Source organism: Oncorhynchus gorbuscha, linkage group LG11 (genome assembly GCF_021184085.1).
Source record: "Oncorhynchus gorbuscha isolate QuinsamMale2020 ecotype Even-year linkage group LG11, OgorEven_v1.0, whole genome shotgun sequence".
Taxonomy (NCBI): Eukaryota; Metazoa; Chordata; class Actinopteri; order Salmoniformes; family Salmonidae; genus Oncorhynchus; species Oncorhynchus gorbuscha.
Genome location: NC_060183.1, coordinates 22417379 through 22483443, shown reverse-complemented (window position 1 = coordinate 22483443; position 66065 = coordinate 22417379). Strand labels below are relative to the sequence as shown.

The window sequence follows — 66065 nt, the reverse complement described above, 5'->3', positions numbered from 1 at the left end:
ACACTGTAAGAACAGCCCATGTTCTAAATTCTGTCGCTGTACATTTCAAAAGTGCTGAACAAATAGTTATATTGACAACGGACGTCCTAGCTCGCTCATTAATGTCTTAATCGAAATTATGGATTGCCTCATCCACTTGTTGTCCCCTCATGCCATAGTTTGTACATCTCAATTGTCAGTAGAAACCACATGTTTTAACAAGTCAGCCATATCAGCTATGTTTAAAAAAAATAGGCAGTAAATGAGGCTCCGTTGATAGTCAGGTGTAGCAGTGGTAAGGCGTTGGGACTGCTGTTGGGACAGCTTTATGTAGGCCCTAGCAGTTCGCCACTGTCGCTATACAGGGCTTGTATGTAAGCATTTCACAGTAAGGTCTACACTTGTTGTATTTGGCGCATGTGACAAATCAAGTTTGATTTGACATCCCCCCTCCGTCACCAGCCATTTTTTGAGTCAATGGAACGTCTGTAGCAACGGCTACAGATGACCGGTTAAAGAATCTCTTTGCAGAATATCTCTGGTGCCTCAGGTGATGGCTACTGGAGTGGTTACACAACTGTCTTCTGCAGACCAAATGGCACCCTATCCCCTATTTATTGCATTACCTTTGACAAGGGCCCATAAGCAGTGATGGAAAAAGTACCTAATTGTCATACTTGATTAAAGGTAAAGATATCTTAATAAAAAAGGACTCAAGTAAAAGTGAAAGTCATCCAGTAAAATAGTACTTGAGTAAAAGTCTAAAAGTGTTTGGTTTTCAATATAATTTAGTTTCTAAAGTAACTGTAATTGCAAAAATGTACCTAAGTATCAAAAGTAAAAGTATAAATCATTTCAAATTCCTTATATTAAGCAAACCAGATGGCACCATTTTCTTGTTTTTTAAATTTACGGATAGCCAGGGGCACACTCCAAAATTTAGACATAATTTACAAACGAAGCATGTGTGCTTAATGAGTCTGCCAGATCAGAGGCAGTAGGGATGACCAGGGATGTTCTGTTGATAAGTGCGGGAATTGGACCATTTTCCTGTGCTGCTAAGCATTCAAAATGTAACGAGTACTTTTGGGTGTCAGGGAAAATGTATAGAGTAAAAAGTACAATATTTTATTTCGGAATGTAGAGAAGTAAAAGTCGTCAAAATTAAATAAGTAGTAAAGTAAAGTAAGGATACCCAAAAAAATATACTTCAGTAGTACTTTAAAATATTTTTACTAAAGTACTTTACACCACTGCCCATAAGGTCTGCTCAAAAGTCAGTGATGGAAAAAGTACCCAAATGTCATACTTGAGTAAAAGTCACCCAAGTAAAATACTACTTGAGTAAAAGTCTAAAAGTATTTGGTTCTAAACATACTTAAGTATCAACAGTAAATGTAATTGCTAAAATATACTTAAGTATCAACAGTAAAAGTATACATTATTTTAAAAAATCCTTATTTTAAGCAAACCAGACGGCACAGTTTTCTTGTTTTTAAAAATTTACTGATAGCCAGGGGGACACTCAAACATCATTTACAAATGAAGCATTTTTGTTTCGTGAGTCCGCCAGATCAGAGGCAGTAGTGATCACCAGGGATGTTCTCTTGATAAGTGAGTGAATTGGACCATATTCCTGTCCTGCTAAGCATGCAAAATGTAACGAGTACTTTTGGATGTCAGGGAAAACGTATGGGGAAAAAGTACATTATTTTCATTAGGAATGTAGTGAAGTAAAAGTAAAAGTTGTAAAAAATATATATAAACAGTAAAGTACAGATACCCCCCAAAAAATACTTAAGTAGTACTTTAAAGTATTTTTAATTAAGTACTTTCCACCACTGTCAAAAGTAATGCACTACGTGGGGAATAGGGTGCCATTTGGTGTGCTGACAGACAGTTGTGTAACCACTCCAGTAGCTGTCTACACTCTGTATACTGAGAAATGTTCTGTGGGCATTAGTTATGCCGGTTGACCACAACAAGAAATGCTCTGTGGGCATTAGTTATGCCGGTTGACCACAACAAGAAATGCTCTGTGGGCATTAGTTATGCCGGTTGACCACAACAAGAAATGCTCTGTGGGCATTAGTTATGCCGGTTGACCACAACAAGAAATGCTCTGTGGGCATTAGTTATGCCGGTTGACCACAACAAGAAATGCTCTGCCGCACACCAAACATTCCACATAACTTCACAATATGAAGCACAGTAATGAACGATGGAAGAAACTACACAAGTAACATTTTACAATGTAAATGATTCAGGAGAAATGCAGTCATTCAGTCAGTCATTCCATTTGAGCAGTCACAGGGTAATTTATAACGAGAATATGAATACATCAAATCCCGTTGTTCACGTTCACTATCTACAGTACACTGTGTGGTACAGCGTTTACCGTGAATGCAGTCTCCGCTAACGCGGGAGAATTGCCTTTAAATTCAAATCACGCTGTAACGCTGAATTTCCACAATACGGATTGAATATGGCCCTAAGGTTAGTGTCTGTAGCCCGCTGACATTGCTGTCATGTACAGTAATCAGGCCAAAGACCTATACATTAAGTTCAGTGTTACGACTCCCTCTATATGATTACATCAAGAACAACTGCACCGGCGCTCTACTGTCGTAAAATCACACAGTTCAGTGAAATAAATCCTAATTTAGGGAAGTGTTCATCTCTCGTCGGCCACTCACAGTTCAAGTGCACTACAACCATCCCATCCCACCACCGAATATAGGCTTGCTTCAAAGATGGAGCATAAAAACAAGCAACCACTAGGCTGTAGCTCAGTTGGTAGAGCATGGCGCTTGTAACGCCAGGGAAGTGGGTTCAATCCCCGGGACCACCCATACGTAGAATGTATGCACACATGACTGTAAGTCGCTTTGGATAAAAGCGTCTGCTAAATGGCATATATTATTATATATTACTATTCTATGTCTTGCTGGAGTGCTTAGGGGCCATTGTGAGAAGCAGATATGCAGAGGATGGATAGTGCCAGTAGGGTCACATACAGTATGTACTGCCATTTCATACCGCAGGTAAATGTCTTGTCCTGGAGGCAGCTACAAAGTCAAAATTTGCTATATTGTAAAAAACAATGAAAACAAAAATGAGCTTTTTGTTTAAATTCCGATTTGATGACTTTGTGGCTGTGTCAGCTAAAATCAAATCAAATGTTATTTGTCACATACACATGGTTAGCAGATGTTAATGCGAGTGTAGCGAATTGCGTGTAACCGAGGCGGCCATCTCTGTCGGCGCCGGAAGTCATTAGCTAGTGTCCACTCTTCAGAGCAGCCTCCAGAACAATACGTCCATGACGAAAAACGCTAATCTGCTTTCATACAACTTGTTTTTCTTGTTTCCCTTCTGTAATGTGCTTTCTGTCCATCCAAGATCTACTGGAATCAACAGTGACTTTAATCTCTAACTTTAAACCCTGAAAATATGCTCTGTCTGAAGCTGTGCAGATACAAGTTCCTGTGTGCAATGCACCAACATTATACTGCTTGATCTTGCACTGGAGAGGACTGCATGCAATCCATAGACATACAGTGCGTTCAGAAAGTATTCACACCCCTTGACTTTTTCCACATTTTGTTGTGTTTACAGCTTGAATTTAAAATGGAATACATTTAGATTTTGTGTCACTGTCCTACACACAATACCACATCGTGTAAAAGTGGAATTATGTTTTAAGACATGAAAAGCTGACATTTCTTGAGTCAACAAGTATTCAACCCCTTTGTTATGGCACTCTAAATAAGTTGAGGAGTAAACATTTGCTTAACAAGCCACATAATAAGTTGCATGGACTCACTCTGTGTGCAATAATAGTGTTTAACGTGACATTTGTTGAACGACTACCTCATCTCTGTACCCCACACATACAATTATCTGTAAGGTCCATCAGTCAATCAGTGAATTTCAAACACAGATTCAACCACAAAGATCAGGGAGGTTTTCCAATGCCTAGCAAAGGGCACCTATTAGTAGATGGGTAAAAATAAAAGAAAACAGACATTGAATATCCCTTTGAGCATGGTGAAGTTATTAATTACACATTGGATGATGTACCATATCCAGTCACTACAAAGATACAGGCGTACTTCATAACTCAGTTTGCCCGGAGAGGAAGAAAACTGCTCAGAGATATCACCATGAGGCCAATCGTGTCTTTAAAACAGAGTTGAATGGCTGTGATAGAAAACTGAGGATGGATCAACAATATTGTGGTTACTCCGCAATACTAACCTAAATGACAGAGTGAAAAGAAGGCTGTACAGAATAATTTTTTTTTTATAAAACATGCATTGTGCTTGGAATAAGGCACTAAAGTAAAACTGGCAAAGAAATGAAATGTATGTCCCGAATAAGAAACGTTATGTTTCGGGTAAACGAAAACACAATGAGTACCACATATTTTTTCAAGCATGGTGGTTGCTGCATCATGTTCTGGGTATGCTTGTCATCGGCAAAGACTAGGGAGATTTTTTAGGATAAAAAGAAACGGAATAGAGCTAAGCACATGACCTAAGACACAATACACTGGAGTTGCTTCCAAGACGACATTGAATGTTCCTGAGTGGCCTAGTTACAGTTTTGACTTAAATCGGCTTGATAATCTATGGCAAGACTAGAAAATGGCTGTCCAGCAGTGATCAACAACCAACTTGACAGAGCTTGAAGAATTTAAAAAAATAATTATGTGCAAATATTGTCAAATCCAGGTGTGCAAAGCTCTTAGAGACGTACCCAGAAAAGCTTACAGCTGTAATCACTGCCAAAGGTGATTCTAACATGTATTGACCCATCTGGTGGGAATACTTATGTAAATGAGATATTTCTGTATTTATTTTTCAATATATTAGCAAACATTTCTAAAAAGATGTTTCCCCTTTGTCATAATGGGGTTTTGTGAGTAGATGCGTGAGACTTTTTATTTATTTAATCCATTTTTGATTTCAAGCATTGTAACGCAACAACATGTGGAATGAGTCAAGGGGTATTGAATACTTCCTGAAGGCACTGTAGAGTGTCATCACTGAATCGATCTCTTTTAAGGCACTGTCATTGTTCTGTCATAACAAAGTCATCCTGGTACATTAATAAAGCTCTGCACAGTTCAAAATAATCTCCCAAACTACTGTTGTAGTGACGTCAGCGCTAAACCACTGACAATCAGTGACATTCTGAAACAAAGAGATATGAAAGGAACAGTACATTCACTAAGAATTTCTACAGACTCTCTACAGACTCGTTCACCTGATTTTTAAAAAAATAAACGGTGACGACAAAAAAACTACTTTGCTCAGGAACTTGCAGATAGATCATATGGAAGAAAAATATACATGCAAAGGTTTTTTTCTTCTTCAGTACTTAAATATGCAGTGGTAGGAAAATAAATCAAATTTACAACCAAACTGGGATTTTTAAACACTCTTTCAATGTACAACACGGCTTTCATCAAAATACTTTAAACATCGCAATTTCTGAAACAGAATATTTGGCATATTGCACAAAAAAAGAACAAAAAAATATTTTGATGAAATCTACAGAGGAGAAAGGTTCCAGAATCAATGTGGTCAGTGATCAGTATTCACAATTGGTCTGTGTGCTGTGCCCTCCAAGTTGTGTGACATCCCAAAAACCCTTGTGTCATTCCGTCACAATGCTCCTGAACTTTGGCAGAGGTCAAGAGTTCAGAGTTCAGGGTCATAGGTCAGGGTTTCAGTAGTAGTAACGTTGCATCTCTGTCCAGTTGGTGATCCAGTACTTCTTGTCTGGATCCTCTGGCTGGAAGCCCATGTTAAACTGGTAGCGTTCCTCCTTACGGATTTTCACTCCGTGGTACTTTGGCATAATCCGGTAGTAGATGGCCCGCTTGAAGAAGCCAAGCTGTTGAGAAGACAGACAAGTAGACAACACAGCATTAGGGAAAAGACATATTCAAATAGTGTTGAACTGTTTATTTTTTTTTAAATGTAAGAATTGGAATATCTGGAGGCTAAACTCAGGAATTAGACAAAGTTAGACAATTTCTGTTAGAAATGTATTTTCCCATAGAGTAAAAAAAGTGATTGAAGAGGAAAGAGAGTAGTCATTCATCAGGAGAGTGAGAGATGCTGCAGAATAGATACTTCGGTAGACAAGACAAGTAGAAAATATTAGGTACAGCACACTATCAGCCTGAAAAAGAAGGGAGACACAAACGCCCGTTAGAATTGACAATGAAGAAGAGTTAGTATGGAATAAATCCAAATTCCCCTTCGACACATTACTAGACAACAACCAACTTCATCCCACAATCTACAAGGCGTTACATCTAGTGTGCTAGACGCTGCCCGCGGCGGAGGCCGGAGGACTGCATTACCCAGGCGCCCTAGTGGAGTGTAGCATGGCCCCTCATTGGGGGCCTCTCCTGTCTCAGTAGTCCTCAGTCAGCCTCTCCGTCTCTGAGGGCTGGCTCTTCATCTCAGCCTTCTGGCCTTTGGCCTCGTACATCTCCCTCCTGCTGGCCCTCCTGAAGAAGCCACACTGGGGGACCACGCGGTACAGTTAGACTGGAGCTACATGGAGACGCTTACGACTACAGTAGCTAGCGGTAGCGAGCTAGTGCTATTGGGTTTAATGGGGCAGCACTTATACATACTGTAGGCTAGTCACTAGCAGTAGCATGCTAAAACTAGCGCAGTTGAGTTTAATGGAGTATTACTGATAGGTACAGTATAACATACCTGATACAAACACAGTCAATATAAAAAGGCAGTCACAAATGTAGGCAACATAGAATCATTTATTTTACTGGTGCATTGGAGTAAATGGGATACAATTGCAAGCAAGCAGTGTACAACAGACATGTCATAACAGGTTTACATTCAAACATGATACCCACAAAAAGTATAGTTATAGTTATTAATCAGAAAGTCATTAGGGTTCTCACCTTCCATAGTATGATGCTGATGACTCCTAATAGCAGGATTCCTGCTACCACGGCAACGATGATGATCCACAGGGGAACCTCGTAAGGTGTTTCCACCCCAAGGACTGGGTCAATGTCCACTATGAACTGGAGGATGGAAACGAAAGAAAGAAAGAGAGAGAGAGAAAGAAAGAGAGAAAGAATGAAAGAGAGGAATATCACAATCAATATACATATCATCCATACCATATTAAGAATACCATTTGTCTACATCATCATCATCGTTATGACACTAACCTCTCTGGTCTCATTTTCCATCTTGATGGTGGGGTTGTCCGTCACAAGTTTCAGTGTGGCCTGACCTCTAACCTTAATCCTCAAAGCATTTTTATAGTCCTGCCAAACACACACAACCCAAAAAGGTATGTCATGACCCTATTCGGATTTGGCAATTTGACCCTTTTGGTCAAAGAGTCTTGCTGTATCATCTGACCTCTCACCTCTAGCATAGTGCTGTTCCACACCCGTGACCTCACAATGATCTTGGCAGAGGTAGACATGTTGATCAAGGGACAGGTGAACGTCACACAGCGGGCTGTCCACTTCGAACAATCCTTCACAACAAAAACATGCCCAGAATTAGGACCGGACACTAGACACTAGGCTCATCAATGGTGCTTCTAGAGCCCTTAAATTACAGTAAGTGTCTGGATGAGCTTTTATGATCACAGCATCAGAATTGGTAGATCATGGACATAATTTAATTGTCTAATGGCCTGTCCTAACCAGGAGGTAGGTCTCTTTACGAGGAGCCAGCACGGTAAGGACAGCCTGTGGCTCGATGATGCGAGGGTGTTCGCCCTCCACCGCTCGCTTTGGACGTTTGCTCCTGTTCTTGGACAACTGGGCAGAGAGACAGACAGGAGAGGAGGAGAAAGAGAGAAAAGGTCGAAGAGGAATATACAAAGAAGGGGAGGCGACATACAAAGAGGCACATTACGTCACGTTACAACAGTAATTACTGGAATGGAAATAAAGACAACTCCTGCTAACTTCTCAAAATATCATTGACCTTTTCAGTCTATCTTTGTGCAGACATAGGGCTCTATTCAATCTGTATTGCTGAAGCGTTACAGATTCCAAGACAGAACTGCATAGGTCATTTCCGATTGAGCAGACATGCGCAGCGTTTACCATGAATGCAGTCTCCGCTAAAGCGGGAACATTGCCTGTAAATGTCAATCATGGTGTAAAGCTGAATGTCCGCGGTGGGGATGGGCTCGATTCAATCAGATCTGCTTTACCCGACATCTGCTTAGCGATTGTTTTGGTGGTGTCGGAGGTCAAATCCAAAAGCTTCTCCTGGCATTATACCGAAAGCAGACATTGGCTGCTTCGGAGTCGAACCCAATGCAGCCTTGTTTAGAAGTAGGAACACCGGAATGTGAGATGTAATCTACACCTCCATTAGGATGATAGAAACGCTCATAATTTTGTTTATGACAACTTTAACCTCCTTATTTCCTTATAGCCTACACTTTCTTGTTCTGAACTTTTAACGCAAGTGGGACGGGTGTGGCTTCGTGACAGTGATCAAGACCCAGCTAACAATTTTAGGGAGTGAGAACATGTTTGTTACGTTACCCGTAATGTTCTCTTGATATTTGAGTGTCCAGTTCTGTTAGTTAGGGGGGACATCCCATTTATGTCAGACCTTCTGAGAACCTTTTTTACCAGTTTTTTTGTTGTGTGTGTTAAAGTTAGGAGAACATTCCCTTAATGTCACACAGAACCTATCTAGAACGTGATTACAAAGTTCTCAGAGTACACAACACTAATGTTCTAGACCCGTTGCATGGGAACGTTGCAAGTGCATTTATTTGCTTCAAGTTGTCAGGACGTGGTCCCAAAGACATATTCTCACCCTCAAAAAAAAAGTAATTAAACATCACACCTTGTTACTGTTAAAACAGAGCAAATCACAGTTATTTTTGTCTGTTGGCAACATACCTAGAACATGGTTGCCATGTTGTCAGAATATCAGAAATGTGTATATTTACAGTACAGTAGCATGTCTGCCAGTTGTAACAAAAACGATACACAACACAGAGTTCCATCTCCAAGTTTTAATGTGGAAAAAAATGGACAAATTGCAACAGAATCACTTGAGACCGATGTTGGGGGTAACATATTACTTACAGTTGTATTACTTTTATTTGTAGGAGTGATATAACGAGTTCATGTCTTCAAATACTGTATTGTTATAACAGTTACTTGTTCAAGTAAGCCATATATTACTTTCAGAAACATACCTCTACCGGCGTGTTATATATATTTTTAAAGCTGAAAATCAAAGAGAGATGGCAGCTGTGTTCTTACCCCGCTTAGCCTTTTCCTTGTTGAAATGCTCCCATTATTTAGAGTTAATCAAGGTGAAAGAGAACAGCGTTTAAGTCAAATGCAAACTCTGTGACCTCCCAAGTGGTGCAGTGGTCTAAGGCTCTGTTGGTGCAGTGGTCTAAGGCAGTGGTCTAAGGCTCTGTTGGTGCAGTGGTCTATGGCTCTGTTGGTGCAGTGGTCTAAGGCTCTGTTGGTGCAGTGGTCTAAGGCTCTGTTGGTGCAGTGGTCTAAGGCAGTGGTCTAAGGCTCTGTTGGTGCAGTGGTCTAAGGCTCTGTTGGTGCAGTGGTCTAAGGCTCTGTTGGTGCAGTGGTCTAAGGCTCTGTTGGTGCAGTGGCCTAAGGCTCTGTTGGTGCAGTGGTCTAAGGCAGTGGTCTAAGGCTCTGTTGGTGCAGTGGTCTAAGGCTCTGTTGGTGCAGTGGTCTAAGGCTCTGTTGGTGCAGTGGTCTAAGGCTCTGTTGGTGCAGTGGTCTAAGGCTCTGTTGGTGCAGTGGTCTAAGGCTCTGTTGGTGCAGTGGCCTAAGGCTCTGTTGGTGCAGTGGTCTAAGGCAGTGGTCTAAGGCTCTGTTGGTGCAGTGGTCTAAGGCTCTGTTGGTGCAGTGGTCTAAGGCAGTGGTCTAAGGCTCTGTTGGTGCAGTGGTCTAAGGCTCTGTTGGTGCAGTGGTCTAAGGCTCTGTTGGTGCAGTGGTCTAAGGCTCTGTTGGTGCAGTGGTCTAAGGCTCTGTTGGTGCAGTGGCCTAAGGCTCTGTTGGTGCAGTGGTCTAAGGCAGTGGTCTAAGGCTCTGTTGGTGCAGTGGTCTAAGGCTCTGTTGGTGCAGTGGTCTAAGGCTCTGTTGGTGCAGTGGTGTAAGGCAGTGGTCTAAGGATCTGTTGGTGCAGTGGTCTAAGGCTCTGTTGGTGCAGTGGTCTAAGGCAGTGGTCTAAGGCTCTGTTGGTGCAGTGGTCTAAGGCAGTGGTCTAAGGCTCTTTTGGTGCAGTGGTCTAAGGCAGTGGTCTAAGGCTCTGTTGGTGCAGTGGTCTAAGGCAGTGGTGTAAGGCTCTGTTGGTGCAGTGGTCTAAGGCAGTGGTCTAAGGCTCTGTTGGTGCAGTGGTCTAAGGCTCTGTTGGTGCAGTGGTCTAAGGCTCTGTTGGTGCAGTGGTCTAAAGCTCTGTTGGGGCAGTAGTCTAAGGCTCTGTTGGTGCAGTGGTCTAAGGCTCTGTTGGTGCAGTAGTCTAAGGCTCTCTTGGTGCAGTGGTCTAAGGCTCTGTTGGTGCAGTAGTCTAAGGCTCTGTTGGTGCAGTGGTCTAAGGCTCTGTTGGTGCAGTGGTTTAAGGCTCTGTTGGTGCAGTAGTCTAAGGCTCTGTTGGTGCAGTGGTCTAAGGCTCTGTTGGTGCAGTAGTCAAAGGCTCTGTTGGTGCAGTGGTCTAAGGCTCTGTTGGTGTAGTGGTCTAAGGATTTGTTGGTGCAGTGGTCTAAGGCAGTGGTCTAAGGCTCTGTTGGTGTAGTGGTCTAAGGCTCTGTTGGTGCAGTGGTCTAAGGCAGTGGTCTAAGGCTCTGTTGGTGCAGTAGTCTAAGGCTCTGTTGGTACAGTGGTCTATGGCTCTGTTGGTACAGTAGTCAAAGGCTCTGTTGGTGCAATGGTCTAAGGCTCTGTTGGTGCAGTGGTCTAAGGCTCTGTTGGTGCAGTAGTCTAAGGCTCTGTTGGTGCAGTAGTCTAAAGCTCTGTTGGTGCAGTGGTCTAAGGCAGTGGTCTAAGGCTCTGTTGGTGCAGTAGTCTAAAGCTCTGTTGGTGCAGTGGTCTAAGGCAGTGGTCTAAGGCTCTGTTGGTGCAATGGTCTAAGGCTCTGTTGGTGCAGTGGTCTATGGCTCCGTTGGTGCAGTGGTCTAAGGCTCTGTTGGTGCAGTGGTCTAAGGCAGTGGTCTAAGGCTCTGTTGGTGCAGTAGTCTAAAGCTCTGTTGGTGCAGTGGTCTAAGGCAGTGGTCTAAGGCTCTGTTGGTGCAGTAGTCTAAAGCTCTGTTGGTGCAGTGGTCTAAGGCAGTGGTCTAAGGCTCTGTTGGTGCAGTAGTCTAAGGCTCTGTTGGTGCAGTAGTCTAAAGCTCTGTTGGTGCAGTAGTCTAAAGCTCTGTTGGTGCAGTGGTCTAAAGCTCTGTTGGTGCAGTAGTCTAAGGCTCTGTTGGTGCAGTAGTCTAAAGCTCTGTTGGTGCAGTAGTCTAAAGCTCTGTTGGTGCAGTAGTCTAAAGCTCTGTTGGTGCAGTGGTCTAAGGCTCTGTTGGTGCAGTAGTCTAAGGCTCTGTTGGTGCAGTGGTCTAAAGCTCTGTTGGTGCAGTGGTCTAAAGCTCTGTTGGTGCAGTAGTCTAAAGCTCTGTTGGTGCAGTAGTCTAAAGCTCTGTTGGTGCAGTAGTCTAAAGCTCTGTTGGTGCAGTAGTCTAAAGCTCTGTTGGTGCAGTAGTCTAAAGCTCTGTTGGTGCAGTAGTCTAAAGCTCTGTTGGTGCAGTAGTCTAAAGCTCTGTTGGTGCAGTGGTCTAAAGCTCTGTTGGTGCAGTAGTCTAAAGCTCTGTTGGTGCAGTGGTCTAAGGCTCTGTTGGTGCAGTAGTCTAAAGCTCTGTTGGTGCAGTAGTCTAAAGCTCTGTTGGTGCAGTAGTCTAAAGCTCTGTTGGTGCAGTAATCTAAAGCTCTGTTGGTGCAGTAGTCTAAAGCTCTGTTGGTGCAGTGGTCTAAAGCTCTGTTGGTGCAGTAGTCTAAAGCTCTGTTGGTGCAGTAGTCTAAAGCTCTGTTGGTGCAGTAGTCTAAGGCTCTGTTGGTGCAGTGGTCTAAGGCAGTGGTCTAAGGCTCTGTTGGTGCAGTAGTCTAAGGCTCTGTTGGTGCAGTGGTCTAAGGCAGTGGTCTAAGGCTCTGTTGGTGCAGTAGTCTAAGGCTCTGTTGGTGCAGTGGTCTAAGGCAGTGGTCTAAGGCTCTGTTGGTGCAGTAGTCTAAGGCTCTGTTGGTGCAGTGGTCTAAGGCAGTGGTCTAAGGCTCTGTTGGTGCAGTGGTCTAAGGCTCTGTTGGTGCAGTGGTCTAAGGCTCTGTTGGTGCAGTGGTCTAAGGCTCTGTTGTATTGGTTATTGTGCACTTGTTTTTATGGGTCTCGTCCTCTGTATCATTTAGAGGTTTACACCTCGCTCTTGTGTTTTGGTTACATCCCTGTGTTATATAAATACATGTTTGTTTTTGTTACATCCCTGTGTTATATAAATACATGTTTGTTTTTGTTACATCCCTGTGTTGTATAAATACATGTTTGTTTTTGTTACAACCCTGTGTTATATAAATACATGTTTGTTCTTGTTACATCCCTGTGTTATATAAATACATGTTTGTTTTTGTTACAACCCTGTGTTATATAAATACATGTTTGTTTTTGTTACAACCCTGTGTTATATAAATACATGTTTGTTCTTGTTACATCCCTGTGTTATATAAATACATGTTTGTTTTTGTTACAACCCTGTGTTATATAAATACATGTTTGTTTTTGTTACAACCCTGTGTTATATAAATACATGTTTGTTTTTGTTACAACCCTGTGTTATTATACATACATGTTTGTTCTTGTTACATCCCTGTGTTATATAAATACATGTTTGTTTTTGTTACAACCCTGTGTTATTATACACACACACACGTTTGTTGTTGGGCTTCGTCCCCATTTTCATGACGTACTTTATTTTGGGTTGGAGAAATTTAAAAAAACTATTACGTATTCCTGCGCCTGTCTCCCATCATTATACAGCGTGACAATATCTATAGGGAATGTGCTTATTGGGCCAGTATAGTTAGGCCCTGACCAGAAGAAACCATAGCCCCTCCTCCCTAGGCAATTGTGATCTGATTGGCTCAACAACAGTAACAAGATGTGATGTGTAATGACATTTTGGGGGGAAACATGAATGTTCTTGCAACGTTCCCATGACACATGTCTTGAACATTAATATCTTGTATTCTGGGAACATGGCAACCATGTTCTGTGTATGTTTGGTGGGACGTTGATTGAATATTCTCCTAACCCACCGAAAACTGGACACACAATTAAACTTGTCTATAACATGAATAACTTATGTTCTGTGAACATGGTAACCACGTTCTGGGTAACTTCCATATGACATTAAGGCAATGGTCTCTTGGAGACATTCCTTGCACATCATGGAAAGGTTCTCATGAAAACGTTAGTTCATGACCTAATGAGACTATTATGGGAACGTTCTCTAAAGTTGTAGAAACCTTTGTTGTTAGCTGGGGAGCAGCTGCTCACCGATTTGACAGCTCCAACATAGTTACACCTCCGTCACCGCCAAAATATCAGCTATGCGGGTGTCGGCTATCACTGGTTAACGGTTGAACTGATTGAATCTAGGCCATAATGAATATTTAGCCTCTTTTAGACTTGTGATTCAGATTCAAGTCTGGTTTAATTGGGTGTTTTGTTCCAAACAGTACTCTCTTTTTCAAATATTTCTGATTAACTGTGGGTGTAAACAGAGATTGAGGAGTCCTACGTTAATCATATTTTTATAACACACTGGTCCCAGTTGGCCATAGAGATACAATATAATTCGGTGGCCTGTATAGAGCCTCAGAAAGACTCTGGTAACTCACTGTGAGGTTGAGAAGATTGACGATGTCCCCTGGAGGGACACAGTGGGTCTCAGTTGTCCCCTTGGTGACGATCTCAGTCAGGTAGAGAAGCCACTTCCCACTGGTCACCTCGAAGGGCCACTCAAACTCTACGGCCAAGATCCCCAGCTCCCCCAGAGGCTCTCCCTGCACTGACACCTGGTGGTAGCAGGGTGGTATCAACGTCACCACAGGACAGACGCAGGGCAACAGGACAGATATCGATACAGAAATACAACGTATACAGAGCTGACAGGATTCCTCATTCTGTGACAGCAAAGCATGTCTGTTCTACATAAAGTCTTTCCATCCACATATTACCTCACAAAACTGTTACGCCTACAAGTACAGGTCAGAATGTAAGGGAAACATTACTCACTAGCCCACAACATGGCTGACGTTAGCTACGTGTTGGTGTCTCACCTTGAAGGTGTATTCCACAAGACTGCCCACGTCACTGGTCGTGTTCATAGCTGATTCTCCCATCACCTCCCCGCTGAAGTAGGTCTGGACCAGGGGATTCTCTCTGTTTAGAGAGGGAGAGAAGGGGAAGAAGAAGAGAGGAGAAGAAGGATGGGGGGGGGGGTCAACAGAAGTTAGTTGGCTACAGTGTTATACCTCCTTATCAATTTTGAATGAATCCAGCCACACGGCATGGCATCAGGACAACATCAAACATGTGTTTAAAGTTCCACTTACATGGAGAAGGAGGTCTGGATGGAGGTCTCTATCAACAGAACCACAGACACCGGGTACAGGTCATTCTGCTCACTCAACCTGGGGAAACAACACCGACACAAGTGTTTATTCAGCTAGCTTACCCACTTAACCCTATTCATGTTTCAACCTTGGACATAAAGACTGACTGTTGCCGGTCTGATAATGAGTTCACGATATAGAGCGACGACAAATGCCTCCTGTTACTTACGTGGACAACAGCAACTGAGACTCAATCTCCCTGGTTTGGAGGTTGATCCCTGTTGTTTCAAAGATGAGCTGCAGAGAGACCTGCGAAACCCCGGGATGGTCATAATATTTGAACTACTGCCAATCAATATTCCAATAGGCTCAAATGAATGCACGGTATAAATGATACGTGGAATAACAACACTGTGGCCTTACTTTCTCATTGCTCCTCAGTGGATTCCCCAGCTCACACATAACAGTCTCTCCAGCACGGCATTCTACACCAGTATCCTGCACATAATATAGGTATGGTTCTACTATCTGCATGTACAGGACATACTACAGTTAAAGGAGCAATTCAAGTCAACAGCCAGAATTCCCCCTAACCCTCTGTCACCCTCCGGTGGACTTACATGGGAGCGCACGCCAGAGTAACGGAGCGTGGAAGGGGTGGAGATGTTGAGCATGGCCTGGTGGGCGTCCTCAGCTACCTTCCCAGGGCCTGGCACGTTAGTTATTTCCACAAGTAGCACCACCTTTTTCACATTACTGCTGTACTGCAGCAATTGGCGTTTCCCCTGACTGCGTACAAACAGAGAGCAACTATCACAGTTCATGTATGATTTATTTAGCCTTTATTTGACCAGGCAAGTCAGTTAAGAACAAATTCTTATTTACAATGACGGCCTACCCCGGGCCGATACTGGGCCAATTGTGTGCCGCCCTATGGGGGGCTCCCGATCACGGCCGGTGAGATACAGCCCGGGATCGAACCCGGGTCTGCAGTGACACCTGCGCTACTCGGTCCCTTAAATTATTAGGGGCCTTATACAAAATACTGCACCAGAGAGAGATCGTGTTGAATCTGAAGCACTGTGGTCCACACCGTTTTTTGGGGGAGGTCTACCGGGGTCACACTAAATTTGTATAGTCCATCAGTAGATGCTCTACAGATTGTCATAATATCAACAAACTGTCGGTTGATGGGCAACTGACTATCTGTTGATAAGCAACTGCTTCCTGAAGTTAGGTTAGGGTTTTCGGGTAAGTTTTAGAATACGGGTAGGGTTTAGGTTAGAGTTAGGATAATGGTTAAGGTTAGGGTTAGTAGATAGTCTGTAGAGTGGACGATGCAAAGAAATTGTCACCAACTATTCTACATGATTGGGGCTTGATCAAGTCTCGATTAATTCAATTCCAACTTACAGTTATTAGAGTAAACTTAATTTTCAACGTATTCAGACTGATACCCCGTGTTTTCCATATCTTCCTCGGTGTTTTCCACATACCTGGGGTAAGGCTTCAGTAACTCGTTAGCAAACGCAGCTGTTAGCTGCAGGTTACTGGTGCACCTGTTGTCTGAGCCACACTCCTTCTGGAAGTTGATCTGCAAAGGAGGGGAAAGAGTTCCAAAACGTACTCATCACTACATACATACTCAATGGAATTATTCCTAAGTCCGTAACATACCTCTTTCCTCTCAGTCACTTTCTGTTTGTGGCTCAGTACAGGGTAGGAGTCCAGGTTCTGCAGGGCCTTTCTAACTTTGGGTTTCTGCTCATCCAGGGACACGTTGAGGGAGAAAACCACCGGCTCCAGTTTGTCCCTCACAGGATCCTGGAGATGATGATAAAGATGAGTGTGTGTGTGTGGTCATATGTGTGTGTGTGGTCATATGTGTGTGTGTGCCTGTGTGAGCAGTCATATACAGTGCACTTGGAGAGTATTCCGTTTTGGTACCCTTCCCCAGATCTGTGCCTCGACACAATCCTGTCTCGTAGCTCTACAGACAATTCCTTCGACCTCATGGCTTGGTTTTTGCTCTGACATGATACGGTTAACTGTGGGACCTTACGTAGACAGGTGTGTGCCTTTCCAAATCATGTCAATTCAATTGAATGTACCACAGGTGGACTCCAATCAAGTTGTAGAAACATCTCGAGGATGATCAAAGGAAACAGGATGCACCTGTTCAATTTCGAGTCTCATAGCAAAGGGTCTGAATAATTACGTAAATATGCTCAAATTAAAAAAAAAATTATAATTGCTTTGTCATTATGGGGTATTGTACGTAGATTGATGGGGGGGAAAAAATCTGTCATACATTTTAGAACAAGACTGTAACGTAACAACATGTGTAAAAAGTCAAGGGGTCTGAATACTTTGCAAATGCACAGTATGTGGGTGTGTGTGTGTGTGCGTGCATGTGTGCATGCGTGTGTGTGTGTGCAGTATTTACCTCTAGTCTGAGCTCCAGCACCTGGCACTCGGTCTTGGGAGATGGCATGGTAAGGAGGCCTGTGTAGGTGGCAAGCTTATTGACAAGGAAGAGAACTCGAGGGCTCCGGCGATGCATGTCGGCTTCCACTGTGTACTTCACCACTGCAAAGGGAGGAAAAACAAAAGGAGTTAGATGTACAGCCATACATACAGCACATACAGTACATCCCCCTCCATACTGTATGTATTTAGACAGTGAAGCTTTTTTTCTTTTTGTTCGGCTCTATACTCCAGTTTCCTATTAGGGGACATTAACATGTCAGCTTTTAGTTGAGGTTATTTTCATACACAAAGTGTATCTGTTTTACAGTTTAGAAATGAAAGCACTTCATGGTTCAAGTCCTCCCCATTTAATGAAGTCCTAAGTACAGTTTTATATTTTAGCAGACACTCTTATCCAGAGCAACTAGGGTTAAGTGCCTTGCTCAAGGGCACATCGACAGACTTTTCACCTACCCGGCTCGGGGATTCAAACAAGCAACCTTTCAGTTACTGAACCAACGTTCTTAACCGCTAGGTTAAATTCACTTATAATGTATTCAAAAGCTTATTATTGGGTCCCACATTGCTTGCATGCAATGAATAGATCATGCTTGTGACTGCACAAACCTGTTGGATACATTTGCAGCTTGTTTTCGCACAGTAGGAACACAGTGGTGAATACTGTCTTGTGCCATTTTAAGTAAAAACAGAAGATTTTTTTTAATGCTTTATTGACAGACAGAGTAGAAACAGTGGGAGATGAAGTTGGAAGGCTGCACACTGCGATTGAACTCTGGCCTCCAGCTGGGAGTCACATATTTGCATGGAGCTAGGAGTGTTACCACAGGACCACAACTCCACACTAGTGGAAGGTTCTGAACATTTCTACATGAATGTGAATGCTACCATGATTATGGATACTCCTAAATCAATCGTGAATAATGATATGTGAGAAAGTTAGATCGTACCCCAAAATGCTAACCTCCCCTTTGTTGGTAATGTTTTATTGAAGCCTCTGACTAATCATTATTTATTCATATCTTTTTTTAAATCATGGCATTACCAGTTTCAAATTTGTAACCCTTTTTTTTTAGTTACAGTCTTTGTCTCATCACTGCAACTCCCGTACGGACTCCAGATAGAAAAAGGTTGAGAGCCATGCGGCCTCTGAAACACAACCCAACCAAGCCACACTGCTCACTTAACCCAGAAGCCAGCCACAACAATGTTTCAGAGGAAACACCAAACACCTGGTGACCATGTCAGCATGCATGCGCCCGGCCTGCCACAGGAGTCGCTAGAGCACAATTGGACAAGGACGTCCCTGTCGGCCAAACCCCCCCCCCCCAACCCGGACAAATTGTGTACCGCTGGTCTCCCAGTCGCGGCCGGCTGCGACAGAGCCTGGAGCAGAATAGGTGGAATGGTATCAACTACATCAAACACATGATTTCCATGATTTCCTCACCAGCCTCCTGTGCTGTCCAAATACATATAAAGGCGAGTGCATTCATCCGTATTAGAAAGGGAATGAAACTCACTGATGTTTTTCTTGAAATCTTTGTTTCCATTGCTGAGTGTGTAGGAGAAACACACTGTCACAGTCACACTGTAGAAGACAAAGAAGAAACATTAGTCAAATAACAGTTGACATGAATTTACTTCATACAGCGTGATCTGAGAGGAACCTTTCTCACCAGGATTTGTTTCCACGGGGACAAAGGTTAGGGTCCACAATCTCTGGCAGCACGGTGAAGTTCTTAGAGAGATGGATCACTGGACGAGCCCTGCAAATGAACAATGTCAAAAGATTACTCGAAGAATAAGAAGACAGGGACGACAATAAAGATATTATTATCAAGAGAAGACGTGCTAGAGAGACAGGTGAAATAAAGTGAGACACAAAAACCAGATCCTGGATGAATATATCCAAGTTTGTTATGGCAGTTTTAGCTGATTCAATTCAATTCAATTCAATAGATACTGTATTTATTGCCCACAACTTACCTGAGCAGAGCGATGCGGTCATCCAGAGAACCAACCAGAAGGTCAGGGTAACTATTCTCATCCATGTCCATACCTCCACTGATGGAATAGCCAAAGGTCTGGAACCCACCACTACCCACTGACTTCCCCTCAATAACCTATAGGGGGCAACACGAACACGTTACACGACTACATAGATCGTGATACAGTATCTTTCTTCCATTTCCCTGCATTCAACTCTGTTCTCCCCGTCCTTTTGGCTTCATAGCAGATAATGTATTGTGCATTACTGGGGGAATATTAATGAACTATGAACTATTCATGTAGAAAAGGAATCAAACCAGTCTAATGTACCTGTTTTCAGCTGATTGTCAAACAAATCACTTCAAAAAGTAGGTTACCTATTCTAATTCCAGAATCCGAACAGTGCACTGCGCACCCGCCAACTTTCCTTCAATTCGCAAATGGTTGAAACTCTCTCATTGGGGAAAGCATCGGAGCGAGCGAAACAGCACCCCTCTGTCTTACTATATGTAGCCCATGTATCTGATGCTGTCTGGCCAAAAAGAGTATGACATGCCATACTCATGTTGGCTGGAGCGCATCAGATACATGGCCTACACATACATGTCCTCCGCCTCTACGATGAGGGTAGTATTATCAGCAGCACCTGTGTTTTTACTAAAGAAACGCATATCGTATCCTCTTAGAGAGTCTAAGGGCCCGAGGCCTGGGTTTCTACTAAAGAAACGCATATCGTATCCTCTTAGAGAGTCTAAGGGCCCGAGGCCTGGGTTTCTACTAAAGAAACGCATATCGTATCCTCTTAGAGAGTCTAAGGGCCCGAGGCCTGGGTTTCTACTAAAGAAACGCATATCGTATCCTCTTAGAGAGTCTAAGGGCCCGAGGCCTGGGTTTCTACTAAAGAAACGCATATCGTATCCTCTTAGAGAGTCTAAGGGCCCGAGGCCTGGGTTTCTACTAAAGAAACGCATATCGTATCCTCTTAGAGAGTCTAAGGGCCCGAGGCCTGGGTTTCTACTAAAGAAACGCATATCGTATCCTCTTAGAGAGTCTAAGGGCCCGGGGCTGGGTTTCTACTAAAGAAACGCATATCGTATCCTCTTAGAGAGTCTAAGGACCCGAGGCCTGGGTTTCTACTAAAGAAACGCATATCGTATCCTCTTAGAGAGTCTAAGGGCCCGAGGCCTGGGTTTCTACTAAAGAAACACATATCGTATCCTCTTAGAGAGTCTAAGGACCCGAGGCCTGGGTTTCTACTAAAGAAACGCATATCGTATCCTCTTAGAGAGTCTAAGGACCCGAGGCCTGGGTTTCTACTAAAGAAACGCATATCGTATCCTCTTAGAGAGTCTAAGGGCCCGAGGCCTGGGTTTCTACTAAAGAAACGCATATCGTATCCTCTTAGAGAGTCTAAGGACCCGAGGCCTGGGTTTCTACTAAAGAAACGCATATCGTATCCTCTTAGAGAGTCTAAGGGCCCGGGGCTGGGTTTCTACTAAAGAAACGCATATCGTATCCTCTTAGAGAGTCTAAGGACCCGAGGCCTGGGTTTCTACTAAAGAAACGCATATCGTATCCTCTTAGAGAGTCTAAGGGCCCGAGGCCTGGGTTTCTACTAAAGAAACGCATATCGTATCCTCTTAGAGAGTCTAAGGGCCCGGGGCTGGGTTTCTACTAAAGAAACGCATATCGTATCCTCTTAGAGAGTCTAAGAACCCGAGGCCTGGGTTTCTACTAAGCTACATGGAATTGTTTCAAGATGGTCATACCAAGGATCATTTAGCTATTTGATTTTGAATTTTAGGACCCCTGCAGGTATCCCCAAAAATATATAAAAACATTATTTGACCTTGCTGCTATTAGCCCATAGAAACGCAGTGAATAACAGATTCACCCATGGGAAAAAAAGATGGAATCAAAAGTGTAATCAAAAGGAAGTATGTTTTGAAATGTCTGTCCTATATCTGAGATATATAGGACGGACAAAATAAATCAGGAAAATAAATAAATACATTTTTACCTGTATACTTTTTCAATGGAAATGCCCTATTCACTTCTATTCATTTTTTTGGAACTTCACTTCCATTCAAGTTCCGTGACCCTTGTGGGGGTCATAGAGCAAAACGGACAGCACCAACATGTTCGTGAGAATCTCATATTTCCATAGAGGGGTAACCCAAACCGCGTCTAGCCCAAACCATTCGGACTCTACCAATGTTTTTGTGAGAAGACTGTCGCCTGGTCTGGCAAACCCCGCTGTAGCTCTGCCACCTTCAGAAGGCCGACATTGAGACCATGCAAAAAAACTGATATCTCTAGTTTAAAAAGGTTAATTATTTATTATATATATACAATTATATACAGGTACTTTTTTTATCGCCCAGCTCACGAGGCCCCATGATGATGTGAGGCCTCTTCTGCCTGATGCTAAGTATGCCAGTGTGTACCTGACTAGGCTCCTCAGAGATTCCCTTCTTGCTTCCCATCCAGATGTAGACATTCCCAGTCTCATGGAATGGGGCTCCTACTGCAAAGTCTATAAGAGGAAAAATAGCCATTGGAAATACATGACCATACATTTTGAAAATGACCAATTAAGTTTGCTTCAACAATTCATAATCTGCATATTTGATGCATGTAATACATGAAGTAAGTAGTGTGTAGAATACCATCTCTGATAGGCAGAGAGCAGAGCGAGAGCAGAGAGGAAGAGGCAAAGCGAGAGGTTTTACTCCCGCCAAAATGTGTTTCTAATAGATTATTTTGGACCTAAGCTTGTTGCCTGCCTTTCCGCCTTTTGGAAAACAAATTCCATAGTTAGGGCGGAGACATGATCATCTCATCATTATTTACAGATCTCTGCCTATAGTTCCAGTGTAAGCCCTTGTGCTGGCTGTATTTCGCCACTAGGTGACAGCAGGATGACAGTAGAAATGTTTTTAATGACCTGGAGAGCCATTTGTGCCATTCCTTGCTATCCGGAATCCTTTGGATGTCCAACTCTAACCCCATTGAAGGTTACATATAAAATGGTTTAGGTAAGGGTTAAGGTTAGGGTTAGGTATGGGTTATGGTTAGGTTAGGGACATCCCAAGATCCCAGAAAACCCATTTGTAACCTGTCTGATAACACCAATGCTATTTCCCTCTGTCATATCGGTGAGACTGTAACATTTAACCACGCACGTCCAACAATAAGAGTCTGAGCTTGGATCAGAATCACACAATGGATTCTGATAGGAAGTTAACCATGATCCTCTTCCTCTTCTACGTCCTCATTGCGGTGCAGTTCCGCACCGTTCGAATTCTTTAAAAGTGCATCTTTCCTCCTCCCTTCTTTGTAGAAATCACTGATTGGAATTGACCGGACAGGTGAAAGCCACGTGGTGGAGCCCTTGTGTTCACCTGCCCAATCATGTGAAATCAGTGATTACTTCAAGTAAAGGAGGAAGGAATTATTCCCTTTTGAAGGAATTTGAACAATGCCCAAAAGGTTACCCGTTATGGTAGGCCTACCTTGGAATCCATCTTGGTTGACGTCGCCAATGGCTGCCACGGCGAATCCAAAACCAGATGCCGTAGGACCCTTCAGTACCATGCTAGGTGTCTTCTGGAAAGAGCCGTTCTCATTCATGAAGACGTACACCGCTCCGCCCTCCTCCTTCTGACGGTCAAAGTAGAATGGGGCACCTACGATCAGGTCATTCCAGCTAGGATGGTGCAAATGAAAACACTGAAAGTATTAACACACAACCGTACACATTCTGTATCATTGTAGCATATAGGATCATAATCATGATATGGTTTTCCAACCATTTTACCCACCTTATTCTTCATTCTAATTGGCTTTTAGAAAGGGCAACAAAGCCTATGACGTGCTTTATATCTTTTGGCTTGTCTTTTGTTCAGCCAAAATAGTTTCTTGACAATGTGTTATAATCTTTTTCTCGGACATGCTGACAGACCATGAACACAAATGCTCAAGGTTTTATTCATGTATTGTGAGAAATTGAGAGCACACATGCCTCAGCCATAATGTCATGTCAGATACCGTATCAGAGGTGGTGAAACGACGAGGACAGCCTCTCCAATTCAACCACTACAGTACAGTATTCTCTGCATCACTGGTCAGGTAGAGCGTGTATTCCAAATAGTAGAGGTAAACGCTACAGATGACGGGCTATCGGTAAATGTGGATTTTATTGAGTGATACAATTCAAACTCAATCAATCCCGTATCAAAAGAATAACAAACGGTTCTCAATAATATTCTCAAAAGATTAGCATATGCTATTCTTTTGCCTCTTGAGTTTGCTATTGTTTTGTTCTAGATAATCAAGCTTTTGGCATATGGCACACCGAGAGACGCACTAAAGCTGGGGATTTCCTATGGACAGTGATGACCTACTTGTCATTGTTGAGGTCGGTGACAGCTAGGCTGTTCCCAAAGTACGAGCCCACTTGTTCTCCTGGGATGATGAACTCGGTCACCAACGCTGTGCTGCCCTTCTTAGCCAGCATCACTGAGCCCTTGGATTCATCTCTGGGAGACCCCGTCACTACCGTGAAGTAGTCTTGACTCAGCAGCTTCTTGTCCTCATTGACAGAGTAACCTGTGGTGTTAAAACAACATTAAAACAATGTTACAGTACCATTTATGGCAGGTAGGGCTAATCATCGCCCTTCTGCACAAAGGCCAAAGGTAACTTCCTGTGATACAGTTGCCACTATGCTAAACGGAGCGCCGCCATCTAGATAGCATCGGTAGTTCCTTTTTCTAGTTCTCTTTCAATTCATACGTTCAAAAAGATGTTTATCTTTCTGAATGGGGGAGTGGTTATGTTTGAGAGTGTTTTGAAATGGAAGAGCAAGAGACACTACTCCCTTACAGTAAGCTTCCTAGTCTACCCTGTTAATGCAGAATTGGCTCTACTAGCCAGGTCACTGATATACCCATGTAGCTGTATCGTCTGTTCAGTTGCCCAAAGTCTTTGTCACTTGAGTCCCACGCATTTCCTGGATCAGGGTCTCTCCACGTTACATGAACGTTGCCTAGGTAACAAAGACAAAAGAAAACAATACAGTTTCACATTAACTTTTAAGCCATGACCTTCCAGAAGAAGCCTTGTTTACTATGTTACATCTAGTCTATGAGACCGGGCTGTAACTTCTTTTGGTGCCCACCTTGCCACACGTAGCTGCCCACAGAGCCGATGTAGACGTCTGTGTCGGTCATGCCCCCCGAGATGCCCATGTTGCACAAGCCCTCCAGCTCCATGTCGAAGTTGGGGTTGCACACCTCGTAGCTGTAGTCCTGCCACTCGTCGTTGGGGTCGAAGGTCAGGTCATTGCCCCTGACGTAGCACTTCCCCACCATCCGCAGCTGCTCCTCCGCGCCCCCGCGCACCACCTTCACGTAGCGATGCCCACAAGCCTGGACACGAATTAGACATTACAACGCAGGAGTAACGCTTTGTTCTAGTAGTGGTATAATTGAGTAAATTTGACATTTCTTACAGTAGCAGGTGTACTAAGATGAGTTTGCTGTAAAACCTTAGTGCCTATGTCAAATGTAGGTAGGGCTGCTCATTTGAATTTCCTGTCTTTATATGTCCATTAGAACATCATTTTTTGTTTTTAATATTATGTCTTTATTGACCCAACAACAACCTTTTCTTCCCATACTGTTGCATTGTGGTCATATCACTGTAGTGAATCCTGAACTGTCAATGCAGCTGAACCCTGGGACACAGAACATATGCAAACCAAATACATGGTCAAACATCAGGCCAGAGACTCTAAATATGTGACCTACAGTATGTACTAACTTTCCAGTGTTTTTCTTACTGCATGTATATAGTGTATTGTGTTTGTGTATTTGTATGTAGGTTTCACAATGGACAATAAGGTATATCGCATCGTATATTGTTTCGTATCTAGTGTCTAAGCCTATGCTTTATCTATGGCCTTAAATTGACCTTATCTTACCCTCCACATGGCTAGCTTTATCAGGAACAAACTTGACGTCCATAACTCAACTCATAAATCATGAACCGATGTCACTGTCCAAGACAGATCTGTGCGAAATGTTTTGTTATAAGCATCTAGTATCTCAAGATAGGAGACGGTCCACTTTCAGTGAGGAAAGAGAACCAAAGGGTGTTGTCCCACTCTCACCAGCACTCGACCCCCTGGCAGGTCTCTCTGGCTGGCCACAGTCACTCCCAGCCACATCCCCTCCACTATCTCAGACGAGTCCGCTGTGGGAGACACACATCGCACTCATTGCTTTAAAGGGAATGCTTTATCTTCAATAGAAACATAACGCTGTGAACTGTTGTCTTCTGCGACTGTTAATTATCATGACCGTATAGTCACATCAGAAGTGATCAATAATAAGTTACTGGTTGACTGAATGACAAAGAATGAATCATGTATTCAATGAAATTAAAAGACTATAAAGCTTCCAGATGTACTTTTTTTTACACTTACATGAAAAGTAGCAACAGAGCAGACATATACATACGACAATGTCTGACTGTTATTTGAAACTTAAGGTTCCAACTGAACAAACCCCAAAATATAACCACAGGATGTTCATCATGAAAGTAAGACACCTAGCAACAAAAACAGCAGCAGTCTCATCCAATGTGGATCAAGCCTGAACAAGTGTAAACCCCAAAAATGTACAGAGACTGACTAACATCAAAAAGTGCATTATCATTCTTACTTTCAGCCTCTGAGGCTATAATTGCCTCCTCGGTGAGTCAGTCTACCGTAACCTTTAATTAAGACTAATTCAATATGTTCCTACTTGGAGCATGTCTTTCAGAGATGACAGAGGCTAATACTTGCTGGTTGGGCTTAGCCTATCAGGGCAGAGGTAAGGGTTTGGGAAGTGGGGGAATTTGTCTAATTTGATAGTCTATCTTTGGGAGCAGGAGGTACTCTGCTTGGTCTGGAATAAGTATGAGATAGCTAGACCTTGATATCAAATACAGGCTATCCTACAGTGTTTTTTAAAATGTATTATTTTAGATACAGAGCAGTGTCAGAAACTGACAGTAAATGCCTTGGCAAGTTTGCATGGATTGTTTTTTGCAATTTTGAAAATTCAATATAGAAAATTCCACTCAAGGGTGAATCCCCACTCAGGCGAGTGAACCCAGTCTCCACAGTAACACATAACATACAAAGCATAATTCAGTGGTTCTAACAAACACATCCTTCTCTAGCCACCTAAAGAACCTCCCAACCAAGCCCCATGTCACCCATTCAACCAGGAGAACCATTTTATATAGAGAGGACACTTCAATGACAGTGAGAGTGCCAGTACTTACTGGAGCTGACCAAGTCCATCCTTTCACAGTCGTTAAGCTCTGTGGTGACAGGACAGGAGTAGATGGCGCCCGTCTCATTGACGTTCCTCAGAGCCAGGGCTTTCTCCTTGGGTGCTCCTGACAGGAGACTGAGTACAGACAGACAGACAGACAGACAGACAGACAGACAGACAGACAGACAGACAGACAGACAGACAGACAGACAGACAGACAGACAGACAGACAGACAGACAGACAGACAGACAGACAGACAGACAGACAGACAGACAGACAGACAGACAGACAGACAGACAGACAGACAGACAGACAGACAGACAGACAGACAGACAGACAGACAGACAGACAGACAGACAGACATAACAGAGCCATAAAGTCTGTCAGGTTGATAATATAGCCTACTGTATATCAACATAGGCATTCATGATAGGAACTATAATTCATGGATATTCACGATTAGGAACTATCACTGTAGGAAGTTGGAACTATTTGATTCAGAAACTATTTGATACAGCAAAACTGTCATTGTTCATCTTGTACAACAACTTGGGACACGTAGCTAGAGATGTTTGAGTTCATTTAATGATTTGGTCAGCCTTCTCTAGCACACCCCGACCATGTCTTCCCCAAAACCACCCACAAAGCCTCTGGGCTGGGAGAGAGCAACCACATGACCTTTAAAATTTCTCAGAGGGAGGAGATCAGAGTGTGGGGGAGCCAAAGCATGAACCACGGTACAAGTCTGGACGCAACAGACAGCGGCTTAGGGAGCCAACCCTGTCTTTTTCTTCACTCACCCGGACAGCCACAACATTAGCACCAGGGTCAAAAAGCTGTGAAGCAGCCAGCGTTACCTACAAGGGAACTGACCCTGTGGCTAGCCGCAGCATTCACAGTCAGCACACGATTTATCAAACCTCATTTGTATAAATTAACTAAGTATGTAAGCATGAGATACATTTGTATGAAATATGGTTAGCGATTAGCTAAGATGCTAAAAATGAATCAATGTTGTCAATGAAGAAATAAAGCACTGAGTGGGACTAGGGTCTGTTGTGAACGGTCCCAGCTCAATGGTCAAAATATCCTACTACATTGCTCAATTTCACTTCAAATGGTTAATTTTCCAAAATCAACCTTCACAAAGTGTTTACAGGAAGTGGGTTGAGTGTTTTTGGTTAAAACTCAAGTCTCACACCCATGTAAAAATATCAAGTCTCACACCCATGTAAATATCTGGGTTCATACCTCACTGAGAAGTAAAAGTAAATCCATTGCACTGAGTGGAGAGATAGGAGCTGCCCAAGAAGAAACACAGCCTACACTCAAGGAGAGTGCTCTATGTTGAGAAATACAAAAGAGAGTTTCAAAGTAAATGTCTTAAGCTTCTGAGGGGAGTGGCAGGATTTAATTTGAGGTATAGGCATTTGAAGGGAGGATGAGATAGTCCAGGTGAATATTTCAAAGATGTCCAGACGTGATAAAAATGACTCAGATAACATACAGTTCACCTTGTGAGTCATACTGGTGAAAACATTAAGGGGTGGTTTGTGTGTATAAAGTGGAGATTGTGGACCGTGTGCCTGGCACCACCAGTCCTACAAAGGCCTCAGTGTTTATTCACTTAACACGACACAGGATGGCTAGCCGACCTTCCCAAACGCCTACATCAGGCACCCGTACTGCTTATCAAAAACAACATATGCCATTTCCCAGATGCTTTCATCCAAAGTAACTTACAGTCATGTGTGCACACATTTTACCTGTGGGTGGCCCTGGGAATTGAACCCAGGCATTACAAGCACCATGCTTTACCAACTGAGCCATATAGGACCCCATTAGAAAGGTGAACACAAACAGCAGTCTACACATAACAGAACTATACTATGTCATACGCCAAGGGGGTTTTCCTGGTCATGTGACCTGAGGAGGAGAAACCTCCTGTCTCATGTCACACAGTGACAATGTACAGAAGTCTCCCACTACTAAATGGACCAAGGTAATTCAGCCCACATGAGACTATACGATAAACATGGACCCGAAATAGATATAAAGACAGATTACTGATGTAAGGGTATCCTGCGCCCAACCGTTACAGGAATTACTGGCATCCCCTCTCCCAAGAACATGGCTCTGACATACTTCAGCTACCACAGCAATCACTACCTCATCTGAAACAGCGACGGGAGTCAATTATCCCTCCTTTCTCTCGATGTGCATTATCAGCCATTAATGAATTACCTTGCCTGGGTGATGACAACCAGGGCCAATGTGGCCCAGGTCTGCACACTGTGCACGACACTGTGCCTCTTACTGGGACTTACGAGAAGTGTTCCCACACACAGTAGGCTCCTTAGGGAGAGACTTTGGCTCTGGTGGACACTCTGTAGCCAGGCTGTATCTGAGATTCCACAGACAGTCGCAGGACCAGGACCAGACAGATATGATGTAGTAGGACCCAGCACTAGTTTTAAAGGAAGGAGAGGAGAGGCCCATTATGCAGCAACAGGGTTGTGTGTGTGTGTGTGTGTGTGTGTGTGTGTGTGTGTGTGTGTGTGTGTGTGTGTGTGTGTGTGTGTGTGTGTGTGTGTGTGTGTGTGTGTGTGTGTGTGTGTGTGTGTGTGTGTGTGTGTGTGCATGCGCGCGTGCGTGAAGAGTCAGACACCTGTGTGGGCCTTTGTGTGTGTGTCCACACACTGGAATGTGCAGTAGCTTGTTTGAATATATGTCTGGCTGCTAAATCTTGAGACAATGCCACCCAGGGAGATATTCAATTGAAAAGTCACACCAAGGGTGAATACAAAGACTTATGGATAAAGTCTAAATCTATAAATGACAAATATGGGGCTTGCTATTCCTGTGGGAAAACTCAACACCATTTACATGGATTAGCCGACCTCGACAATACCCGGGAGACAATAGAATTATAGACCTTTGCTCATTGTGAGAAAGTAAACAAAACAATACACAAAACACTGGATTCATTATTGTTGTCCAAAGCTGTGAGGAATTGGGGCACAGAGTTCACTAACCGCTAATCTGGGCAATGGGGAGCTAGGGCCAGTGAACTGCTGGAATAGCACACTACCAAACAAAAGTGGATCAGTTTGACCTCATTCACAGACCCGTCTGTGAATTCCACAAAACGGAATGTCCTCACTAGCCCTCATCTCCAGTACTGCAGCACGTGGGTCACCTTTTGTTTATTTTGGCAATTCAGCCCTGCTGTTAGACAGACTTCTCACCCATAACAATTCTCACATGTAGACCACAAGAGGTTGGTGCCACCTTACATGGGGAGGACAGGCTCGTGGTAACGGCTGGAGCGGATCGGTGAAATGGTTTCAAACGCATGGTTTCTATGTGGTTTCATTCCAATCGCTCAGATCCAGCCATTATTATGAGCCGTCCTCCCCTCAGCAGCCTCCGCTGATGTAGTCATGTTTTTGAAAGTCCCCTTTAGACAACATAGAGAACATGTAAATAGAGTTACTAATCGGTTTCATTTAATTAAAGTTGCTTTGCAGATTAAAGCTGGAATCCATAGTGGGGAAACAGCCACGTCCTTTTTTAGCGATATTACAACAACAAACTTACCTCAAACAACGAACCCCCCCCCCCTCGGACATCATTGCACATGCGATAAAACAGCAGAGTTTGTATTACGATCCTTTTTTACTACGATGATGGATGCTTCTCTCGTCTCCTCTGTTTCATAACCACTGGGCGACCAATGGCCTGGTTGCCCCTTCCATCTTTAAGGAATTGTCACGCCCTGACCTTAGAGATCCTGTTTATGTCTCTATTTTGGTTTGGTCAGGGTGTGAGTTGGGGTGGGTATTCTATACTCTATTATTTGTATTTCTATGTTTTGGCCGGGTAGGGTTCTCAATCAGGGACAGCTGTCTATCGTTGTCTCTGATTGGGAACCATACTTAGGTAGCCCTTTGTTCCACCTGTCTTGGTGGGAAGTTGACTTTGTTTAGGGCACATGGCCTGTTTTTGTAGTGTTTATTGTTTCGTTCGGTGTCTTTTTTTCCCAAATAGAAAGAGAAATGTACGCTCACGACATTGCACCTTGGTCCTCTTCCTTTAACAGCCGTGACAGGGATAGGCTACATTAAAGAAATGTGACAACCAGAATACATAGTTTGTAAAAAATCAAGTACAAAAATAGTCTCCTTATGAGCATGTTGTGACATTATTGTAGCTATCCTTATCGATGATAGATTACACACAACCCTCAAAGTCTCTCAATATAAAACACCCACTGTATCCTGTAAGCAGTTGAGCTCAAAACCAATGGCAATGTTGTCTATTCTTGACCTTCACTCTGATATTCTCTCGCTTATTCAAAATGAAACAATATGGCCACCCATATTTCCCACTCTGCTCATCACCTTTTAATAAACCGTCTCAACTCTCTCTCTGGATCAGGAACAAGGCGGTTGGAGCTGCATTCCAACTCAAAGGACATGTTGAAATGTGCCCCTCTGGCCTTCCTTAACCAAACATTTGCTGTAGATCACAAGGTGCGTCGCCTCTGCATTCTTGAAATGTAGGGCTCTATTCAATCTGTGTTGCTGAAGTGCTACAGATTCCGCGATAGAAACGGTAAGGTCATTTCAGATTGTGTGCAGCGTTTACTGAGATACAGTCTCTGCTTAAAGAGGGAACGCTGCCTTTACATGTCGATCGCGCTGCAAAGCCAAACCTCCACGATGCAGATGGAACCCTTTAGAGAAAAAAAGAAGTTGGAAAGAGGAGTGTCTGAATGAATCATATTCTTATCAAAATGGTTGCAATATTGCGATAACCTTTTCCACGAAGAGTTGCTGAGTCACAAATGACCATTCTATGCCAGACTTGCATAAGACAAGGTGTCATCTTAGTAGAACAGAGGAGGGAGAAAGAAGAGAGGGGTAGAGAAGAGAGGGGAGAGACAGAGAGAAAGAGAGAGGGGAGAGAGAGGGCGGGTGGGGGGAGAGGAGGGGATGGGGGAAAATGAGAAGGGAAAGGAAGAGGAGAATAGAGGGGAAAGAGAACTGCATAGCCAGACAAAGGAGAAAGTGACACTACAAGCAAGGCGGAGGGTGTCTTGTTTTGGTAAACAATCCTCTGTCTTCCAGACACCTAAGCCAACACACTTCCAGTCGCACCCCTACAACATGTTGGAATGGGGCCATATACTCTCCTTCACTGCCGATTCTCTCCCTCTTCAGCTTCAAATCAAACGTCTTACGCTCTTTGAATACCTGGTTGGAAGACATCGTTCTGTGGAAGAAGATCCTACTACAACCCAAAAAAAATGTTTGAATTGCTGGGTCATCTCTCCTGTTCGTCTGAATGCGGCAAAATACTTAAAAGACAAGTCCAGACTCCACACAGTGCCAATGAGACAGGTCTACAAAGGAGCACAGTTCCTGTCAGGGTGCATCCATCTCTCTCCAGTCAAAACAGTGGCGTGATAAGGTATGACACAGGGCTGGTGGAAATAGACGATAGCCATCGGCCCAGCTGGACTGGCACCCTGCCCGAAGAGCCTGGAAGTGTGAGTGGGTGTGTGTGTACGCATGATTGCATGCGTGTGTGTGCTAATGCCTGTGCCTGTGCCTGTGCCTGTGCCTGTGCCTGTGCCTGTGCCTGTGCCTGTGCCTGTGCCTGTGCCTGTGCGTGTGCCTGTGCGTGTGCGTGTGCGTGTGCGTGTGCGTGTGCGTGTGCGTGTGTGTGTGTGTGTGTGTGTGTGTGTGTGTGTGTGTGTGTGTGTGTGTGTGTGTGTGTGTGTGTGTGTGTGTGTGTGCCCGTGTGTGCGAGCATGCATGTACTGTATATGCAGGTGATTGATCACCTGTCTAGATAAGCCCAGGGAACCTGTTCGTCATGGGGACCAATAGCAGTTCTGAGATCAGGCTTACAGGGCCCGCATAGCGTTGAGGTTTACATGATAACCCAGTGTTCATTGACAACCAGTGATGTGCAGTCAGGGGAGTAGGCAGAGTAGGAAGTACTTACCCTGAGATAAACTAATAAAGAAAGCAGTTACGAAAAGCCAAATAAGAAATACAATTATATATTTTTTTAAGTCCCTATTTTTGGATATCTAATGTTTTTTCTCAATGATTCTGGTGGTTTTTATGCTACAAAAATCCCCAAATGTGCTAAAACTGCACCAGAAGGCGCAGGGCATCCATGCCTTCCTTTCCAGCCATTCAAATACATTCAAATCGCTGACAACATGGCTGTTCCTGAGTCCAGTCATTGTTAACGGACAGGGTCAGCATAAGCGTCGCTGCTTCTCCTAGCTTAAAGTAGCTTCATTGAGGCTATTTCATATTTTGCGCGCGCATATTGTCTAAACAATGTTGCGTGGGTATTTCCTGGGGTAAGCTGTGCACATTTGGGCGTGTCAACATAGTGGCCCTCGCTTCCCTTGAACTTAACAAAGCTAACTAGCTAGCAAAAACAATCTGACAAACGGACACTATTGCACCTCAAACTATTTTCCAAGTTGGAATAATGTTTGAAGCGCCGTTTGGAGCGTTCGAAGAGTGGAACGCCAACTATAATGACAGTTAAGACCAGACAGACAAAGGCAGCATACAGGAGCTCTACACACAATTCCTGACATGACAAGCAACCACCATCTCCCTCACTGCTAGCTGTCAGGCAGGCGAACAGTGAGTACTGTTTGGCTCGGGTTGGAGCGAGCGGTCGCATCCGCATTTCAGTCCGCAGGTAGTATAACTTTTCATTACATTTCATTATAGTACAACGGTTTGATTTGTCTAATCTTAGCAATTTCTTCTTAGCTAGCTACATAGCCATCTTTGTATCAAAGATAATTGCGTAATTATCGTATTTCGTCGTCCTAACGTAGTCTACACTGCTATCTGCCCGGCAGCTAGCCAGCTAGCTAACGTCCACCGTCTACCGTCTACCGAATAGCAGCACTGTAGAAACTATTACACTCAACTGAACGACTTGATTAGTGTAGTGTTAGCTAGCTACATAGTTGTCTTTGCTGTCTTCGTATCCAAGATAATTGTGTAGTTTAGAGTGTGTAGTCTTAGAATGATTATCTTAATTTACCGAGGTTAGCTAGCCAGCTATTTGTCGTCCTTAAAGTAGGAGACACTGCTAGCTAGCCAACAGCTAGCCAACGTATACCGAATAGAACTTCCCCACTCAACAACCCGGTCGCATTCCGCTTCGCTCCACAGGTAGTATCACATTTTCATATCATTTCATTACAGTACAACGGTTTGATTTGTTTGATCGTAGCTAGCTACATAGCTAGCTACATAGCCGTCTTTGTATCAAAGATAATTGTGTAGTCTAGAGCGATTTTCTAGGTTAGCTAGCCAGCTATTGTCGTTCTTTTAACGCAACGTAACGTATCAACACTGCTAGCTAGCCAGCTAGCCCCCGAATAGCAGCACTGTAGAAACTATTACACTCAACGGAACGACTTGATTAGTGTAGTGTCAACAACGCAGCCACTGCCAGCTAGCCTACAAAGTCAACAACGCAGCGACTGCCAGCTAGCCTACTTCAGCAGTACTGTATCATTTTAATCATTTTAGTCAATAAGATTCTTGCTACGTAAGCTTAACTTTCTGAACATTCGAGACGTGTAGTCCACTTGTCATTCCAATCTCCTTTGCATTAGCGTAGCCTCTTCTGTAGCCTGTCAACTATGTGTCTGTCTATCCCTGTTCTCTCCTCTCTGCACAGACCATACAAACGCTCCACACCGCGTGGCCGCGGCCACCCTAATCTGGTGGTCCCAGCGCGCACGACCCACGTGGAGTTCCAGGTCTCCGGTAGCCTCTGGAACTGCCGATCTGCGGCCAACAAGGCAGAGTTCATCTCAGCCTATGCCTCCCTCCAGTCCCTCGACTTCTTGGCACTGACGGAAACATGGATCACCACAGATAACACTGCTACTCCCACTGCTCTCTCTTCGTCCGCCCACGTGTTCTCGCACACCCCGAGAGCTTCTGGTCAGCGGGGTGGTGGCACCGGGATCCTCATCTCTCCCAAGTGGTCATTCTCTCTTTCTCCCCTTACCCATCTGTCTATCGCCTCCTTTGAATTCCATGCTGTCACAGTTACCAGCCCTTTCAAGCTTAACATCCTTATCATTTATCGCCCTCCAGGTTCCCTCGGAGAGTTCATCAATGAGCTTGATGCCTTGATAAGCTCCTTTCCTGAGGACGGCTCACCTCTCACAGTTCTGGGCGACTTTAACCTCCCCACGTCTACCTTTGACTCATTCCTCTCTGCCTCCTTCTTTCCATTCCTCTCCTCTTTTGACCTCACCCTCTCACCTTCCCCCCTACTCACAAGGCAGGCAATACGCTCGACCTCATCTTTACTAGATGCTGTTCTTCCACTAACCTCATTGCAACTCCCCTCCAAGTCTCCGACCACCACCTTGTATCCTTTTCCCTCTCGCTCTCATCCACACTGCCCCTACTCGGATGGTATCGCGCCGTCCCAACCTTTGCTCTCTCTCCCCCGCTACTCTCTCCTCTTCCATCCTATCATCTCTTCCCTCTGCTCAAACCTTCTCCAACCTATCTCCTGATTCTGCCTCCTCAACCCTCCTCTCCTCCCTTTCTGCATCCTTTGACTCTCTATGTCCCCTATCCTCCAGGCCGGCTCGGTCCTCCCCTCCCGCTCCGTGGCTCGACGACTCATTGCGAGCTCACAGAACAGGGCTCCGGGCAGCCGAGCGGAAATGGAGGAAAACTCGCCTCCCTGCGGACCTGGCATCCTTTCACTCCCTCCTCTCTACATTTTCCTCCTCTGTCTCTGCTGCTAAAGCCACGTTCTACCACTCTAAATTCCAAGCATCTGCCTCTAACCCTAGGAAGCTCTTTGCCACCTTCTCCTCCCTCCTGAATCCTCCCCCTCCTCCCTCTCTGCAGATGACTTCGTCAACCATTTTGAAAAGAAGGTCGACGACATCCGATCCTCGTTTGCTAAGTCAAACGACACCGCTGGTTCTGCTCACACTGCCCTACCCTGTGCTCTGACCTCTTTCTCCCCTCTCTCTCCAGATGGAATCTCGCGTCTTGTGACGGCCGGCCGCCCAACAACCTGCCCGCTTGACCCTATCCCCTCCTCTCTTCTCCAGACCATTTCCGGAGACCTTCTCCCTTACCTCACCTCGCTCATCAACTCATCCCTGACCGCTGGCTACGTCCCTTCCGTCTTCAAGAGAGCGAGAGTTGCACCCCTTCTGAAAAAACCTACACTCGATCCCTCCGATGTCAACAACTACAGACCAGTATCCCTTCTTTCTTTTCTCTCCAAAACTGTTGAACGTGCCGTCCTTGGCCAGCTCTCCCGCTATCTCTCTCAGAATGACCTTCTTGATCCAAATCAGTCAGATTTCAAGACTAGTCATTCAACTGAGACTGCTCTTCTCTGTATCACGGAGGCGCTCCGCACTGCTAAAGCTAACTCTCTCTCCTCTGCTCTCATCCTTCTAGACCTATCGGCTGCCTTCGATACTGTGAACCATCAGATCCTCCTCTCCACCCTCTCCGAGTTGGGCATCTCCGGCGCGGCCCACGCTTGGATTGCGTCCTACCTGACAGGTCGCTCCTACCAGGTGGCGTGGCGAGAATCTGTCTCCTCACCACGCGCTCTCACCACTGGTGTCCCCCAGGGCTCTGTTCTAGGCCCTCTCCTATTCTCGCTATACACCAAGTCACTTGGCTCTGTCATAACCTCACATGGTCTCTCCTATCATTGCTATGCAGACGACACACAATTAATCTTCTCCTTTTCCCCTTCTGATGACCAGGTGGCGAATCGCATCTCTGCATGTCTGGCAGACATATCAGTGTGGATGACGGATCACCACCTCAAGCTGAACCTCGGCAAGACGGAGCTGCTCTTCCTCCCGGGGAAGGACTGCCCGTTCCATGATCAGGCCCTACACCCAAACAAGGGCACTGCGTTCATCCACCTCTGGCCTGCTCGCCTCCCTACCACTGAGGAAGTACAGTTCCCGCTCAGCCCAGTCAAAACTGTTCGCTGCTCTGGCCCCCCAATGGTGGAACAAACTCCCTCACGACGCCAGGACAGCGGAGTTAATCACCACCTTCCGGAGACACCTGAAACCCCACCTCTTTAAGGAATACCTAGGATAGGATAAAGTAATCCTTCTCACCCCCCCCCTTAAAAGATTTAGATGCACTATTGTAAAGTGACTGCTCCACTGGATGTCATAAGGTGAACGCACCAATTTGTAAGTCGCTCTGGATAAGAGCGTCTGCTAAATGACTTAAATGTAAATGTAAATGTACTGGACTGTCCACTTGTCTGAAACGTCATTACCAATTAATACTTTTTACATAGACTTTTACACATCTTGGACATTTAATTTTGCTTTGTGGACATAATAGGAATGGGAAGGACTTTTTGTGTCCATGTGAAAATGGAACCGAAGGAGAACTTGGGGATGTGTCTCCCTGCTGTGTGCCTGCAGAATAAAATAATGAGGGTTCTGCTGTGACTTCTACAATGCTGTCACGAGAGGTTCACCAGACAAATGGACTTCATTTACAAGCAAAAAGCAAAGGTAGGTCTAAATGCATTTTCCTTTGCAATTTGCAGGTTCGGCTACAGTTGAATCATGAGAACAGACAACATCCCTTTGAATGCATTTGAACTATCAAGCAAGAATTTTGTTTGACTGTAAGTCGCTTTGGATAAAAGCGTCTGCTAAATGGCATATATTATTATTATTATTATTGTTTGGATTAGACCCTTTTTTTACATTTTGAACTGCATTTTTCAGTCATTTCGATTGTCGATATGGACATTTCATTAGAACCTTATGTATTATATACAGTGGCAAGAAAACCTATGAATTACCTGGATTTTATGACCAATTTATGCAGAAATCCTGGTATTTCCAAAGGGTTCACACACTTTTTCTTGCCACTGTGTGTGTAAGGATATTCTGTGTGTGTTTGCACACAGCGCATTGGAAGAATTGTAAATCCATTGTGAAAGGCTATGGAGTTTGAGTTGCGAATTATTCGGATTAAGTGTGTCCATATATTAGTATTTTAGTGGCAGCTATCAGTTGTAACTGTGGATGCTACATTGGTCTGTAGCTGAGCTGTTAAGCAGTGTGTATTTTTTTCGATGACACAGCAAGACACAGCAAACAACACAACAGCTAGATAGATAATGTAAACAAAGAGCAAGGTGACAGTACCAGTGTGTGGGCCTGGAAGTATAAATCAATTACATTATAGACGAGCAGTACGACCAGATCGATTCCTGGAAAATGTTGCCGTTTGTCCCGCTAAACTAATAAATGGGGTAGTAATACTGAATTCAGTTCGACTCAATTATCAGATTCGATTTTGCATTAGAACAAGGGGAACGAGGTTTAAAATCTATTTGTCTCTTTGTAATGGTGTAATGACTGCTTCGAAAGAGCGGTAATGTTGAAATGCTAGCTACAGGAATAGTCCGACTACACTAACTGGAAAGGGACATCCTGTCCTCACTTGATATGAAACGTTGTGTGTGTGTGTGGGTAGGTGGTTGAGAGAGAGAGAGAGAGAGAGAGAGAGAGAGAGAGAGAGAGAGAGAGAGAGAGAGAGAGAGAGAGAGAGAGAGAGAGAGAGAGAGAGAGAGAGAGAGAGAGAAATACTAATTTTCTGTGTCGGGGGGGCTATTTGAACACAACATTCTCTGTAATTGATGTGTTTTCAGCAAATATCTGTCTTTTCTTTGTAAAGCACACAAACCTACGAGGGTACACATTGCTAGCGGAATATTCACGGTGTGCACACCTAGCTGTTAGCACATTCTTTGTGCGCACACACATAGCTTTTAGATGAGTCGTGACAAGGCAAACAGTTTAGTTGAAACAGGCTAGTTGAAACACCTGCTGCCTTTGGAACTGTGGTTAGTCGGCAGACAAACACGCCTACAACATTATTCACCTCCTCTGATCCACTAGGTATCAATGCTGACTTAGTTGACTTGTTCCTTCCAGATTGTAGTGAAGCAAAGGTCCTCAACATCATTAATACATGGAAAATACACAAATTAATACATGGAAAATACACAAATTTAATTGAATGACCCTATGCAGATAAGAAACACTGAAATCATGCTACTTCCACCAGATATGAAAGTGATGACATCATCAATGCACTCAGTAGTGACTTCCATTCACTTTGTGAATGATCCCTGGATGTTGAATGGTGTTTACTGGTGAACCACCTACTATAAAATAGTCGTTGTTGTGGCAGCATGTGGCTGAAATACAGTTTCTCATTCAAAAACTACAAGAGATAGCAGTGTATAGATAGTGTACAACTCTGTAACTATAACAGGATATAGTCAAAATAACATCATATTTTGAAGGTGAATGCTAGTTTTCTGGTGGATGCTAGTTTTCTTGCAACCAAAAGCCAGCCAAAGATCTTTTTGAACTCGATAAACCCACTGAATAGGGGTCTAGATCAAATTTCTGCTAGATATCTCCAGGCTAGCTGACTGCCACTGATGCTTGGTTGCTGAGGGGTGAGTTGGACAAGCATTTTGTTGGCTTCCCCCTCTCACTTCTTCTCCAGTCTTCTCTTTCCAGAGGCACTTTTCACATCACTCCGCTTGTCAAACATCTCTCTTCACAATGGTGTCAGACATTTTAGACAACATTCCAGGAGACACTTGGATATGCATACAAGGCAATGGACACGTCCCAAATGGCACCCTAGTCCCTATATAGTGCACTATATAGGCAATAGGGTGCCATTTAGGATGCATCCAATGCGTCCAGTGAAAGCCGGGGATACAGGAAATTAATTAACGCATCATTGGGATCAATGTCAACAATGCCTTGAGGGGTCCATCTAATCGGACAGGAAATACACATGAAGAATACGTGCGTTTTAATACGGTGCTGTACATCACAGGAGGAAATGACACACTATCCCCCTGGCACGGAACAAAGACATGTTTGAGGAACAGTTCATGTTAGGCCTCGCATGACTGGAGCATTGAATAACCCCCTCTGGTTTCTCTTTCACACAGTCACACTCACACTCACACACACACACACACACACACACACACACACACACACACACACTCACACACACACACACACACACACACACACACACACACACACACACACACACACACACACACACACACACACACACACACACACACACACACACACACACACACACACACACACACACACACACACACACACACACACACACACACACACACACACAAACACACACACACACACACATGAACACACACACAGGGATGTAAGTATGCACACACACACTGTTTTTTCCTGGTTCACTGAAAGTCAGTAGACCAGACCCAGCTGCTATTGCATTGATGTCTATGGGAGACCCACCCTGTTAAGTAGACCGGAACTGAATATTTTTTCACTTTTCTTTTCACTTTTTTCAGGCTGTGTAAGGGCCATTTGATCAATAAGGAGAGTGATATGGGGCCGCATCAGATGACCTGGCCTCCACAATCCCCCGACCTCAAACCAATTGAGATGGTTTGGGATTGTTGGAAAAGCATTCCTCATGAAGCTGGCTGAGAGACTGTCAAGCGTGTGCAAAGCTTTCATCAAGGCAAAGGGTGGCTACTTTGAAGAATCTCAAATATTAAATATATTTTGATTTGTTTTAACACATTTTTGGTAACTACATGATTCTATATGTGTTATTTCATAGTGTTTATGTCTTCACTATTATTCTACAATGTAGAAAATAGTAAAAATAAAGAAAAACCCTTGAATGAGTAGGTGTATCCAATCTTTTGACTGGTACTGTATATTAATTTATCCACCATCATTGGTGTCACCTTCTTAAAGTCCAAAAGCGGATGCGTCAGTCTCTTTCCATTTCCTGTGAAAACCGCATGCATCCGGTTTATACCGGCCCGCTGAGCGTGTCATTGGTCTAACAGTGACGGGAGAGCAAACTCTCATTTGGAGCCTGTGAAATAAGTAGAGTGTGGTTGTTCACTCTATCATAATACACAACGTACGCTTTACAGTAACAGTCAAATGTGACAATGGCCTGACAACAGGCACTGAATGTGGTTTAAGCAGGGACTGAATTCCATTGACATCAATGGTTTGGCCCTTAAAGCACTGGAACACCTCACTCCACTATGCCTCACACGTAATTGCTTTACCAGACTGAGTGATGTCACAGGGTGACCATTGGGGGGGTTCCCTAATCCCTACCCTACCACTATAAACGCATAACACTGATCTATTGACTTAGAATAACTTTATTTTCCCCAAGGGAACCTCAGAAAAAACATTGTTTGATTCATACCCCAACCATGCACTGTACCTTGGTCCCCTGACTAGAACCCACACAGCTGCAAGTCTTAAGTCTGGACATGTGTTTCAGGGTTGACCTGGGAGATCATTGGCCTCAAGGTCTCAAATCTTTACAAGGCCGCAAAATCCGTGGCCCACGTTGAGCAAACCAGGAGCAGCCACTTCCACCTCCCTCACTGCCCCCACAAAGCCATGAGGTTTCACATAGTGGAATTTCCAGCAAGTTAACCCTGAGTTGATCAAACCTGTCTTGACCACAGCGTTTAGCCATGATGGAGGGATAGAGGTGGGATGGCTCAGGGGGTTATTTAAAGGCTGTTTGCACCTGGCTAACGCCATGTTAGCGTGTTTGGCTATTGGAAATTGTCGTTGTGCTTTGACTGTGTGGATAGAATGGATCGTTTCGGTGTGAACTTTGTATGATACTTGAAGACCGCAAAGTTTTTGTCACGGGAAACATGTAATGTAGCCTACTAACCTATCACAATAGTTACATTTGAAAGCGTCTCAAGTTCTGTTCTCAACTAGCAAGAATAACTGCAGAAAAGCATTGAAATCAAGACGGCACGTAACCTACTGATACTGTGCACTGTTCAACACGAGACACATTGACACAGCTTGTTTGTGTTCATTAAAAGGGCAACCACCAGACTGGTCGTCTCATACATAGCCAAACTACAGTATCTCCCAACTGTACCATGTAGAGAGAGAGAGGTGCAGAGAGACATGCCAAGTGTAAACGGATCTTTCCATCCATATCACATTACCCTTCCTAGAGATGAAGAATGACATGCAGAGTGAAAGACAGCATGTTGCTCCCTTGGCGACCACATATACTCCATTAGGGGCCTACGGCACCATGGCAAGTGGTAACTCTATGCTTTTTTAAAACCTGTTTATACAACCAGAGAGGGGACAAAGGATGTGTTCCCGTGTTTGTAGGGTAGAAGCAGAGTCGTCTCTGCAGGTAGTCCCGAGTGAAAGCCCCTCTAGAGGGATTCTCCATGGTAGAGATACTGGGTGATAGTGCGGGGGGGCCAGCTGGGGTTCATTCATTATAACATGATATTAGAAAGTCATTCATTCTAATGCTCCACACACTGAGGGATGCCATGCTATCTCTAAGCAACTTGATACGGATCGTAAATGCCATTATGATTATTGTTCATTGCAATGGATAGTCATAATACACTCAGAAACCCAATGAAATAGCAAGGAAGTGAAAGTAAATAGGCCTACAGCAAATTTGACCCAGCATAAACAGAGATAATTCTTGTTCCATTATGAGGTACTGTCTAAACTAATCACAGTGTACATATCTTGTAGTGCATTTGAGGTTTAAGAAAGTTTTTATTTTAATAAAAATGTAGCAACCCCTACAAAAATGTCCATTAATTAAAATCCACATAATAATTCATATTTCCTGATGCTGCAGGATTATTTTCCTACTGTAGTAGCAAACTGGCTCAAATGAAGATAGTACAGCTGTACAAGAAGCACATCCATTGGTAGATAACCCCTGACTCATAATACTTCAGACACAGGACACATCCCTTTCAGACAGGTTTACACTTAGAAAAAAGGGTTCCAAAAGGGTTCTTCAGCTGTCCCCATAGGAGAACCCCTTTTAGTTCCAGGTAGAACCCTTTTTAGATCCAAGTAGAACTCTTTTGGGTCCCATGTAGAAACCCTCTGTGTAACGTGTTCTACATAGAACTCAAAAGGGTTCTACATAGAACTCAAAAGGGTTCTACCTAGAACCAAAAGGTTTGAACCCAGTGATGTACTGTATATAAACCCTGGATTGATGATGTTATGTATTGGCCATTGAGACACTTTGAAGCCACCTGTCGGCCATATTGGCATAACCTAGTAGGAGCAGTCCTCCATAGGAATGAATGGAATTCTACAGTATTTCTATTAAATGTATTTAAGTATTTTTTGGGGGGGTGTAGTTATCTCCAAAAAATATACTTTAAGGAATGTTCTTACAAATATACAGTACCAGTCAAAAGTTTGGACACATCTACTCATTGCAGGGATTTCAAATCAAATCAAATCTACCGTTATTTGTCACATGCGCCGAATACAACAAGTGTAGACTTTACCGTGAAATGCTTACTTACAAGCCCTTCACCAACAGTGCAGTTCAAGAAGAGTTAAGAAAATATTTACCAAATAGACTCATGTAAAAAATAAGAATAAAAAGTAACACAATAAGAGTAACAATAACGAGGCTATATACAGGGGGCACCGGTACCGAGTCAGTGTGCGGGGGTACAGGTTAGTTGAGGTAATTTGTGAAGTGACTATGCATAGATAATAAATAGCGAGTAGCAGCAGTATACAAAAGGGAGGGGTGTCAATGTAAATAGTCCGGTGGCGATTTTATTAATTGGCTTGTGGGTAGAAGCTGATGAGGAGCCTTTTGGTCCTAGACTTGGCACTGTGGTACCGCTTGCCGTGCGGTAGCAGAGAAAAGTCTCTTCTATGGGCTTTCCTCTGACACCGCCTATTATATAGGTCCTGGATGGCAGGAAGCTTGGACCAAGTGATGTACTGGGCTGTACGCACTACCCTCTGTAGTGCCTTACGGTCAGATTCCAAGCAGTTGCCATACCAGGCGGTGATGCAACTGGTCAGGGTGCTCTAGATGGTGCAGCTGTAGAACCTTTTGAAGATCTGGGGGCACATGCCAAATCTTTTCAGTCTCCTGAGGGGGAAAAGGTTTTGCCATGCCCTCTTCACGGCTGTCTTGGTATGTTTGGACCATGATAGTTCATTGGTGATGTGGACACCAAGGAACTTGAAACTCTCGACCCGCTCCACTACAGCCCCGTCAATGTTAATTGGGGTACGTTCGGCCCGACTTTTCCTGTAGTCCACGATCAGCTCCTTTGTCTTGCTCACATTGAGGGAGAGGTTGTTGTCCTGGCACCACACTGACAATTCTGACCTCCTCCCTATAGGCCGTCTCGTCGTTGATCAGGCCACTGTTGTGTCGTCAGCAAACGTAATGGTGTTGGAGTCGGGTTTAACCATGCGGTCTTGGGTGAACAGGGAGTACAGGTGGGGACTAAGTACACACCCCTGAGGGGCCCCAGTGTTAAGGATCAGCATGGCAGATGTGTTGTTGCCTACTCTTACCAACTGGGGGTGTCCCGTCAGGAAATCCAGGATCCAGTTGCAGAGGGAGGTGTTTAGTCCCAAAGTCATTAGCTTAGTGATGAGCTTTGTGGGCTCTATGGTGTTGAACACTGAGCTGTAGTCCATGAACAGCATTCTCACATAGGTGTTCCTTTTGTCCAGGTGGGAAAGGGCGGTGTGGAGTGCGATTGAGATTGCTTCATCTGTGGATCTGTTGGGGCGGTATGCGAATTGGAGTGGGTCTAGGGTGTACGGGAGGATGCTGTTGATGTGAGCCAAGACCAACCTTTTTTTAAATGTATTTTTATTTCACCATTAATTAACAAGTTCTCATTTACAACTGTGACCTAGCCAAGATAAAGCAAAGCGGTGCAACACAAACAACAACACAGAGTTACACATGGAATAAACAAACATACAGTCAATAATAAAATAGAAAAAGTCTATATACAGTGTGTGCAAATGAGGTAAGATTAGGGATGTAAGGCAATAAATAAGCCATTGTGGCAAAATAATTACAATATATCAATTAAACACTGGAGTTATATATGTGCAGAAGATGAGTGTGCAAGTAGAGATACTGGGGTGCAAAGGAGCAAAATAAACAAAAAAAATTACAGTATGGGGATGAGGTAGTTGGATGGGCTATTTACAGATGTGCTATGTTCAGGTGCAGTGATAAGCACTTCATGGCTACCGACGTGAGTGCTACGGGCGGTAATCATTTAGGCAGGTTACCTTCGCTTCCTCAACCACGGGGACTATGGTGGTCTGCTTGAAACATGTAGGTAATACAGAATCGGTCAGGGAGAGGTTGTTTCTTTAGTTTTAATATTATCTACATAGAATAGAATAATAGTGAAGACATCAAAACTATGAAATAACACATATAGAATCATGTAGTAAGAACCAATAAAGAGTTAAACAAATCAAAATATAATTTATATTTGAGATAATTCAAAGTAGCCACCCTTTTGCCTTGATGACAGCTTTTGACAATCTTGGCATTCTCTCATTTCAATGATAAAAGTTAATTTGTGGAATTTCTTACCTTCTTAATGTGTTTGAGCCAATCAGTTGTTAGTGACAAGGTATGGGTGGTATACAGAAGATAGCCCTATTTTGTAAAAGACCAAGTCCATATTATGGCAAGAACAGCTCAAATAAGCAAAGCGAAATGGCAGTCCCTCTTTACATTAAGACATGAAGGGCAGTCAATCTGGAACATTTCAAGAACTTTGAAAGTTTCTTAAAAAATGCAGTCGCAAAAACCATCAAGCGCTATGATAAAACTGGCTCTCATGAGGATAAGTTCATTCGAGTTAACTGCACCTCAGGTTGCAGCCCAAATAAATAGCTCACGGAGTTCAAGTAACAGACACAACTCAACATCAACTGTTCAGAGGAGACTGCGTGAATCAGGCCTTCATGGTAGAATTGCTGCAAATAAACCACTAGTAAAGGACACCAATAACAATAAGAGTTTGCTTGGGCCAAGACGAGCAATGAACATTATTAACACATGGAAATCTGTCCTTTGGTCTGATGAGTCCAAATTTGAGATTTTTGGTTCCAACCGCCGTGTCTTTGTGAGACGCGGAGCAGGTGAACGGATGATCTCCGCATGTGTGGTTCCCACCTTGAAGTATGGAGGAGGAGGTGTGATGTGTGGGGCTGCTTTGCTGGTGACACTGTCAGTGATTTATTTAAGGCACACTTAATGGCTACCAAAGCATTCTCGAGCGATACGCCATCACATCTGGTTTGCGCTTAGTGGGACTATCATTTGTTTTTCAACAGGACAATGACCCAAAACACACCTCCAGGCTGTGTAAGGGCTATTTGACCAAGAAGGAGAGTGATATAGTGCTGCATCAAATGACCTGGCCTCCACAATCACCCGACCTCAACCCAATTGATGGTTTGGGATGAAGGCAAAGCTGTCATTAAGGCAAAGGGTGGCTCCTTTGAAAAATCTAAAATATGAAATATATTTAGATTTGTTTAACTTTTTTTTTGTTACTACATGATTCCATATGTGTTATTTCATAGTTTTGATGTTATTCTACAATGTAGAAAATAGTAAAACTAAAGAAATAACCCTTGAATGAGTAGGTGTGTCCAAACTTTTGACTGGTACTGTATACATTTTTATGAATGTATTTATGTTTAGCGAACATAATATCATTTAAAAGTATTAAGGTGTCTGTAATATAATAAATGTGGCTAAATCAAATGTAGATATGAATAAATGCATTTCTATAGGTTACAAAATATGTTTTGCAATAGTAGGGAGTGCCAAGATGGAGGCACAGTGGCTTCAACACAATGCTCCCTATCAGTCATTTTGTGTACATATAAATCATTCGTTCTACCTGGAACCAAGAAGGGTTCTTCAAAGGGTACTCCTTATGGGGACAGCCCTTTTAGGTTCTAGAGAGCACCTTTTTTTCTAAGAGTGTAGACTAATAATTACTGCTCATAATCTAAACTCTGAGCTAATGACAAAGTATAAATCCTTCTGTCGATTCAATGCTACAAGATCAAGTAGCTTAAATTCCATACATTTTCAGAATTACTGTGCTTTTTTAAAGATTACTTGGAAATAGCCAATATCCTAATGCACTACAACATTAGACAACAGAGAGAGACAAAGTTATAGAAGGCTAATGCACTGACGACGACAACTATTGACATGAATAAATCCCACTTCCCCTCAACTGCATCAAATAATCATCATTTACACCTCACAGCTGCCGAGACTTCCAATTAAGGTCTTTTTTCAAGAGATTACTTCATGGATAAAGAGTAAGTTACAGTGACTCATAAATATATTTGATGCAATTCTCACGAAGGAAAAAAAAACTTGAGATGAGTTCCGTCACAAAGATTTGACAGCAAACATGATCTGAATAGAATATCATGTCATACATGTATGTGGGCCTAATGGACACATGCAGCACGTCACTTATCAGCCAGTCTTGTCACTGTGGCATGACGTTGGTGCTTTGAAAGGCCTACTTCCGAAGACAAAGCCAACAACCAGAACGCTGAGAAGAAATGTTGGGAGCCCAGCCAAGTCCAACAAACCCGTCTTCTTCATTTGTCTACCATGTAGAAGGACATTTTTTTCTGCCCTAATTATTTTGTTAGTCCATATATTACAGTTCTCAGGCTGCAGAAAATTAATTGGAAGGAAAAAAGGTAGGCCAGGCAGTTGTGTATAATGTACAACAATTCATCCTCATATTGTTTTACATAGTGCCTGAGCACAGTGAGAGAGGGAGGTGACACACCATGTGCCTTCAGAAAGTATTCATACCCTTTGACTTACTCCACATTCTGCATGAATTCAAAATGGTTTGAATAGATTTTTCTCTCTCGCCCATCTACACACAACAGCCTATCATGAAAAACAGGAAAACATGTCTAAATCTAAATGTGAATTTACTGAAATTGAAAAATAGCACATTTCCATAAGTATTCACACCCCTGAGACAATACTTTGTCGAAGCACCAGTGGCAGCGTTTACAACTGTGAGTCTTTCTGGGTACGTCTCTAAGAGCTTTCCACACCTGGATTGTTTAACATTTGCCCATTGTTATTTTCAAAATTCTTCAAGCTCTAGTTGTTGATCATTGCTGGACAACCAATACATTTACAAACATTTCTAAAAACATGTTTTTTCACTTTAGTCATTATGGGGTATTGTGTGTAGATGGGTGAGAAAAGAACATATATGTAATACATATAGAATTCAGGCTTTAACACAACAAAATGTGGAATAAGTCAAGGGGTATGAATATTTTCTGAAGACACGATATATGTGGGGTAGAGAGATGAGGTACTCATGAACATAATGTTAAACACGACTATTATGTGACTTGTTATGTGACTTGTTATGTGACTTGTTACTCCTGAACGTATGTAGACTTGCCATAACAAAGGGGTTGAATACTTATTGACTCAAGATATTTCAGCTTTTCATTTTTTATTAATTTGTAAAAACAATTAAAAACACAATTCTGCTTAGACATTATGGGGTATTGTGTGTAGGCCAGTGACTAAAAAAATCTCAATATAATCCATTTTAAATTCACGCTGTAACACAACCATGTGGATAAGGTCAAGGGGAGTGAACATTTTCTGAAGGTACTGTAAGTGAAATGAACTGAACCGAAGCTCAATGCTTTTTCTAACATGGAAATCTGTTAGCAAACCCTGCAGTTTGTCTATAAAAGGTCTGACAGCAATCTACAGTACTTTACACCTCAGTGAAGAGAGGAGAGAAATAGGGGAAGGCCCCATCAAATTAAAGGCAGAGTTTTCATGGCCAGGGGCCACGGCCCTCAGACAGAGATGAGATGGCTAAACTGCACCTCTCCCCTCTGATTAAAAGCCTTGGAGACTTGAGGAATTATGACCATTGATTGGCCTATTTAGAAAGTGCTGTGGTTCATAAACTTCATCTACGTTGAGAAGCGACAGACAAGATTGTCTGTCTACTGTTGAAGGTTGAACAAGACAGAAGATAGAAGACACATCCAAGAGTTGCTGAATTGTGAATTCCCCCCAAACTCATTTCATCCATGTCCCAACCTGCAACCTGGCAAGTCGAGTGTACAGGGAAGGGTGAAACATTCCAGGCATTCCATGGGTCAGAGGCCTGAAAGGAGCCAATCAGAGACCAGCTGACAGCATTGCTACCTCCTCCCTCCTTGAAGTGGGTGGTGGATGTGAATGTGATGGGAAGGGAGGGGTGAGGCTGCAGGGAAGAGTGCCAAATTTGGCTTCAGACAGGTACAGGTACTGTGTGAGGGACGTGCAACGCTATCCAGGCACCAGATCTAGTCTTGTGTGGGGGGGTGGGGGTCTGGGTTTTCTCTATTGCCATCAAGCTTCTCCACAATGGCCAGAGAAACTCTCAAATCTCGTTGCTTCACTTGAGTTTAAGTACTGTCCTGGAATCAGTCAAACTGAAGGATGGTATTCACTTTAAACCAGTGGTCACCAAATGGTCGAAAGCGATCGACTGGCAACTCCAAGGCATTCCTAGTCGTTCACGGAAAATGTATATAAAAACAACAGCCATAAAGCCTTGCGTTCCTTCTTTTTTTGTTGTCTCGCACTGTTAGCTGTAGGTGCACTTGTTTCAGCTGCCCTGCACGCCGGGTAGTGTGCCCATTTTGAACCGTTTCATGTGTCTGAAGAAAGAAATTCCGCCTACTTGGCGTGCCTGGAGAGCAAATCAAGTGCACCTACAGTATAGGCCTACCGTTAGCCAATCGGATTGCTCAGATCACCGTGTCTGCACTCCGCAGCTTCCTTCATAGCAAATAGCAAAGTAAGTTGATACTGTGATTTCAAAACGTCTAAAACCATGACTAGAGAGAAACTGTCAACGTATACAGCAAAGAGCTGCTGTTTTATGAGTGAGTTTATGTTTAAGTTTTTATTCATTTATTTATTTATTCATTATTCATTTATTCAACATTTTGTAGTCAACACTGTTATGAAATGCGCTTCTCCACTCACGCTGCAACCAGCACTGCATTTTCTAATAGTGAGGAATATTTAACTTTCTCTGGTCATAGGAGTAACAACATGAATTTCTACATGAGCCAGAAATAGTGCGGTGTGACTCGAGTTTCGTCATCAGATCGAAGACGGTTTCCCCTTTTTGGTCAGTATTAGTGAAGGGGGATGAGGTGAGGGATGGTCCAACGGTGAGAGGAGGACCCTCTGATGCTCTCCGCTGAGTCGTTACTAGTTACCACAGCGACAAAGTCATAAACCCGCCTATTTCTACAATGTATCTTTTTTTAAATTAATGTGATTTTAAACCTAACCCTAACCTGACTAAGAAGGTGATCCCAGCTCAGAAAATTTTGGTGAGCACTGCTTTAAACCATCTCAGCTCTTTTCCATTGCATGAGACAAACTGTCTCAAAACCCTTTAATCCTTGACCTGACATACATACACAAATGCCCACTTTAAATGTTATACATGTCGTGATTGGTTGGTTTATTAAGCCCTCACACATTCTCTCTCTCTCTCTCTCTCTCTCTCTCTCTCTCTCTCTCTCTCTCTCTCTCTCTAGTAATGGGGAAATGTGTGTAATAAACAACTTTGTGCTCAGCCCTTAGTGTGGTGACACTAGACAGACCCATACTGTGAAGCCCTGACAACACGGAGATGGAACAGACAGGACATTGAAATCCCCCTAACTTAAACATTCTTGTGTCTTCAGAATTGTCCCAAAAACATGCCAAATGAACTTATGCTACAGTAAATACGGTATACTATATTACAAAAGCATCCTGGTTCACATTATTTGCATGAATGGCATAGAATTAAGACTGATATTTCATCTAACATACTTACACAACATATTCTAGTTTATTTATGCATTGTTATAAATCTATCATGACTTCAGTGGGATGGGCTCTTTTGAAGGTAAGGAGTTAAGCTAAGAGTGTAAATAATACTTCACTAAGGTGAAACCATTGTTGACATTCTGGCTGAAGGGTCTTCCACTCCTTCTAAATCTGTTACAGCTCCCAAACAGGGTCCTTGTCACCAAGTCCCACAGGCCTCCAGCCTCATTACCATGGCCATATGGTCCCCTTCTTACGTTGCAGCTTCTGGACGATGACACCATCCCTCAGGGGACAGAGCAAAGACGGTGCATCGATCTGGTGTCGGCAGGAACGCAACCATCCCATTGCATTGACTGACCAAGAACGAACTCTCAGTTTAACATATCAATCCACCACTTAGAGCACATGAAACAGATAGGCAGAGGCTTACTCGGACGAAGGCAGGAGTCATCAACTCCCAATTCTGCGCTTCCACTGTTAGCTCACAGGAAGTGCAGGGCTTGGTTTACAATTCTCTTTCCTGCTTAGTGCACGCAAGAAATTACTAGCAATTACGACGAGCACAAAACAAAACTCAAGAGATCAAAAGAACTAAACCTCTTGTGGATGCTGCAGAATGATATGGCCAGTTTAATTGGCAAGAGGAAGTCCTAAATACAACTGAGGTAGTCTAGGGTTCTTCAAAGAGCACACATAAGGACAACAGTGTTTGCTGTTCGGAGGGAGATCTATTAGAGCCTCCAATAGGTAGCTGTTAGGAGAGAGCAAGTTAAACTTGCCTACAGAAGCAAGCAACCACCAATTCAAACAGGCAAAAACATCCTAATGAAATGAATGAAAAAGGAACCGTCTGAAGGCTGATGCTATTTCAATTGCTAATTATTTCTTACTTTTTCTTGTGTAAATTACTCCATACAAGCACTTCGGTAATAACAACATACATGCATTGGTTACTGGCCAAGGCCAATGAACACTGTATTGCAAAACACAAACCAAGGTCTCAGTTGAGTGAAATGGCCTGGGCATATGTGGAAAGTAATGTGTGTCGAACCCCTGTTTGCGTTTTATAATGACTGCAAGGAAATGTTAGGAAATGTGTTGGAAATGAATTCAAATCTAATTTACATAAGTATACTCCCACCCCTGAGTCAGTACTTAGAAGCAGCTTCGGCAGCGATTACAGCTGTGAGTCTTTGTGGGTAAGTCTCTAAGAGCTTTCCACATCTGGATTGTGCAAGATTTCCCCATTATTATTTTCAAAATTATTCAAGCTTTGTCAAATTGGTTGTTGATCAATGCTAGACAACCATTTTCAGGTCTTGCCAGGGATTTTCAAGAAGAATTAAGTCAAAATTGTAACTTGGCTACTCACGAACATTCACTGTCTTCTTGGTATGCAACTCCAGTGTTGATTTGGACTTGTGTTTTAGGTTTCCTGCTGAAAGGTGAATTAATCTCACCGTGTGTGATGGAAAGCAGACTGAACAAGGTTTCCCTTAGCTCCATTACATGTATTTTTTCTCCAGAAAAACTCCCCAGTCCTTAGCAATTACAAGCATACCCATAACATGATGCAGCCACCACGATGCTTGAAAATATGGAGAGTGATACTCAGTAATGTGTTGTATTGGATTTTCTCCAAACACATAACACTAATATCTTTGCCACATTTTTTTGCAGTATTACGTTAGTTCCTTGTTGCAAACAGGATGCATGTTTTGGAACATTTTTATTCTGTACAGGCTTCCTTCTTTTAACTACAATGTTGTTGATTCATCCTCCGTTTTCTCCTATCTCAGCCATTTAACTGTTAAAGTCATCATTGGCCTCATGGTGAAATCCCTGAGTGGTTTCCTTCCCCTACGGCAACTGAGTTAGGAAGGACACCTGTATCTTTGTAGTGTTATTAATAACTTCTCCATGATCAAAAGGATATTCAATGTCGGCTTTTTTTATTTGTACCCATTTACCAATAGGTGCCATTCTTTGCAAGGCATTGGAAAACCTCCCTGGTCTTTGTGGTTGAATCTGTGTTTGAAATTCACTGCTTGACTGAAGGACCTCACAGATAAGTGTATGTCTGACGTGCAGAGATGAGGTAGTCATTCAAAAATCATGTTAAACATGATTATTTCACACAGAGTGAGTCCATGCAACTTATTATTTGACTTGTTAAGCAAATCCTGATTTTTTTTAGGCTTCCCTTAGCAAAGAGGTTGAATACTTATTGACTCAAGACATTTCAGATTTTCATTTTCAATGAATTTGTAAACATTTCTAGACATTTCTAGAACACTTTGACATCATGGGTAATTGTGTGTAGGCCAGTAATCTACATTTTTAAGTCCGGCTGTAATACAACAAAATGTGGAAAAAGTAACGGGGAGTGAATACTTTCTGAAGGCAATGTACATGTTCAAGACCGAGAAACTCCAATGCATATAAAGCATACTTAAGAGAACATAAGCAAAGGAAAACGTATTTGTGTGTGAGAGGAATGGTATGGTATTCCAACTGAAAATCAATAGTTGCTGTTCCTTGTGCCATAATAAGTTAAACCCTTGAGGATACATTTTCTTCGGCATAGATGCCTTTTAGGACCTTCAGTGCACTCACCACACAGACATGCTGCAGGCTGTAACACAGATCACCTGGCCACACCTGTTTCACCTGCAGCCGGGGGCTTCATGCACCACAAACAAATCTGAAGGGGCACAAAGTAATGGTGTGTAATGAGGAGCAAACAGATGGTGCACTTGACACATTTATGAAATTGCTTATTCCAGTTACTAATAAGCAGCACCCATTCAGGAAATTACCTTAACATCTGTTCAATCCCTGCGGATTGGTGAGGAATTGAATAATTGTATGGTTGAGAGGGATGAGGCAAAGGGAATGACATATAAGTCTGGCTGCACAACCGATTGGCAAACGTACTGCAAATTGAGAAATTATGTCAATAAACTGAATAAAAAGAAGAAGAAACTACAATATGAAACAAAGATAAATTACATAAAAAATGATAGTAAAAAGCTTTGGAGCACCTTAAATAACATTTTGAGGAAAAAGGCAAACTCAGCTCCATCATTCATTGAATCAGATCATTCATCACAAAACCAACTGAGTTTACAGTCTAGCCAGACACCTAGGTACTTATAGATGTCCACATATTCTAGGTCTGAACCATCCAGGGTGGTGATGCTAGTCGGGCGTGTGGGTGCAGGCAGCGAGCGGTTGAAAAGCATGCATTTGGTTTTACTAGCGTTTAAGAGCAGTTGGATGCCACGGAAGGAGTGTTGTATGGCATTGAAGCTCGTTTGGAGGTTAGATAGCACAGTGTCCAAGGAAGGGCCAGAAGTATACAGAATGGTGTCGTCTGCGTAGAGGTGCGTAGAGGTGGATCAGGGAATCGCCCGCAGCAAGAGCAACTTCATTGATATATACAGAGAAAAGAGTCGGCCCGAGAATTGGACCCTGTGGCACCGCCATAAAGACTGCCAGAGGACCGGGCAACATGCCCTCCGATTTGACACACTGAACTCTGTCTGCAAAGTAGTTGGTGAACTAGGCAAGGCAGTCATTAGAAAAACCGAGGCTACTGAGTCTGCCGATAAGAATATGGTGATTGACAGAGTCGAAAGCCTTGGCCAGGTCGATGAAGATGGCTGCACAGTACTGTCTTTTATCGATGGCGGTTATGATATCGTTTAGTACCTTGAGCGTGGCTGAGGTGCAAACTTAGGCATAACATGCCAACAACAAACGCTAACACTACGCATCCAAATATATCTGACCAAATTATGAAAGACAAGCATTGTCATTTTGAATTCCGTAAAGTGTGTGTGGAAGAGGTGAAAAAAAACATTGTTGTCTATCAACAATGACAAGCCACCGGGGTCTGACAACTTAGATAGAAAATTACTGAGGATAATAGCAGACGATATTGCCATTCCTATTTGCCAAATGTTCAATTTAAGCCTACTAGGAAATATGTGCCCCCAGGCTCAGAGGGAAGCAAAAGTCATTCCCCTACCTAAGAATAGTAAAGTCCCCTTTACTGGCTCAAATAGCCGACCAATCCGCCTGTTATCAATCCTTAGTAACCCTTTGGAAAAATGTGTGTTTTTTTGGAAAAACGTATTTGTGTTATGGTGTTACACCCCCTGCTATATTGTGGATAAAGAGTTACCTGTCTAACAGAACACAGAGTGTGTTCTTTCTGTAGCTCAGTTGGTAGAGCATGGCGCTTGTAACGCCAGGGTAGTGGGTTCGATCCCCGGGACCACCCATACGTAGAATGTATGCACATGACTGTAAGTCGCTTTGGATAAAAGCGTCTGCTAAATGGCATATATTATTATTATATTCTTTAACGGAAGCCTCTCCAACATAATCCAGGTAAAATCAGGAATTCCCCAGGGCAGCTGTCTAGGCCCCTTACATTTTTCAATCTTTACTAATGACATGAGGAAAGCCAGTGTGTCTATATACGCAGATGACTCAGCACTACACATGTCAGCTACTATAGCGACTGAAATGACTGCAACACTTAGCAAAGAGCTGCAGTTAGTTTCAGAGTGGGTGGCAAGGAATAAGTTAGTTAGAAATATTTCTAAAACTAAAACCACTGTATTTGGACAAATAATTTACTAAAACCTAAACCTCAACTAAATCTTGTAATAAATTGACTGCAAAAGGAAAACCAGCCATGTCGCAGACACTGACGTCTTGCTTCCGGACAAGCTAAACACCTTCTCCATCAGCTTTGAGGATAACACAGTGCCAACGACCGACGCGGCCCGATACCAAGAACTGTGGGCTCTCCTTCTCCGTGGCCGACGTGAGTAAGACATTTAAGCGTGTTAACCCTCGCAGGGCTGCCGGCCCAGAAGGTATCCCTAGCTGCGTTCTCAGAGCATGCGCAGACTAGCTGGCTGGTGTGTTTACAGATACATTTATTCTCTCCCTATCCCAGTCTGCTGTCCCCACATGCTTCAAAATGGCCACCATTGTTCCTGTACCTAAGAAAGAAAAGATAACTGAACTGAATGACTATCGCACCGTAGCATTCTCTTCTGTCATCATGAAGTGCTTTGAGAGACTAGTCAAGGATCATATCACATCTACCTTACCTGTCACCCTAGACCCACTACAATTTTCTTACCACCCCAATAGATCCACAGACGATGTGATCGCCATCACACTGCACACTGCCCTATCCCATCTGGACAAGAGGAATACCTATGTAAGAATGCTGTTCATTGCCTATAGCTCAGCATTCAACACGATAGTACCCTCCAAGCTCATCATTAAGCTTGAGGACCTGGGTCTGAATCCCGCCCTGTGCAACTGGATCCTGGACTTCCTAACGTGCAGCTCCCCATTTGGTGAAGGTAGGTAACAACCTCCACTTTATTGATCCTCAACACTGGGGCCCCACAAGGGTGCATGCTCAGCCCTCTCCTGTACTCCCTGTTCACCCATGACTGGCTCAAAGTGGAGGAGAAACCAAGCACGCCTCCAATGCAATCATCAAGTTTGCAGAAGACACAACAGTAGTAGGCTTGATTACCAACAATGATGAGACAGCCTACAGGGAGGAGGTGAGGGCTCTGGGAGCGTGGTGCTAGGAAAATAACCTCTTTCTCAATGTCAACAAAACAAAAGAGATGATTGTGGACTTCAGGAAACAGCAGAGGAAGCACCCCCCATTCACATCGATGGGACTGCAGTGGAGAAGGTGGAAAGCTTCAAGTTCCTCGGATAATACATCACTGACATCACTGACAAACTGAAAAGGTCCACCCACACAAACAGCAACAGCGCCTCTTCAACCTCAGGTTGCTGATGAAATTTGGCTTGGCACCTAAAACCTTCACAAACTTTTACAGATGCACAATTGAGAACATCCTGTCGGGCTGTATCACCGCCTGGTAAACAACCTGCTCTCCAGGACACCTACAGCACCCGATGTCACAGGAAGGCCAAAAAGATTATCAAGGACAACAACCACCCGAGCCACTGCCTGTTCACCCTGCTATCATCCAGAGGTGAGGTCAGTACAGGTGCATCAAACCTGGGACTGAGAGACTGAAAAACAGCTTCTATCTCAAGGCCCTTAGACTATTAAATGGCCATCACTAGCACATTAGAGGCTGCTGCCTATATACATAGACTTGAAGTCACTGGCCACTTTAATAAATGGAACACTAGTCACTTTAATAATGTTTACATATCTTGCATTACTGATCTCATATGTATATACTGTATTTTATGCTATTCTACTGTATCTTTAGTCTATGCCGCTCTGACATTACTCGTCCATATATTTATATATTCTTAATTCCATTCCTTTATTTAGATTTGTGCGTATTTGCTATATGTTGTGAAATTGCTAGATATTATTTGTTAGATATTACTGCACTGTCGGAGCTAGAAAAACAAGAATTTCACTACACCAACAATAACATCTGCTAAACACGTGTATGTAACCAATCAAATTTGATTTGAAATAATATGCAAATTGAGCAAGTTGAGGTGACTAAACTGCTTGGAGTAACCGTGGATTGTAAACTGTCATGGTCAAAACATATTGATACAACAGTAGCTAAGATGGGGAGAAGTCTGTCCATAATAAAGCGATGCTCTACCTTCTTAACAGCACTATCAACAGGGCAGGTCTTACAGGCCCTAGTTTTGTCACACCTAGACTACCATTCAGTTGTGTGGTCAGGTGCCACAAAAAGGGACTTAGCAAAATTGCAATTGGCTCCGAACAGGGCAGCACGACTGGCCCTTAGATGTTCACAGAGACCTAATATAAATCATATTTCATATTTATGTCAATCTCTCCTGGCTCAAAGTGGAGGAGAGATTGACTTCATTACTACTTTATGAGAGGTATTGACGCGTTGAATGCACCGAGCTGTCTGTTTGAACTACTGGCACACAGCTCGGACACCAATGCATACCACCCACAAGACATGCCACAAGAGGTCTCTTCGCAGTCCTCAAGTCCAGAACAGACTATGGAAGGCGCATAGTACTCCATAGAGCCATGAATAAATGGAACTCTATTCCACATTAAGTAACCGATGCAAGCAGTAAAATTAGATATAAAAAAAACAGAAAAAAATGCACCACAAACATATGAACAAACACATGCACACACACACACACGATAACATACTCACTATACACACACGTACACACGGATTTTGTACTGTAGATATGCGATAGTGGCGGAGTAGGGGCCTGAGGGCAGGAAGAGTAGCTGCTACCCTACCCTGTCTGTAAATTGGAGAATGAAGCATGTTTCAAACATCTGACACAGCCATAATCACTGTGCTGAATTTCTTGGTTAACAAATATATATATATATATATATGGAACATATATATATATATATATATATATATATATATGTATTTTTTTCTGCATATCTAAGCATACCTCTTGAGCTGTCTGTATCCTCCTGACTGGTGTTTCTTTTTTTAATGAAACTGGGTCAAAAATTGAAAGGAATGTGAGTCTTTTTCAGTACATTTAGTTATTGCTTGCTTTTCAAGTCTGCCAACCTTGGCAGCAGGCCTACAAGCTAAGATAGTTAGACAAGCTAGCTACTGTAACTTGATTGATAGCCTGAAATGGCTTCTTGGTAGCTAGTTATGAGGTTGGGAGATTGGGAACCTATCTAGCTAGCTAAAGACAACTTCATAGAATTGCTAGGTGGCTAGTAGAATTACAGAGAAACAACCCAATTATTATTATTTGTATTTATTTTTGAACATGACAAATCTGAGGGGGCACGTGCCCCTGTGAGCGTGAGGTATCTGCCTGCAGCTATAACACACAGCCCACTCAATAAGCAACAAGCAATTAAGTACTGATCTTATTCAACAGCTCTGCAGTTGTTTATCGTTTATAATCTCTTGTTGAGATCAGGGTACAAGAATCAGTGCCATGTTTATTATTATTAACCTTTTACAGCGTTGTAATAACCATTGTGTAGAATGACGGGTATGGATTGTCATGACAGCCAACGAGGGACAACATTATCAATTTAAGACCATTCTTATTATCATAATGGGACAACGCCTTAGTCGTTGAGCAGCACGTTCTGCTTTTAACCACAGGCACCGAACCCATTGTTTATCTCACACTTACTAACTAGAGAGAACAATTTAACTGAAATTAAAGAAAGTTGAGGAAACCTGAAAAATAATGTGAGTGATCGTAATGTCGGCCTACACTATAAATGTATGCTTCTTCTCGGGGGGTTGCCTAAATATTTTCTGGATACAGGTGTTGGCTACACTTTATCCGTACAAAAAGGTGTAGCGATATTGGCGGACCATATTTCATGAATTGCGTACACGCAAGCAAGGACAGCCTACAGTAGGCTATGGTCACTGAAGTCTATGTTATAGCCTATGTTTCTTTTAACCCTGTTATTTTATAGATTATATGCTATGTATGTTTATGTAAATGAAGCATTTTGTACGATTGACCAAATAACAAGCTCTTGAATGAAAGTATAGGACCGCTGGTTCCCGAGTTCGGACAGGTGTCTGACATGTTGAACTTGTACTGAATTATGAGATTGCGGCCAGCAGAATATAAAACAAAATAAACGGGGCCAATACCCGCTTATTTTGGACAGGTGTTCTAGTGAACTTCATAAAGTGGGCTAATCTAAACAGGCTCTACATCAAAAACTATTGAAGTTTCAAATAACTTGGAACCTTTCCGACATTAAAGACGTGCACATGAAAGGAAGAAAGGTGTTTTAAAGAGCAAGAACAGATGGAACTTCTAAGTAGCTCGTTTTCCTTTTATGTCGTTTCGAAACAAAGTGTACCTATCCAAATCGAATTATCAGTGGAACGCCGCCGATACACCGCCGATACTCACAGGTATTTCGTGGACCCTTCCGTCTGTTTGTGTAAGGCAACAGCAAATCCAAAGAAACTGCCCTTGGTTTTCCCTTCTTTGATAACTGGAAACCGTGAGTCTATATTAAATCCATTGCAGGTTAGAGTCACACAAAACACAGCCAAGGCCCCGTGGAGATATAGACTTGGGGCCATGTTTATTCCTTGCGCGCAAATTTCCCTTCCCGCAGCTGCACGATCAACGCCGGATTGAAAAAAAAAATTCCACTCTGAGGTCCCTGTACAGGCTATGGTTCAAAATACGCACTCCATTGAGAAACGTCTATCCCCTCTCGTCTTGTGGATATAACTGCCACTGCCTAGGTGTCGATGTCTGCCTCTCCTCCCTCCCCTCCCGCTTGTCCGCTCCTCCACACCCATTTGAACAAGTAGCCTACACGGACAGAATTCAAACCTGTCGCCTAAGCACTTTCACCAGTTCTTTCCGGTAGGTTGGAAGCATACAGTGAGTGGTCAGTGGAATTCATTATTGGCTTGATATAATATGTTGGTACTGCAGTGCACAGCACTTTGATAATGACAATGCACTTTATGCAATTAGTTGTGTAAATTCACAGCAGGGACTCTCTTTCTATCGCACACACGCGCACGCGAGCGCGCACACACACACACAATACTTGACTTTACCATATGCATTTGCCAAACGTTCAAACATACCGAGCTCTGGACATATCAGTAAATATGCTATTGATATTTCTCTAATGTTTGGTAATTAGATGTCACACACACACAAACAGCGGCCTTTTTATTTCTCTACAGGGGTTACATTTACATTACATTTAAGTCATTTAGCAGACACTCTTATCCAGAGCGACTTACAAATTAGTTGAATTAGATTTATTCCATGTGATAAACAAACACGTGCAGCATAATCCCAGAAGAGTTTGGCCAGTCTATTTCCCATGACTCATTGCTCATTGTTGTGCTGGAGTAGCCTTATCTAACTGGAGGTCATTCTGAACTGAGAGAGCTCTCAACTGGTCTCTAATGAATGTTTGTGGGAGCCAGCCTCATAAGAGCCGGGCCTCGCTCCTGACTCTCCTCTTCCAGGCCAACTGATTGGCATCGCCTGACCTCACATGAATGCCCTGATAAGAGCCACCCTCCACATTCACTCCCCAGCCTGCTAACTTGTTTCCCCCAGCACCCCCAATTCTTCTTCTTTTGACTCTCTTCTTGGAGCCAAAGAGTACTGGAGGGAGTCCGGGAGACCACCCTGACCTGAGACCATACTCCATCACCCTCCCTGACGATGGTGACATTGTGACCGCAAGGCAATATGTGATCCCTCAAGATATCGGCCATTTTGGCGGATGACTCCTGGTTCAGATCCTGTATCAGTGACCCACTTAACTGCTGAATTCCATTTCTGCTTTCTGGCAGGTTTGTAGCTCTAGGTGAAACCCCTCTTTCCTCCTCAAATAAATAATGACTTTGGAGATAACAGTTCAGTTTACATTCCAATGTGAACCAATAAATTGTTGTCACTTATACGGAACAAAAATATATACATATAACATACAATAATTTCTAAGATTGAACTGAGTTACCGTTCATATAAGGAAATCAGTCAATTTAAATAAATTCATTAGGCCCTAATCTATGGATTTCACATGGCTGGGAATACAGATAGGCATTTGTTGGTCACAGATACCTTAACAAAATGGTCAGAAAACCAGTCAGTATCTGGTGTGACAACCATTTGCCTCATGCAGCGCGACACATTTCCTTCTCGTAGAGTTGATCGGGCTGTTAATTGTGGCCTGTGGATTGTTGTCTCACTTCTCTTCAATGGCTGTGCAAATTTCTGGATATTGGCGGGAACTGGAATACGCTGTCGTACAAGTCGATCCAGAGCATCCCACACATGCTCAATGGGGTGACTTGTCTGGTGAGTATGCAGGCCATGGAAAAACTGGAACATTTTCAGCTTCCAGGAATTGTGTACAGATCCTTGCGACATGGGGCCGGGCATTATCATGCTGAAACATGAGGTGATGAGGCAGATGAATGACACGACTATGGGCCTCCGGATCGCGTCACATTATCTCTGTGCATTCAAAGTGCCATCGATAACATGCAATTGAGTTCATTGTCTGTAGCTTATGCCTGCTCATACCATAACCCCACTGCCACCATGGGGCACTCTGTTCAAAAAGTTTACATCAGCAAACCGCTAGCCCACACAACGCCATACACATGATCTGCGGCTGTCAAATCAAATCAAGCAAAAATTAATTGTCACCTGCGCCGGCAGGGTAGCCTAGTGGTTAGAGTGTTGGTTAGAGGTGGTTAGAGCGTTGGACTAGTAACCGAAAGGTTGCAAGTTCAAATCCCCGAGCTGACAAGGTACAAATCTGTCGTTCTGCACCTGAACAGGCAGTTAACCCACTGTTCCTATGCCGTCATTGAAAATAAGAATTTGTTCTTAACTGACTTGCCTAGTAAATTTTTTTAAACATTTTAAAATTAAAAAATACTTACAAGCTCTTAATCAACAATGCCATTTTAAGAAAATCTCTAAAAAAGTAAGAGATAAGAATAACAAATGGCCGGTTGGACATACTGCCAAATTCCCTAAAACAACGTTGGAAGCAGCTTTTGCTAGAGAAATAAATATTTAATTCTCTGTCAACAGCTCTGGTGGACATTCCTGCAGTCAGCATGCCAATTGCACGCTCTCTCAAAACTTGAGACATCTGTGGCATTGTGTTGTGTGACAAAACTGTACATTTTAGAGTGACCTTTTATTGTTCCCAGCACAAGGTGCACCTGTGTAATGATCATGCTGTTTAATCAGTTTCTTGATATGCCACACATTGATTATCTTGGCAAAGGAGAAATGCTCACTAACAGGGATGTAAAGAAAGGTGGACACAAAATTTGATTGAAATAAGCCTTTTGAGCATATGGCAAATTTATTTTATTTCAGCTCATGAAACATGGGACCAACACTTTACATGTTGCGTCTATATTTCCGTTCAGAGGTGCTGATATTATGGATCTCTCATATAACTTGTACTGTAGGTCCATAAATGGACATGCCGTTTGGTTGACAGTGGCACATTTATTTGATTGGATTTATTTAACCTTTATTTAACTAGGCAAGTCAGTTAAGAACAAATTATTATTTACAATGACGACCTACACTGGCCAAACCCGCACAACGCTGGGCCAATTGTGCGCAGCCCTATGGGACTCCCAATCACATCCGGTTGTGATACAGCCTGCATATATATAACATGGTTAACATGGTTAAAAAATTGTCACATGCATTCTTTTCTTTAACGTCCATCTAAAATGTATTTGAGTAAAAATAGACATAGATAGCTTTATTCATAGTGATCTCTCTACTTGTATTTTTAAGTTATCTCACAAGGTCCAGTAAATAGCATTTAACCCAAAGGTGAGTGCATAACACGCCTGTGTATAAAGTGTCAACAACCTGATGCTGCATTATCACGAATGCATCTTGTACAGCAGTGATGTTGAACAGATCCATGCAATAATGTAAACAAAGACTACAACTCTTGACCTCTCTGACTCGCTTCAAGACAGACGTCCGTGTGAGACCCGAGTTGATCTCTTAAAAGGAATTTGAGATAACTAAACGAGAATAGACAAGCGACATGAATACATCACGATGAATGCCGACCCCATTATTTCCAGAGAGAATTTACATCAGTTTGTATCTCAGCTGTGTACATCCCCCCCAGGCCAACACCACGCTGCCACTCAAGGAATTGCTCAGGACATTATACAAACTGGAGACCACATATCCTGATGCTGCATCTGATATGGCTGGGGACTTTAACAAAGGATATATGAGAAAAATGCTCCCGAAATTCCACCAACACATCTCCTGCCTCACTCGCGGGAAAAATACCCTGGATCATTGTTATTCTCCATTCCGAGACGGATACAAAGCCCTCCCCCCCTTTGATAAATCAGACCACGCCTCCATCCTGTTTCTACCAGCTTACATGCAGAAATTAAAGCAGGAAGTACCCGTAGTAAGATCCTTTCAGTAAGATCCCAACCGTGTGTAAATAGCAACATCCGCATAAAACTGAGCATGTGGACCAATGCATTTAAATCCGGTGAGATTTCTGGGGATGTGGAGGAATACAAAAAGATCAGCTACGACCTCCGGAAATCAATAAAATACATAAAAATACAGTACAGGGTACAAAGTGGAATCGCATTTCAACGGCTCCATTTTGAGACACGTGGCAAGGACTACAAACCATAACGGACTACAAAGGGAAAACCAGCTGTGCAGCGAAAACTGAGGCCTCCCTCCCAGATGAGCGAAACACTTTCTATGCTCGCTTCGAGGTAATCAACACCGATCCTCCTACGAGGGCCTCCTTTGCTCTAGAGGACTGTGAGCTCTCCATCTCTGTGGCCAACGTGAATACTCGCAAAGCAGCCGGCCCAGACTGTATCCTCAACCGCATCCTCAGAGCATGTGCACACCAGCTGGCTGGATTGTCAAAGGACATATTCAACCTCACCCTGATTCAAGATCTCCAACATTGTCCCTGTACCCAAACAAACTAAGGTAACTGGCCTAACTGACTATTGCCCTGTAGCGCTTCAAGAGGCTGGTCAAGGACCACAGCAGCTCCACCTCACCTGACACCCTGGACCCACTACTCCGCCATGCTGACCTCAACACAGGGGCTCCCCAGAGGTGTGTGCTCAGCCCCCTCCTGTACACTAGATACCTTCACAGGTCAACTCAATATACCCGAGATCCGACCCAGGCCCTATCGGGTTCAGGTCTGAAATGCTAACTTGTCCCTCGGGTCCGGGTCAGGTCCTGTTTGATTATCATCGGTTCTATGTAACTACAGCTGATAAACCCATATGGACCCGACCACGGCTCTGCATAGCCTATATAATATTTACTTTTTTTGTCACTCAGGTCCAATCGGGTCTGGTCTAGTCACAGACCAGTTAGGGTACTAAGACTGCTGAACAGCCAACCCTGGCTGTCTCTCTGCACAGACCTGCACCTTAGAGATTATTGTACCTTAGAGACTATCTGCACTGTATTTGCACTGACTACCCAGACATCAAACCCTTACATACAAACGTACACAAACATACACAAACCACACATAAATACACCCAAGCACCCACATGCAGTTATAACTCTCTCATACACAAACACAAACACACACACACACACACACACACACACACACACACACACACACACACACACACACACACACACACACACACACACACACACACACACACACACACACACACACACACACACACACACACACATACACACACACACACACACACACACACACACACACTCAACGCTGCTGTTCTTGTATATAGTATTAATTCCACTGCGTAACCAAGTCACTACCCACTTTATATTTGTAAATACAGTATAATACAGTCCATTATCACTATGCATACTACATTTCTTAGTACTTCTATTACTTGTTACTTTTTACTTGACTATTTTTATTGTTATTATTGTTATTGACTAATGTACTGCATTGTTGAGGGAGCTAGCGCATAACCATTTGGCTGCACCTTTTATACCTGCTCTAAACTGTGATTGTGACAAATACATGTTTATTTGATTTGATTTACATGTGTGCTCCCCAGACCCAAATGAAAGCCAACACCAGTTTCTGTGAACTTCCGGACAAAGGGCCTAAATCAACTGCCACTACCCCTAGATACCCTCTACCCCAGACCACAACTAACACATTTATCTCCCAGTTTTTCTGTTTTCCCTCCATTTCCATATTCCGGAAAAACAAGAACTCGTCTTCCATCACATTATTTCTCTGTTTACCTCTTTGTTGTAATATCTGTCTAATTGAATAGGTTAAATGTATATGTTTTCCACTTTTGTTTCGAATTTGGTTTGTGGTTGTCTCAGTTCCAGTCCCAAATGACTGCACAAAGTCTTCTCTGGGAGACATACAGTACTTTCAAAAGGAGTGGAGGGTGGATGGGTGGGTGGGATGGTATCAGGACTTCCTGATTGTGAACATGCGATAGCGGGAATTAATATAGTAAGCGTATCTGTCCAGCCCACTCATTGAGACTGTAGTGCTTTAGTCAACTCTGCTTCCCCGACAGATCTGGAAACAGACGTCACCCTCTCGGAGACAGATTCACCTTTTTGCCCTGCCCTCAATTTCTGGACTTGTCTCAGTGCTGCTGTGCTGTTTATTACCACTTGGCTCTCTGCCAAACTCTTTGTTTTTTACTTTTAAAACATTTACCAATGTCTTAGTTTTTTTCTCACTCAACTTTTTTCATTCAACTTTTTCAGCCCAGATGCTGTATCTGGATATGGTTCTACAGGACCTCCACAAGCCGAAGCTAAGTAGTAGCAGTAACACTATGCCATCTAATTCCAGTCGCTGTATTCATCATATACAGGAGAACTATCGCCTTATGGTGAGGATAGCCGTGTTTTCGAAGCACAGCTCCAGATGCAATCGTTAGGCAAGAGCAATTTAAGTGTAGGAAAGGATGAAACAGCGTCTGTGCCACCAGTAAGTACAGATAGTAGTATAAATCCCCCCCGCACAGTCACCGCAGCCGGACAATTTTCTCAAGGCTTCTGGAAAGAAATGCTGTCGGCATACTCAACCGGTGTCGCTCATTCAGCTGACAAAAACTGTCAACCGGTTATCCCGATGAAGCAACGAGTCGGAGTCAGAGGCTGAGCCTTCTCAGGTCTCTCCTCTACACATTACGGGA

The 66065-nt window shown here is 43.2% G+C and overlaps 1 protein-coding gene across 1 annotated transcript; it reads right to left on the bottom strand.

Moving 5' to 3' along the window:
- Positions 1 to 5396: 5396 nt before the first annotated feature.
- On the bottom strand, positions 5397 to 59619 carry itga3b (integrin, alpha 3b). Its single transcript, XM_046368958.1, has 26 exons — positions 59269 to 59619; positions 26453 to 26580; positions 25290 to 25372; positions 24297 to 24546; positions 24066 to 24164; positions 23521 to 23725; positions 22630 to 22823; positions 21562 to 21650; positions 19112 to 19248; positions 18802 to 18891; positions 18646 to 18713; positions 17082 to 17224; positions 16313 to 16459; positions 16132 to 16229; positions 15256 to 15424; positions 15059 to 15133; positions 14865 to 14944; positions 14636 to 14713; positions 14360 to 14462; positions 13919 to 14095; positions 7694 to 7810; positions 7408 to 7521; positions 7205 to 7303; positions 6929 to 7054; positions 6359 to 6522; positions 5397 to 5883 (listed from the first exon to the last, which is right to left on the bottom strand). The coding sequence occupies exons 1-25, from the start codon at positions 59442 to 59444 to the stop codon at positions 6412 to 6414; spliced, it is 3156 nt and encodes a 1051-aa protein (XP_046224914.1). The 5' UTR covers positions 59445 to 59619; the 3' UTR covers positions 5397 to 5883; positions 6359 to 6411.
- Positions 59620 to 66065: the final 6446 nt, after the last annotated feature.

Excerpts from the sequence above, each read along its gene's own strand:
- itga3b (XM_046368958.1), bottom strand. The coding sequence starts at position 59,444 with ATGGCCCCAAGTCTATATCTCCACGGGGCCTTGGCTGTGTTTTGTGTG. Across the intron at positions 24,165-24,296 it reads GGGCAGCTACGTGTGGCAAG|GCAACGTTCATGTAACGTGG; the intron begins GTGGGCACCAAA and ends TTTGTTACCTAG. Across the intron at positions 14,945-15,058 it reads CACTGAGGAGCAATGAGAAA|GTCTCTCTGCAGCTCATCTT; the intron begins GTAAGGCCACAG and ends GGGGTTTCGCAG.